The sequence below is a fragment of the Humulus lupulus genome, chromosome 8 (genome assembly GCF_963169125.1).
Source record: "Humulus lupulus chromosome 8, drHumLupu1.1, whole genome shotgun sequence".
In the NCBI taxonomy this organism is placed as follows: domain Eukaryota; kingdom Viridiplantae; phylum Streptophyta; class Magnoliopsida; order Rosales; family Cannabaceae; genus Humulus; species Humulus lupulus.
In genome coordinates this window covers 118,687,659-118,759,747 of record NC_084800.1, presented here as the reverse complement: position 1 = coordinate 118,759,747, position 72,089 = coordinate 118,687,659, and the positions used below count along the sequence as shown (strand labels likewise).

The 72,089-nt window shown below is 37.1% G+C and overlaps 1 protein-coding gene across 1 annotated transcript; it reads left to right on the top strand.

The window, feature by feature from the left end:
* Positions 1 to 34,443: 34,443 nt before the first annotated feature.
* Positions 34,444 to 40,088, top strand: LOC133798376 (ultraviolet-B receptor UVR8). Its single transcript, XM_062236637.1, has 11 exons — positions 34,444 to 34,929; positions 35,682 to 35,755; positions 35,854 to 35,938; positions 36,304 to 36,435; positions 36,584 to 36,820; positions 36,991 to 37,227; positions 37,518 to 37,561; positions 38,672 to 38,854; positions 39,092 to 39,182; positions 39,436 to 39,479; positions 39,596 to 40,088. Exons 1-11 carry the CDS (start codon positions 34,716 to 34,718, stop codon positions 39,716 to 39,718), a joined length of 1,464 nt encoding a protein of 487 aa, XP_062092621.1. The 5' UTR covers positions 34,444 to 34,715; the 3' UTR covers positions 39,719 to 40,088.
* The last annotated feature ends 32,001 nt before the right edge of the window (positions 40,089 to 72,089 follow it).

Genomic DNA, 72,089 nt, shown 5'->3' with positions numbered 1-72,089 from the left:
TGTAAGTAGATCATATTGTAGATTGGCAAGTCAGTGTAAATCCGGTGCACTGACTAATCTTAGGACTAACTTATTTTGAACATAGAATCATATTTATATTCCACTGTGATTACGTCACTATAAATAAGATTAGTTATATGCTCAGGATTTAATAAAAGTTTATATTAAACAAATAATCATGAAAATAAAACATGTGAGCAAAGTGATTGACCAAGTCAAAAAATAATTTTTATTCTTTTATTGATAATAAAATGAGATTACAAAGAATTTGGGTTTTAATTAGGGTATAAGTCCCCAACGATAATATTATATATAACATGAGATATTTATATATAATATTATTAATTTAAATAAATAACTTGTAAATATCTTATTTAAATTTAAACTAATGTGCAACTAAAATTCATAAAATGAATAAAAAAAAATTAAATTAAATGAGAAAATAGAAAGAGTGTTTTGAAGAGATTTTAGAGTGTCACATCATCTCTTTGAAGCTCTCATTTATATATATATATATATATATGTATGTATGTATGTATGTATGTATGTATGTATGTATATGTATACTAGTTAGAAGCAACGTGCATTGCACTTTTGCTTAGTTTTAAATTTGTAAATATTGTCTATAACTTTAATAAAAATTGGTTCACTGTTTTTAAAATATATATATATATAATAGAATGAATTATAATTTTATAGTATATATAAATATTTATATCAATAATCTCTACATATATGACATCTAAACACAACGTTGACATAGATATATATATATTTACATGGCTACATGACATATATATAAAATACAATAATATTTAAAAATAAAATAATAATAGAAAAGGTCATAGTGTAGACAGTAGTATACATGCATCAACTATTTTTAGTTTCTAATGTATCTCACAATGTCTTTTGGTGAATTTGATGAAGAAAAATAGCTCTAATCACTTGATAAAAAACAAACTATCACATAAATCTATAAGATAAAAAAAATGATGTATGCCTTTATTATTTTTAAATATATATGATTTAATAATTTAAATTATCATAAAATATCTTTAAAATATCATTTTTCAATTAATTAGTTAATTTATTTATGTTTATTTAAGTTTATATTTGTTTTAGTTTTTTAATTTTGAAGTGACAGCAAAAGATTATATATTATATGTTTAATATAATATTAAGTTTAAGTTTAAGTTTAATTAAATTTTATTTAAGTTATAAAATGTATGGTTTTATTATTTTTAAATAATTATCATTGTAAAATATCTCAAAAATATCATATTTTAATTTGTTTAATTATTTATTTATTTAAGTTTAAGTCATATTTACATTCTATAGTTAAATATAAGAATATTCTGTAAAATATAAAAATATTTTGTTAAAGTTAACGGAAAAAAATAAAAAACCGTTAAAACCAAGAATTTCTGTTATCTACATATTTATTATATAGATAGATATATTCATAAAATGAATAAAAAATTAAATTAAATGAGAAAATAAAAATAGTGTTTTGAAGAGATTTTTGGGTGTAACTAAATTAATTTTTTTAATTAATTTTTTTTAAATAAAATAAAATAAAAAAGAGAAGATGTTAGGTGTACTGAGATAAAGACTCATGCTATAATATTATATATAACATGAAATATTTATACATAATATTATTAATTTAAATAAATAACTTGTAACTATCTTATTTAATTTTAAACTAATGTGCAACTAAAATTCATAAAATGGATAAAAAAAATTAAATTAAAGGTGAAAATAGAAAGAGTGTTTTGAAGAGATTTTACAGTGCCACATCATCCCTTTGAAGCTTTCATTTATATATAGATACTAGCTAAAAGTAACGTGCAATGCACGTTTGCTTAGTTTTAAAGTTGTAAACATTGTCAATAATTTTAATAAAAACTAGTTCACTATTTTTAAAAATATATATATAATATAATGAATTATAGTTTTATAGTATATATAAATATTTATATCAATAATCTCTATATAAATAACATCTAAACACAACGTTGACATATATATATTTACATAGCTACACACATATATATATATATAATACAATGATATTTAAAAGAAATTAATAATAGAAATAAAATAAGAATAGAAAAAGTCATAGTGTAGACAGTAGTATACATGCATGAACTATTTTTAGTTTCTAATGTATCTCATAGTGTCCTTTGGTGAATTTAATAAATTAAAAGACCTACAATCACTTGATAAAAAATAAATAAACTATCACACAAATTTATAAGATAAAAAAATGATATGTGTGACTTTATTATTTTTAAATAAATATGATTTAATTATTTAAATTATCATAAAATATCTTTAAAATATCCTATTTTAATTTATTTTTTTAAGATTATGTTTGTTCTACTTTTTGAATTTGGCATAAACAACAAAATATTATATATTATATGTTTTGTACGCCCTGATTTTCCCACGGGCTGATTAGCAGGTCGAGCTTCAGACTCATCATGGTTAGTCCATAAACATCCCCCAGACCGGAGCTCCTGTCTTAAGGTCGCACCCCCTTAGCTCGAGGAATCCTCAAGGACTCGCCAAGACTCGAGCAAGGAATCGGAAGGCCGAAGGTCGGGTCAAATGTGCAGCTCGTGGTCCGAGCTAAGTACGGAGGCTATGACCCTTTGTAAAGTCAACACCCGCAAGATAAACATGCATATATCTGACATCACGTGTCTGATATCTCCCTGACTTTTCGGACACGCAGCAGGAACGTGCGTGTTCAGACACCCACGGCTGGGTTGGGCCGTGCGGCCCATTATCTCCTTACCTATCGATTTGACTACACTTATGTGTCAGGTTTAGGAATTAATCATGAATGTCACAAAGTTGATATAATATTCAAGACGGTCACGGGATGACCTCTTTACCAACTTCCAGGTGCCTTCCCCTATAAATATGGAGACCCTGGGAGTTGATAAGGGTTGGAAAACTGATTTCCTGTAAGAAATACTTGGTAACCAAATACTCAGTATCGATCAATAATATTGACTAGTGGAGTAGAAGGATTTTAACCTTTGAACCACTTAAAAACGTGTCTTGAGTCACCTATTTCATTCTCTAAGATCTTATATCTATTACGGTTCTACATTTGGCACTAATCCCTTTCTCTCCTTCTCTTAATTACCTGTTGCCGAAGAACTGCGTCAACAGTTTGGTGCTTTCATTGAGAGAAAGTTCGATTAGTGCTGCTGCAAACATCCAACTATGGTGACTACTCGATCCAGGCATGGCAACGAGACAGAACAACATGATGGGCAGGAGGCTCATCATGCCGCCATCCCTAATGAACAAATTCCTGAAGTCCAGCAGCGGCCAGGAAAGCAGCCGGTGGGCCAAGACGATACTGGTAGTTCGGCGCCCCAGCCACCTAATTCGAACCCATGTTATAATACTGCGGTGGAGATGGAGAACGCTCAGCTGCGGAGCCAGTTAGCAGCAGCTAGTAAGCAAATCTAGGATATCCTGGCCCGACTACCCCCTCTCACAACCAACGTTAACGTTGGAGAGAGGCAAGGTGAGGCTCCTAAGTCTCGCCGGGGTAATCGGTCCAGGCATAGCCGTTCGGATAGACTTCCAGCAGCCAACTCCACCCCTTCATCACACCGTCAAGAGGCAAACTTCGAAGAAGCGCCTAGGACCGGACAACAACAATACAGCCGTTCGGTCAGGACGTCGACTCCTAGCTCCCAACCATCCTCGAGAGCGCCCGGGAGAGCTCGAGGAAATTCCCGAAGGAGATCCGGGGAGCGCCCACGACGTCAGCCCATCCCCGAAGACCGTCCTGCGCCTCGTCCAGATCGCCCGGCGCGGGACCAGCAAGTTGGCAGGGCCGAAATGCCCCCACCAAATTTGGTCCGTCCAGACAGAACTAGGATCGCCTCTCCCGTCAGGCATCCTCCTTCTCCGATCAGATATTCGTCTCCTCCTCGGCCCTTCCGAGACATCCCAGCCTATGGGGGTAGTAGGAGAGACCGGCCATCAACTGGACCTCCCCGGCATAGCAGGGCGCCAGGGGAAAGCTCAGGTCGTCACCGCGAAAGACGGACTCCTAGCCTATCCAGCCGGAGCCATTGGACCGGCAGTCGCAGGAGTGATCTCTTTGGAGGAGACCTGCGTCAGCGATTAAGTATGGCACAAAGTCACCAGACCACCCAGGGAGGCGACCTTCGGGATCACCTCAACTCTCACAGAGAGGATCGAGCTAGAGAGGGTAGTCAGGCTCGCTCGAGGGGGGCCCGGTCCGAAGTACGTAATGGAGGGAATGTCCCAAATAACCTATCTCAAGATAGGAGGGGCAATAACCCACCTAATATGTCCAATGGATCCGGGGCTGTAGAGCAGCCCCGGAATAACCAAGGATCTCAGGACCAAACCCTCAAGCGCCTGACTCAGATGGTAGAACTAATGAGGAAGCTCCTATCAGAAAAGGAAAAAGACGAATATGATTCGGGAGACGAGATGGAACTCTTCGCCCCCAACATAGCAGCGACGGCATACCCATCTGGTTTTCGTATGCCTCACTTGTCAAAATTCAACGGGGGCGGAGACCCGTCGGACCATTTAGGGATGTTCAACACCCTAATGATGGCCCATAACATTGGCCCGGAGCTGCGATGCTTAATCTTCCCTTCCACACTGACCGGACCTGCCAGGCAATGGTTCAAGCGAAGTAAAAGACAGTCAATCAGCTCCTGAAAGACTTTCTCAGCTGACTTCAAAAGGGCGTTCTGCGCCTCCCAGGCCGCCCGAGTCCAGGCCGACTCCCTAGCTAATGTGAGACAGCAGCCCAGTGAGACGCTGAAAGCCTACTTGAGCAGATTCGCGAATGTCGCTGCTCAAGCCAGGGACGCAGATGATAGCTCCAAGCTCATGGCCATGAGAACCGGAATCCTTGTCGGAGGAGACCTGTGGAAGGATATACAGAGGAAGGGAGTCAGCTCGGTTAAAGAATTCCTTAACAGAGCCCAAGAGTGGATAAACTTGGAAGAAGCAGAAGCCTCAGCCGCAGGAACCAGTCAGGTTCCCGAGCAGCCCGCTGGAGTAGGGACGAAGGTCGGGAAAGCGACCCCAAACGTCATACAGAACAACCAGCCCGGTGGAGGCAAAAGAAAGGGAAATGGCGAAAACAACCAGCACGGCCAAAAGAAGAATAAGTTTGTAGACAAGTTTAAGCCCGTGTTCGCAACATATACCGAACTCACCCAGTCCAGGGAAAGTATCTTCCTAGCCAACTCTACTCGGGTCCCCTAGAAGAGGCCGGAGCCATTGAAACACCACAAGGGAAAGAGAGACACTTCCAAATTCTGTCGTTTTCATAACGACGTCGGCCACAATGCCGACGATTGCAGGCATCTCAAAGATGAGATAGAGACTCTCATCCGAGCAGGCCCCTTGGCTCAATACTCATGGAACAGGGTCCCAGCGAGTCGGCCTGCTCCAGAAGCCCCAGCCATTCAGCCCGGGTCTCGGATAGATCAGGACGTCCCTCCTCCCGTGGTCGGAGGAGAGATATCCACCATCTCTGGAGGTCCGCACATGGCTGGCACGAGCAGAGGCGCCTAGAAAAGATACGTGAATGAACTAAAGGCTCACAACGGAGTGGAGTTCGTCCCAGAGCAGCGTCAGTCAAAACAACAGCGATTAGAGAAGCAACCGATCACTTTTACGGAGGAAGACGCAGGCCATGTCCAATTCCGCCATAATGATCCCTTGGTTGTAGCAGTCCAGCTCGCCAACCGGAAAGTAAGGAGGGTGTTGGTAGACAACGGAAGCTCGGCGAACCTCCTATTTCGATCCACCTTAGAAAAGATGGGTTTGACCGTCCATGATGCTGTATGGTTTTTTGGGAGAAGGATCGACAGCGATAGGGACGATCGAGCTGGTGATCACCCTAGGAGAAGAGTCTCGGACAGTCTCCAAACTACTCGAGTTTGTGGTCATTGACTGCTCCGCTGCCTACAATGCCATTTTGGGCCGACCTTCACTCATAGCTTTTGAGGCTATCACTTCCATTCGACACCTCTCCATGAAGTTCCCCACCTCGACGGGAATCTGCACGATCAAGGACGATCAGCTCGCTGCCAGGGAATGCTACAGCATTTCCATGAAGGGAAAGTCCAAACCCGGGCAGCTGTCTATGACCATTCAGAGTGAAGAGGAATCTCAGGGACCCTTGGCGGACCCTGAGATTGAAAAACCTCAGAGCGCCGAGGAGGAAAAAGTCGTCTTAAGTGAGGATATCGACCCCCGAATAGGCGAAGACAAATCTGAGCTCCAGGCCATTGAGGAGCTCGAAGAAGTAAACATTGATGAACAAAATCCATCACGGACGGTCAAGCTCGGAAAAAACCTCTGTAGCAAGAGAAAGGCGGAGCTGACTACGTTCCTGCGGAATAACTTGGACGTATTCGCATGGTCGCACGAGGACATGGTAGGGATCAGCCCGAGCGTCATCATGCACACGCTCCACCTGGATAAAAGCATTCCTGCCAAGTCTCAAAAGCAAAGACGTCTAGGAACAACCCGAGCTGAAGCCCTTGAAGAAGAAGTGGCCCGGCTCAAAAAATGTGGCTTTATTCGTGAAGCCAAATTTCCAATTTGGGTCGCCAACCCCGTGCTAGTTCCAAAGCCCAACGGGAAATGGCGGACCTGCATTGACTTCTCCGACCTGAATAAAGCCTGCCCCAAGGATTGTTTTCCATTGCCAAGGATCGATCAGCTGGTGGATGCCACGGCGGGACACGAGCTCATGTCCTTTATGGATGCGTACTCGGGCTACAATCAGATCGCGATGAATCCGGCGGACCAGGAACACACCAGCTTTATGACCCCGACTAATGTCTATTGCTACACGGTCATGCCGTTTGGTTTGAAGAACGCCGGAGCTACCTACCAAAGGCTAGTAAACAGAATGTTCGCAGACCAGATCGGAAGAAACATGGAAGTGTATGTTGATGACATGCTTGTCAAGTCAAAGACTGCCGACAACCATGTTTCCGACCTGGAAGAATGTTTTAAAATACTACGAGAATATGGCATGAGGCTCAATCCCCAGAAATGTACTTTTGGTGTCGCATCCGGGAAATTCCTGGGGTTCTAGTCAATACCCGAGGAATCGAAGCAAACCCCGACAAGATCAGGTCACTGCTCGAACTTCCTTCCCCCAGGTCGCGGAAAGATGTCCAAGGCCTCACAGGAAGAGTGGCAGCACTCAACCGGTTCATTTGCAAGTCAACCGATAAGTGTTTGCCCTTCTACAACCTGTTCCGAGGAAACAAGAAGTTTGAATGGACAGTAGAATGCGAAAGTGCATTTCTCGACCTGAAGGCACATTTGGCTGAACCGCCCGTGCTATCCAATCCCAAGGCAGGAGAGCCTCTTTTCCTCTACCTGGCCATCACTGAGGACGCGGCTAGCGCCGTACTAGTACGAGAAGAGGACCAAGTTCAGAAGCCAGTCTATTACATCAGCAAGAGACTCCTCGGGGCAGAATCACGATACCCACTGATGGAAAAATTGGCGTTCTGCCTAATCACGGCTTCGCGAAAGCTCAGGCCGTACTTCCAATCTCACTCGGTACACGTCATGACCGATCAACCCTTAAGGCAGGTTTTGCAAAAGCCTGAAGCATCGGGACGTTTATTAAAGTGGGTGGTCGAACTCAATCAGTTCGAGATTTTCTATACTCCACGAACTGCCATAAAAATTCAGGCCTTGGCCGACTTTGTGGCAGAGTGCACGAGATTCCAGGAGGATCCGTCAGAAGGCTCTCCCCAGATCACCTCGCCCCATTCGCTTTGGAGGATCTTTGTGGATGGCTCATCCAACGAGAACGGCTCCAGGGCCGGAATCATTCTGATATCCCCCGAGGGACATATATTCCACTCGGCGCTAAGATTCGGGTTCAAGGCGTCTAACAACGAAGCAGAGTACGAAGCTCTGTTGGCTGGGCTGAGGGTAGCCAATGAGTTAAAGGCGAGCTCCGTCCAGTGCTTTAGTGACTCCCAGCTCGTGGTAAACCAGGTTCTGGGCGAATATCTGGCGCGGGGACCCAAGATGGCCGCCTATTTGGCGAAGGTAAAAGCTGAGCTATCCGTATTTGAGCGAGGATCGATCGAACAGATACCTCGAGAATAGAACACCAATGCAGATTCTCTTGCCAAGCTCGCCACCTCGGGAGAGACAGAGACCCTGGGGTTGGTGCCAATAGAATTCCTAGAAAAACCAAGTATAGAAGGATATCAGGCAGAGGTCGAGATGATCGACACCAGACCAACCTGGATGACCCCCATCCTTGAATATCTCGTCGAGGGCAAGCTGCCTGAGGGACGTAACGATGCACGGCGAGTCCTATATCAAGCTCTGAGATATACGATAGTCGATGGAGTGTTGTACCAACGTGGGCACTCCTTACCTCTCCTCTGGTGCGTTCTTCCAAGTGAAGCGAAGGCCATCCTGCAAGAAATTCACGAAGGATTCTACGGAGACCACACTGGGGAGCAAAACTTGGCCTTAAGGGTTCTCAGGCAAGGTTATTATTGGGCGACTCTGTCCAAAGATTCGATCTCATACGTGAAAAAGTGGGACAAGTGCCAGAGATTCGCTGCAGTTGCACGAGTTCCTCCAGTCGAGCTGAAAATGATCTCGGCCCCTTGGCCGTTCACCGTTTGGGAGATAGACTTAGTAGGCGCCCTGCCTACCGGAAAGGGCGGGGTCCGTTACGGCGTGGTCGCCATCGACTACTTCACTAAGTGGGCCGAGGCAGAGCCGTTGGCAACGATCACGTCTAAAAAGGTCCTTGACTTCGTGATTAAAAGCATCATCTGTCGATTCGGCCTGCCTAAGAAGATCGTCTCTGATAACGACACTTAGTTTGACAGCGACCTGTTCACCGAGTTTTGTGAAAGGCACGGAATTGTGAAAAGCTTCTCCTCCGTGGCCTATCCTCAGGAGAACGGCCAGGTCGAGGCTGTCAACAAGACTCTAAAGGCGAGCCTCAAGAAAAGATTAGATGAAGCGAAGGGGGTCTGGCCGGAACAGCTCCCCCAGGTCCTATGGGCATACCGGACCTCGCATCAGACTCCTACGGGTCATACTCCTTTCTCCCTAACCTTCGGGAGTGAAGCAGTCCTCCCCGTGGAGGTTAAGGTTCTGTCACATAGAGTCCAGTCCTACGACCAAGGTCGAAACCATGAGCTCCTATGCCATTCCCTAGACCTAGTTGATGAAAGGCGAGAGGATTCGCAACTCCAGCTCGCCCATTATCAGCAGAAGATCACTCGCTACTTTAACACCAAAGTCAGAAAACGCGCCTTTAGCGTTGGCGACTTAGTCCTAAGGAGAATTTTCCTGGCCGGGAAAGATCCCAAAGATGGAGTCTTGGGACTGAACTGGGAAGGACCCTACCAGGTCATCGAAGTCATTAGGGAGGGAACTTATAAGTTAGCTCGAATTGATGGAGGGGCCATCCCACGGACTTGGAACGCCATTCACTTAAAGAAATATTATCAGTAATCCACTTGTAAGGCCTGGAGGGCCACTTTTTATGTATTAATAAAAATCAGATTTTTGCGCATATTTGCGAGTGTAATCTTAAAGTAACCACGAAAGACCCTTTCCCAGTTACTTGGGGGGCATATGGTACCTGGATATAACCAGGTCTCCTTGACGACTCAGATGTTGATCCTTATCTATGGATCGTTGCTCTTCTTAAAGAGCTCGAGATATGGATAAGGGTTAACGCTAACTAAGTCCTATCCTGGTTTTAACCGGGTCATAAAACTTAGAAGTTGATTTAAATCTATTCCTCATTGTTCTTCTTAAAGAGCTCGAGATATGGATAAAAGTTAACACGAACTAAGTTTTCTAAATAAGTTCCTGGTTTTAACCGGGTCATAAAACTTAGAAGTTGATTTAAATCTATTCCTCATTGTTCTTCTTAAAGAGCTCGAGATATGGATGAAAGATAACACGGACTAAGTTTTCTAAATAAGTTCCTGGTTTTAACCGGGTCATAAAACTTAGAAGTTGATTTAAATCTATTCCTCATTGTTCTTCTTAAAGAGCTCGAGATATGGATAAAAGTTAACACGAACTAAGTTTTCTAAATAAGTTCCTGGTTTTAACCGGGTCATAAAACTTAGAAGTTGATTTAAATCTATTCCTCATTGTTCTTCTTAAAGAGCTCGAGATATGGATAAAAGTTAACACGAACTAAGTTTTCTAAATAAGTTCCTGGTTTTAACCGGGTCATAAAACTTAGAAGTTGATTTAAATCTATTCCTCATTGTTCTTCTTAAAGAGCTCGAGATATGGATGAAAGATAACACGGACTAAGTTTTCTAAATAAGTTCCTGGTTTTAACCGGGTCATAAAACTTAGAAGTTGATTTAAATCTATTCCTCATTGTTCTTCTTAAAGAGCTCGAGATATGGATAAAAGTTAACACGAACTAAGTTTTCTAAATAAGTTCCTGGTTTTAACCGGGTCATAAAACTTAGAAGTTGATTTAAATCTATTCCTCATTGTTCTTCTTAAAGAGCTCGAGATATGGATAAAAGTTAACACGAACTAAGTTTTCTAAATAAGTTCCTGGTTTTAACCGGGTCATAAAACTTAGAAGTTGATTTAAATCTATTCCTCATTGTTCTTCTTAAAGAGCTCGAGATATGGATAAAAGTTAACACGAACTAAGTTTTCTAAATAAGTTCCTGGTTTTAACCGGGTCATAAAACTTAGAAGTTGATTTAGATCTATTCCTCATTGTTCTTCTTAAAGAGCTCGAGATATGGATAAAAGTTAACACGAACTAAGTTTTCTAAATAAGTTCCTGGTTTTAACCGGGTCATAAAACTTAGAAGTTGATGTAAATCTATTTATCGTTGTTCTTTTTAAAGAGCTCGAAATATAGATAACGGTTAACACAGGACTAAGTTTATCAAAAAGATATATATATTGTAGCAAAAAAAAAAACGTAAGTTAAAGGCGTCAAGGAAAATTGTCTCGAGGTGAAAACACCTCATGCAAGGGTTACATACAAAAAACTTAAAAATATTCAAAGGCAAAAAAAAAGAGAAGAATAAGCGTCCTAGGCTCCGTCAGTTGGCCCTTTGGAGGTCGCTGTTTCACCCTACTCCGCCGCGCCAGAGGCTTCCCCAGTTTCCGAAGGCGGCGTCTCTTTCTCAAGGCGAGCTTGAAACTTCACCAACAAGTTTGCCCAAAGGCTCAGTGACATGAAGGAGAAGTCAGCCTCCGGGTTGAAAGCCCAGCAGTGATAGAACAGATCCTGCATGGACTGCTCCGATGTGGTCTGTTCGGCCTCCAGGGTGACCTGGGCGGCTTGGATCTCAGTCTTCGCAGCCTCGAGGTCTTTCCGCGAGATGGCAAGGGAGGTCTCGAGCTCTTGGACCTTCAAGCGGGTCTTCTCCAACTCGGCCTTTGAGGTCGCCAAGGCATCTTTAGTCACCTTGGCCTCCTTAAGGGTGGCCTGGTGCTCAGTCCTCATATCCTCGAGCTGAGTTTTGGCCCTGGTGATGCTCCGGTGAAGAGCGACGATGCCCTGCGGGAAATGAAAGATAAATTGCCTTAGAGGAAAAGTAGGGCAAAGTATAATGGTAAAAGCCTAAGACCAAGAAAAAAGGAGGGGGCAGCTTACCGTTAAAGTCATGCCCATTGAAGACTCCATTACGTCAACCGGGCTCATTGTCTCAATAGCCCGGAGCTCCTTCTCGGTGAACTTATAGATATGGTCAACGGCGTAGTTCGCCGATTCGTACACCGTTCCCCGGAAGGCCTCGGGGATCTTCTCCAGGTTCTGAGGGTTGACTGGGATGCGCACATCGGAGGCCACCGCAGCCAGAGCCACGAGCTTCGTCCCTGCGTCCTGGGTGACGGTTGGAGTTTGCTGAGTTGGTGGAGGCATTTGGCCTGCTCCGGCAGCAGGAAGAATCGCTCCCGCGTCCTGGGCTGACGAGGTTTTCTCCTTCTCCTTTGCCGGGGACTTGGTGGAGGTCCCAGCAGTGCTCCTGGACCCCAGGAGCCTTTTCAGTCTTGGCCCGGCTGAGGGGTTTCCCCCGAAGACTGCACCTCGCAAGCTTCCCTCGGGCTGAGACATCTCTTCTGTCAAACAAAAAACATGGTTATTACAAGTTAACAATCATACAGAGATAAAGACAAAAGGTCAAAGCTAAAAAATATACGAATACTAAGGGAGCCCTACCCCCCGAGCTGGATGAATCTAAGACGATTATTTCCCGAACTGGCGCAGGTTCTGGCTCCGGGTCCGATTCGGGGCTAGATTCTCCTACGTACTGCCTAAGCTCCGGAGCATAGATACCCCTTTGGAGTGATGGCCATGTGCGTAGGTTTGTCCCATACTCCTGGAAAAGGACCGACCTAAAGGATAAGGTGTTATCTACTACTACGGTACCCCTAGGCCGGCTCACCTGGTGGTCCAGCACGAGCCGGTCAACACAATGGAGCAGGAGCGTGTTCAGGTCCAGATCGCTCCTGTGACGATGGACGAGCTGCCTAGGATTGAACTTAGCCAATCAGGGGTTTACATCGGCCCTATCTAGACTCCTAAACAAGTAAGGGTTACCTTGGCCAGAAGGACCAGCGGCTACTCCGGATTGGATCCTCTCCTCGCCCATCCTCTGGGCGACCTCCAAGGTCCTCTTCCTGTTCATCACGAGCGGAACTTCATCGCCCTCGTCTTCCTCACCTCCATCTTCCGCGACCTCCTCCACGTTGACAAGCCTGATGTCGCGAGCTGGGGGCAGCCCCCTGGGCCTCTTTAGGTTTAGGGTTTGATTCGAAAAAATAAACTTGCAAGCCACCATCGTCTCGTCCGTCACGAGCACGCAATAATCTTTCTCACTAGGGGGCAAGCCCGCCAGTGTTTCATACTGTGCCCCGAGGGTCACGGATTTCTTTGTCCTCGCGAAGATGGCTGCATAATGAGTTTAAGTCAGAAAAGGGTACAGGAGGAGCTAAAGTGATATTTGAACACACAAGCTAGGGTCAGAGAGCACTTACGAGGACGATTGAAGTAGTGGTGCTCGCAGTTCCGGAACCCAGTTAACATGAAGAACTGGTCCTTAAAATCATTGGGGTGGCTGGGCAGCTCAATGACCGCCGTCGTGTTGGGAAAACGGGTCAAGTAGTAAAACCCGTCGCCTCGCCCCCGCTGGTCCGGGCTGGCTTTGAGGCAAAAGAAATATAAAATATCCGCAGGAGTGGGGACCTCCCACTCTTGCTTCTGGAACAAGTACCTCAACCCTGTCAGCAGACGGTAGGAGTTGGGGGGGAGCTGAAATGGGGCCAGCCCCACGTAGTTCAGGAAATCAGCAAAATACTGATCCAGGGGAAGGAAGGCCCCTACCTTAAAGTGTTCACCGCTCCAAGCCGCGAACGATTCGTCAAGCGGCGCGCAGCTCCGCTCGCCATCCGAGGCAGGTCAGGCAATAACGGAGGCTTTCCCAACGCGATGTTGTGAGTGAGGAAGAGTTTGTTAATCTTCGTCTGATCGGTTATCTTTGAGACGATTCTCTCCACCTTGAAGAATGCATCAGGGGCCACCTCGACCTCCTTCTCCACTGCCGGCCCGAAACGGAGGATCGGGGAGCTAGGCATCACCGCCTTTCCTTTCTCCTGCTGGGAGACCGATCTTCCAACGTTCTTCTGGGGGAGATTCCTTTTTGGAGCCATCTGGTTGCCTAACGAACAAAAGAAAACACTTTATAAAAGACGACCCAAGCAGGAGGAAGAAGCAATTATTACTTGCACGAGCTGAGGTAAGCCCAGCCCGTGGAGAGTGGAACCACGCGGTTCAGCGAACACGCGCTCATACTCCCAACAGATCCTCGATTACTCGGAATTCGTGTGTCAGGAGGTTCAGAATAGAATTTTCTTTGGGGGGGAAGTTTCAGTAGGCAGAAAATTGCAAAACCGCTTGTGAGGCGTGTTCCCTAAGCTGCCCGGTTTTGCACCCAAAAATTCCCAAAACTCCTACCCAAAAATTTTCCCAGGAAAGGCATCCTGAACCCCATATTCTAAAGCGATTTCCTACAACAAATATACCCTAACCTAAAAAGGCTGTCACCCTCCATATCCACAAAGCCCAGAAAACCCTTGCATGCGGCTACAGTAAAAAAATTTACCTAAGCTACAGTGGCATGTTTTCAAAGCGCACAGGGTCAGGAAACTTACAGTGTATGGCTGGGAGGTAGACGAGAGTGTTGCGTTGGTAGGAGCTTCGTTGGTGTAGTAGCTTCCAAAGCTTCGGATAAATCCGTACGCCTAAGCTTCTTGAACGATGAAAATGGCAGCAACAGAGTTGAGGGTTTCGTTCTTCGGGAATATGGAGAGGAAAGAGGAAAAGAGGTTTGGAAAATTTCGAATGAAAGGGTGGCTCATGCGTAGGGTGGCCACCCCCTTTTTTATATGCATGAAGGATCACGTGTAGAAGGCTCTTGGATGGCCCTGATGAAGGATCCGAGGCCCTCCACTCGAAATACGAAACGACGACTGGGCATAGGCTAGGCCATTAAATGCGGTTCTCGTAAGACGTACCGTCACCACCCACGATGTTCCACGTATCAGGCGCCTGCATAAAGAGTGGAATGCAAAGAGTTTGTGGGGAATTCTAAAAGCCCCTACTGTGGTCTTATATGCGGCGTCATATACCACGAGCAGGAGCTTGGGGGGCAGATGTACGCCCTGATTTTCCCACGGGCTGATTAGCAGGTCAAGCTTCGGACTCATCATGGTTAGTCCATAAACATCCCCCAGACCAGAGCTCCTGTCTTGAGGTCGCACCCCCTTAGCTCGAGGAATCCTCAAGGACTCGCCAAGACTCGAGCAAGGAATCGGAAGGCCGAAGGTCGGGTCAAATGTGCAGCTCGTGGTCCGAGCTAAGTACGGAGGCTATGACCCTTTGTAAAGTCAACACACGCAAGATAAACGTGCATATATCTGACATCACATGTCCGATATCTCCCTGACTTCTCGGACACGCAGCAGGAACGTGCATGTTCAGACACCCACGGCTGGGTTGGGCCGTGCGGCCCATTATCTCCTTACCTATCGATTTGACTACACTTATGTGTCAGGTTTAGGAATTAATCATGAATGTCATAGAGTTGATATGACATTCAAGACGGTCACGGGATGACCTCCTTACCAACTTCCAGGTGCCTTCCCCTATAAATATGGAGACCCTGGGAGTTGATAAGGGTTGGAAAACTGATTTCCTGTAAGAAATACTTGGTAACCAAATACTCAGTATCGATCAATAATATTGACTAGTGGAGTAGAAGGATTTTAACCTTTGAACCACTTAAAAATGTGTCTTGAGTCACCTATTTCATTCTCTAAGATCTTATATCTCTTACGGTTCTACATTTGGCACTAATCCCTTTCTCTCCTTCTCTTAATTACCTGTTGCCGAAGAACCGCGTCAACATGTTTAATATAATATTAAGTTTAAGTTTAATTAAATTTTATTTAAATTATAAAATATATGATTTTATTATTTTTAAATAATTGTCATTATAAAATATCTCAAAAATATCTTATTTTAATTTGTTTAATTATGTATTTATTTAATTTTATTTAAGTTTAAGTCATGCTTATAATATACGATTAAATATAAGAATATTCCATTAAAGGTAACAGAAAAAAAAACGGTTAAAATTAATAATTTTCCTTATCTACACACTTTTTATATAGAAGATATATAGATATTGATAAATTGAAATAATAATATTTCAATTATTCTTTATTTTGAAAAAAAATAATTCTCTTAAAACGTTAAGTAAATATAAATTAAAAAAATGCTTTGAACAATATTTTTCTCATAAATTTATCATACACACAATAGTATATATTTGTGAAATTCCGTTTTTAGTAATTACCAAATTAATTAAACCAAGTAAATTAATTAAAGTGCAGAATGGTAATTAACTGTTTACACAGATTACAGTTCTGTCGGGACAGAAACCAAACTTGTCACGACAGAAACTGAACACAATAAAAAGACAGTGCAAAACAATAAAGAACACAACGAATTTTTACAAGGTTCAGAAACCATTTTGGATAACCTACTCCTTGGGGCCACGCCCAGAGAATAAAACTAATTAATAAAGAATCACAAGTACAAAAACATTGACTTAAACAAAACAAGACTCCCTCTTGAGATTTGCCACAACTTGTTGTACTTCTCTTCATTAATCTGATCTTGATTGAAATACTCAACCACTTGAACTCCCTTCAATGGCCAGCGAGTGCTTGTATCCTCCCAATGCACGGCTTGTAAAAATCTTCTCCCGAAGACTAGAAACGTTGTGTTCAAATTACAATGTGTATTCACTCACGAGCATGGTATAAACTCACCACTAAACACTAAACACACATATTTCTACAAGATCACGCGAATACTTATGATCTTGATTACAAAGAGGAACTCTCACAAATATCACAATAATGCTCACGAATAATACACCAAAGAGTTCACTTTTCTCACTGCCTTTAGAGCCCTATTTATAGAGTCTTTTTTCGTGCTCACAAAGGCAGAGAAAGAATTCTTCTAATAAAGGCAAGAATCATAGTAATTATTCTTGATTGATGAAGAGTTGCCTTTTTTAGAAAATGCTGATCCGACAGATGCGCTATCGGTGGGGACAGCTCAGACCTGTGTCGGATCAAAAACAAGCTCAAAAAGGAAACAATAATTAATGACATTAAGAACCAGTTTCCTGATTGCAATCCTTGAGCTGCACGAAAAATATATAAGCAAATATTCCAAAGAACTTTGGGTAAGTACCGAATATTTGCAATATACTGTTTCCCTTTAAAAACAAAATGAGACAATAAGGAAACCAACATTCACAAAAAAGGAAACCAAATATTTCAGAAAATTATAATAAATGGAAACAAACATTTCTGAATATTATAATAAAGGGAAACAAACTAAATCCACCAATTTATCTTTTAAGAAAAAGATATTTCTATAAAAATATCAATTATAGGATTTACAATCTCCCCCTTTGGCAATTTTAGAGACAAGGAATGTCTATTTTTAAAAGATCCCTGCAAAACACAAGTAAGTGCTAAAAACATGAGAGTCACAAAATGATCAAAAAATGACTCCACCTGCAATAGATAACCAAAGCACAGTTAACAAAAAATCAATATGAAACAGCAAGTCAACATGATCAAAGTGCCAAAAAAAAATAGAGTGACTCTCCCCCTCATTGTCTGAAAAAATGCCAAAGAAAGACAAAAGAACAAGTAAATGAAAGAACAAGGAAATGAAATCAAAAGACAGACACATTAAGTGTTCTTTTACAACTAACAAAAGAAAAATAGACCAAAGGTACTGGGATCATCATGGGGCAGGAGAGTTTGATGCATGGAGAATGGCCAATAACATGAGAATGTTGCGCTGAGTCTCCTCCATTTGAGAGAACCGGTCAGAAAGACTTTGAATCCCTGTCTGGACAACAGCAAGATCTGTTGGGACAGCAGGTGAGTCGGTCACAACATTGCCAGAAGCAAGACCAGCAAGATTAATTCCTTTGACTTTCCGAGCTGTGGATGGAGGATGATCATCTTTGACTGTATAGGTGGGACCAACCAAGGAAGAAGTCAAGGTCTTATGGGACTTCTTCAGAGGACGTTGAGAGTCCAAGAGTTTGTAAATGACCTGTGGAAACATCAAGTGTTGCCCCTTACGTTTGGCACCACTTAGAGACATGATTTGGTCAAAAATAATAGCTCCAAGATCTATGGCGACTCCAGTACCAATTTTGAACAACAGGAAGGCCATATCTTGAGTGATGGTGGAGGAATGTGTGGTAGGCATCCAATTAAACATAGCAAATTTGAAAAGAGAACCATAGTAATGAGTGAGATCGGTGACTCGAAGAGAGGTGCTCGGTTCCCACACCATAGCCTGACCAACCAATTCAGACAAAACTTGGTCCTTTGCAAATTCAACATAATCATCAATCTCCACAGGTACGAGATTGAGAGCCTTCGCAATTTCGGACGGGCTAAAATTATACCAATGACCCCTAACATAAACTTTATGGAACATAAACTTTATGGAACATAAAAGAAGATTGGTCTAATAACTCATCATTCAAATTTGCATAAAATTCTTTAACAACCCGAGGCACAAACCCATCAAACCCAGACAAGGATCGCAACCAACCTCTTTCCTCTAAAGTAAGCAATACCCCAAAAACACGATGAGGAGCAAAAATAAAATTTCGATAACTAATAAAATGACGATGGTCATAAAATTGCATGTTCTTCTCATTATCATTAAAACAGAATGTAAGAGAGTGGGCTTTGAAAGAACCTGAGGTACGAGTAGGAGCACCTTTTTGCTTAGCAAGTTTGGACGAAAATTCAGGAAATGCCAATGGAGTGGTGCCTTTTGGGTCAGATTCAATAGGAGAGGCTTCTGATGGGTCATCTTTAGATGCAGTCTCCTCAGCCAAATCATCAAGAGGAACTTCAGGATTTGGCTCGGTCAAAGAAGGGTCTAACTCAGGCTGAGAGTCTTCCGTCTCGGGAGAGACGTCCTCCGATGAGGTGCATGGAGGAGGGTTGATTTTGGCCTTTAATTTAAAACGAGATAAAGGAGATGAATCAGAGATGGAACTGGTACCTTTAGATTGAGCCACTTTGGCCTTCTTCCCTTTCTTCGTTCCAACAGCTTTGGACTGACGTTTGCCCTTTGCCTTGGGTGTCAACACATCAGGAGATAGCGAGGATTCTAAATCATGATCAGATGGATCAGATATAGCTTCAGTGGAAATAGATTTGGACTGACTAGTTGCCAAGGCCGGTTTGGCTTTTATTAGACCTTCGGGAGAGGCGAGTGAAACTACTGAGGCTGGGATTGTTTCAACATCCAAATTCGGGAACGTAACTCCTTTGCTAGAAGCACCAAGAACAGATGAACTTATGGGACCCGAAAGAGCAAGAACCTTCTTTCTTGCTGTGGTTTTAGAACGACGACCAGGAGTAGGAGAGACAGCAGGGATTGATGTTGGGTCCGAAGGAGTGATAGAGGGAACAGATTCAGGAATTGTCTCCTGCTGAGACTTCACGGATTTGGAGGATGAACCACGGCCTTGAGTCTTCATGGCTGCTAAGAGAAACAAATGAAACACATAAAGAAAGAAGCCCTAACACTTCAGTTATAAGTGAAAGATTTAACAAGAAAACACTGATTATAAAAACAACCAAAGGGACTCCGAATATATAAAGTATTCGGTACACAAATGAGGCAAGTTCAAAAAAAAGGTAACCAAAAATGGGTAACCGGATTTTAAGTGATAAATGCCAAATATCTCATTTTTAAAACAAATTCTTTCACACCTCAAAATTGGAAACTTTTTGAATATTTTTAGAATATATTGAGATAAAACAAATAAATTGCATAAATTAATTTTTTTTTAAAAGTACACGGTAGATAACAAATTTTATTTTTTAAATTTTTATTATTTTTTATTACAAAATTGCCGAAAATAGAGTGTAAATTGCCATACCATATGTGTCCATGTAAATGCCAAGTCCTGTTCAAAGGAAACAAGATAACCATATTTTTCACAAATTAGAAAAATGAGTTATAAATCAAATACTGAGAGACCATAATTCGAAAAATATACCAATCACAAAACATATTTGAATCAATTCATTATATGTATGAGTCTTACAGCCAACTTACAGAGTCTAGTCAGCAGGCATGTGTGTGTGCATGTGTAATCAATTTGGCGTTTCTTTTTGGCCTTTTAAAGCTAGGGTCATTGCCCATATTTGGCGATTTTAGCCTTTTTCAAAATGTAACCATAATGGAGGCTATAACTCTTATACTGATGGTAGCCCTTTACACTGGTAGAGTATCCTCCAATATAATTGCTAATTACCTGGTACCAACTTACTCAGTGTTGGCTTTCACACATCAGTATAGGTAGATCTTTTCCAATATGGAGCCTGAAAAAGAAACTAGATTAGGAATGCTCATACAAAGATAATGATTTGATCAAATATAAATTGGATGGTCTATAATTTTTCAAATATGGTTTTTTATTCCAACAAAGTATAGGACTTATAACGATCATTTTCTAAAATACAAAAAAAATATGCTCATCAAATTTCTTCCAAACAGGACAAGAGATTTACGCAAACACATATGCAAGGCAAGATAGTCAATAATTGGCAATTTAAAATAAAACAAACCCCCAGGGATTTCCTGAAGGAATCAAATCTGACCGTGTCTAAGGCTTTAGTAAAAATATCTACAATTTGTTTGTTAGTCTTAACATATTCTAAAATCAATGTTTTGTTTTCAACAAGTCCCCTAATAAAATGATGACGAATGTCAATATGTTTGGTGCGAGAGTGTTGAATAGGATTTTTGGAGATATTAATAGCACTTGTATTATCACAAAAAATGGTTAAAGTTTTAACATCAAACCCATAGTCAGCCGACATTTGTTTCATCCACAAAAGTTGAGTACAACAGCTTCCAGCAGCAATGTACTCAGCTTCGGCTGTTGACAAGGAGAAGGAGTTTTGTTTTTTACTATGCCAGGAGACCAAATTGTTTCCTAAGTAAAAACAACCACCACTTGTGCTTTTTCGATCATCAGTGTTTCCTGCCCAATCTGCATCACTATAACACACAAGGTTAGAATTTGTTTCTTTGGAGTACCAAATGCCTAAATCAAGAGTATTATTGATGTAACGAATAAATCTTTTTACAGCAGTCACATGAGACTCCATGGGGTTCCCTTGGAAATGAGCACACACTCCAACACTGTAACTTATGTCAGGGCGACTTGCAGTTAAGTAAAGAAGACTCCCGATCATACTCCTGTAAAGGGTTGGATCAACTTTCTTCCCATTTTCATCTTTAGTCAATTTGATCGTAGTACCCATGGGAGTTTTAGCAGGTTTAGATGCATCGAGTCCAAATATTTTCACTAGACTTCTTGCATACTTGCTTTGTGAAATGAAAATTCCTTCATCTGACTGCTTCACTTGAAGTCCTAGGAAGAAATTGAGTTCTCCTACCATGCTCATCTCAAACTCTTCCTGCATTTGTTTCACAAATTCCTGCACTAGAGAATCATTAGTAGAACCGAACACTATATCATCAACATAGATTTGTGCTATCATAATATTTTCATCAACATTTTTGATAAACAGTGTTTTGTCTACTCCCCCTCTCTTGTACCCTTTTGAGACCAAAAATTGAGTTAGTCTCTCATACCAAGCCCGTGGGGCTTGTTTCAGCCCATACAAAGCTTTTTGCAATTTAAAAACATGATTAGGATTGTAAGGATCCTCAAATCCTTTGGGTTGTTCCACATAAGCTTCCTCATTCAAAAATCCATTTAAAAAGGCGGATTTTACATCCATTTGGAACAATTTAAAACCAAGAACACATGAAATAGCTAGTAATAATCTTATGGATTCAAGTCTTGCAACAGGGGCAAATGTCTCATCAAAATCAATTCCTTCAACTTGAGTGTACCCCTGTGCAACTAGTCTAGCTTTATTTCTTATTATGGTCCCAAATTAATCAGTTTTATTTTTAAATATCCACTTTGTACCTATAACATTGGTATGACTCAGTCTAGGGCCAAGAATCCATACCTCATTCCTTGTGAATTGATCTAACTCTTCTTGCATAGCATTGATCCATGATTCATCATTTAAGGCCTCTTTCACATTTTTAGGTTCCAAAGTGGAAGTGAAACAAACAAATTGAACCAAATTTACATACCTCTTTCGAGTGACTATACTCTCTTCAAGATTTCCCAAAATAAGGTCAAAAGGGTGATTCTTTTTTACTCTGGTTGATGGTTCTTTTTGAACTGAGTCAGAGGAAGTAACTGGATTTTCTTTTTCTATTTGCCCAGTTTTTGTTTCGACAGAATTGGTATTTGATACGTCAGCAGTGACTGTTGTTCCCTCTGAAGGTTGTGCTGTCGGATCCGTCATTTCTTTATGATGTTGAACATCAATGAGCCTGTCAATTTCCTCCTCATGGGAGTACTCAGAAAAATCTTTTAAATCACCTACAACCACATTAGTTGATTCCATAATAGTTTGGGCTCTCATATTATAGACACGATAAGCCCTACTATTAGTGGAATAACCAAGAAAAACTCTCATATCACTCTTGGCATCAAATTTGCCTAGATTCTCACGATCTCTAAGAATATAGCATAGACACCCAAAAACATGAAAGTAGTTAACATTGGGTTTTCTACCTTTCCAGATTTCATAAGGACTTTTGTTTATACCTGGACGCAGAAAAACACGATTAATTGTGTAACAAGCTGTATTAATAGCTTCTGGCCACAATTTCTTTGTGAGTTTTTTGCTGTTAAGCATAACTCTGGCCATTTCCTGCAAGGTACGATTTTTCCGTTCCACTACCCCATTTTGTTCAGGGATTTTAGGAGCAGAAAATTCATGCAAAATTCCAAACGATTTACAATATTCATCATAAGCAGAATTTTCAAACTCCTTACCATGATCACTCCTTATTCGTACAATCTTTCCAATGTTACAATTTTTTTCAACTCTCAATCTTGTACATAGAGTTTGAAAAGCTTCAAATGTATCTGATTTTTCTCTTAAGAAATCTACCCAAGTAAATCTAGAAAAATCATCCACACAAACAAAAATGTATCTCTTACCATTAATACTTTCAACTTGTATAGGACCCATGAGATCCATATGCAATAATTCTAACACATTTGAAGTATTAATATCAGATAATGCTTTATGGGAAATTTTCAACTGTTTTCCCAATTGGCATGATTCACACTTACCAAGCGATTCTTTACCCAACTGGGGTATACCACGAATGAGACCTGCATTAGCAATCTTTTTCAAGTTTTTGAAATTTATATGACCAAGTTTTTCATGCCACAAGTCAGTAATATTAAAACTTGATGAAGATGCATGACATGTGAATTTTTGTGTGAGAGTGTAACAGTTATCCAAAGAACGAGAATCTTTGAGAACAATATCACCATTTTGGTTTAAAACATTACACTCATCATGTGAAAAATTAACATAAAAACCTTGGTCACAAATTTGGCTTATGCTAATTAAGTTGGCTTTCAGCCCATCAACAAGAAGCACATTTTTCAATTTCGGTAACCCTTCAATGTTTAGAGTACCTTTACCTAAAATATTTCCTGTCATTCCATCCCCAAAAGTTACTACTCCACACTTCAAGGATTTGAAGTTGGTAAGTATGTTGGCATTACCTGTCATATGTCTAGAACAACCGCTATCAAAGTACCATGAACTAGATGCATGCATTTTGTGACAGGTAAAAGTAGCCAAGCAAACAGAGTTAACTTTCTTGACCCATACTGTTTTTTATTTTGAATTTCTTTTGGTCAATAATTGATTCATACTACCAAAGTGTTTATCATAATTCTTTTTGAATAAGTTTAACAGAGAAAAACACTTAGGTCTTATGTGTCCTTTCATCCCACAAAAATGACAAACTGGTACAAAATGTTCAATGTTTCTTTTTGGAGAAATTTTCTTTAGTTGTAGATCTGGTGCAACAGATGACAACTTTGTCCTCTCAGAAACGTGACTTGTTCCTACAACACAGTTAGTTGACACAACAGACGGATAATTCGTAGATTTTACAAAAACCGTTTTTCTTGAGGACTCAGATCCATTAGATCCTAATCCACTGTAGTCACCAACATTTTTTCCTACAGAAAGAATATCATCCAAAATTCCAGATCTAGGATTAAGCATTTTGACACCTTTTTGCAAAAACTCAATTTCTTTATTCAAAGAAATAATTTCATCATTTTTGGAGGCAATAATCATCTCAAGTTTTTCAATTTTTTCAACAAAAATCTTATTATTGCCAGCCATTAGACGATTCTCAGAACACACTTTCAGCCATTGATCATACATTATTTTATAAGACTCTTTCAATGACTCCTCATCTAAGTCAGAATCATCAGAATCACTGTCAGAATTCTCATTATTCTAAACAGAATTATTAAGGCATAATACATCCTTGTAATCGACTGAAGAAAAAACAATACCTTTGTGAACAGAGGTTTAAGGCAACACTATTTTCCTCCTCATCACTCTGTTCAGAGTCTTGATCACTCCATGTGGCTGTCATTACTTTCTTTTTCTTTAAGGTATTTGCACACTCAGATTGAATGTGTCCAAATCCTTCACATTCCCTACACTGAATACCCTTTTTATTAGTCTCAAAGTTCGGTTTAGAAAAATTACCTTTTGGGTTTTTGGATATGGCCTTTTTGTTTCCCAATTTCTTTATGTATTTTTGGAAATTTTTTGTCAACAGAGCCATCTCATCATCCTCATCATCCGAACTTTCCTTCTTTTCTTTAGAGGATTTCAAGGCAATAGATTTTTCCTTGATTTCCTCTGTCTTACCTTTTTGTCTAATTTGTTGGTTTAGTTCAAAAGTTCGAAGTGAACCCATCAGTTCCTCTACTTTTATTTTGTCCAGATCTTTTGCTTCTTCAATTGCAGATAGCTTTGTCTGAAACCTGTTAGGAAGAACTCTAACAATTTTTCGAACCAAAACATTCTCTTCAAGTTTTTCACCAAGAGAAAAATATTCATTAGCAATATCTGACAATTTCTCATAAAATTCAGTGAGGGTTCCATTTTCATTCATTTTCAAATTTTCAAATTTTGTTGTGAGCATAACAAGCCTAGAACGCTTGACATCAACAGTTCCTTCAAATTGAGTTTGAAGAATTTGCCAAGCATCTTTGGCCGAAACACATGAAGAAATCAATTTAATGTAACATTCACCAACACCATTAAAAATAGCATGTAATGCTTTATTGTTGTAACTGGACAGTTTATCTTCAGCATCAGTCCATTCAAGTTCAGATTTTACCTTAGTTATATCATCGCTTTCTGCTGGAGGAGTCCAACCACTTAAAACAGCTCTCCAAGCCTTTTCATCTTGAGATTTGATAAAGGCTCTCATTCTAACTTTCCAATATGGATAGTTTGAATTTTTGAGTAAAGGGGGACGAGTTATGGAACCTCCTTTTGTGAAAAAAGACATTGCAAGAACAAGAACAACAAACGGAATAAACCAAGATCACACTCAGAAATGAGTGATCTGCTCTTATACCAATTGAAATTCCATTTTTAGTAATTACCAAATTAATTAAACCAAGTAAATTAATTAAAGTACGGAATGGTAATTAACTGTTTACACAGATTACAGTTCTGTCGGGACAGAAACCAAATTTGTCACGACAGAAACTGAACACAATAAAAAGACAGTGCAAAATAATAAAGAACACAACAAATTTTTACAAGGTTCAGAAACCCTTTCGGATAACCTACTCCTTGGGGCCACGCCCAGAGAATAAAACCAATTAATAAAGAATCACAAGTACAAAAACATTGACTTAAACAAAACAAGACTCCATCTTGAGATTTGCCGCAACTTGTTGTACTTCTCTTCACTAATCTGATCTTGATTGAAATGCTCAACCACTTGAACTCCCTTCAATGGCCAGTGAGTGCTTGCATCCTCCCGACGCAAGGCTTGTAAAAATATTCTCCCGAAGACTAGAAATGTTGTGTTCAAATTACAATGTGTATTCACTCACGAGCATGGTATAAACTCACCACTAAACACACATATTTCTACAAGATCACGCGAATACTTATGATCTTGATTACAAAGAGGAACTCTCACAAATATCACAATAATGCTCACGAATAATACACCAAAGAGTTCACTTTTCTCAATACCTTTAGAGCCCTATTTATAATCTTTTTTCGTGCTCACAAAGGCAGAGAAAGAATTCTTCTAATAAAGGCAAGAATCATAGTAGTTATTCTTGATTGATGAAGAGTTTCCTTTTTTAGAAAATGTTGATCCGACATATGCGCTATTGGTGGGGACAACTCAGACCTGTGTCGGATAAAAAACAAGCTAAAAAAGGAAACAATAATTAATGACATTAAGAACCAGTTTCCTGATTGCAATCCTTGAGCTGCATGAAAAATATATAAGCAAATATTCCAAAAACAACTTTGGGTAAGTACCGAATATTTGCAATATACTATTTCCCTTTAAAAACAAAATGAGACAATAATGAAACCAACATTCACAAAAAAGGAAACCAAATATTTCAGAAAACTATAATAAAGGGAAACAAACATTTCCGAATATTATAATAAAGGGAAACAAACTAAATCCACCAATTTATCTTTTAAGAAAAAAATATTTCTATAAAAATAACAATTATAGAATTTACAATTTGTACTATTATTCTTTAAAATATAGTGATTATTTATTTTTTTGGAGTAAAATATAGTGATTATTTTTATTGCATATAATTCATTTTTTTCACAACCTAATAAAAAAAAGTTTGTTATGTGGCCATTGGGTAGGACGAAAAGAAGATTGCCACGTGGCAAGGCAAATGATTGGAATTAGCGTGAGAATTCAACAGGTGTTAAGCGTGATAACGGCCACGCCAACGCGAGTCCATGTTGTATGGGTCCAGTCACAATTATTTGAATGTATTTTTGAACCACAGGATGCCTCATCAAATTAACAGTTTGATCTCATCAAATGATTAACAAGAGGAAGCCCTTGTAAATTGTGACACAATAATTATATCAGATGCATAATTGAATTGATGAGATTTGGGCAGGAGTCAGTTATTCGAGGGGCCCAATTCAAGTATGAGGCCCAAATTTTGGCGTTGGTTGTGGTTTTACGGATCCGTACTCGATAAACCACTCATCTTATTTGTGGTTCGTAGCTATCAACCGTTGTGGGCCTATTGGGCTGGGCCTGTGGGCCAAGATATGTCATTTGATGATTTGAGGGGGTATTTGGTCAAATTCCAAGAGAACTTGTTGGCATTCGATTCCATTGGCGACGTAACTGTCTTCATTTTGGTCCATTTGCATTATTTTGGTTCGGTACATTACCATTTTGTTTGGGATGAGAACAAAAGCTATACGGGCAATAATGGCATGTGGTATTTCACTTTCAATTAAAGAAAATATCAAAATTGTTGTTTCAGTCAATCAAAGATACAAAACATCATTTCAAAAAAAAAAAAAAAATACAAAAACATTGTTTTTCTATAACACAAGATATAGTTACCAATTAATTTTATAAAGTAATACATTTAAATACTGATTTTAAAATTAAACTTTGTACCGCTTTACTAATCATAGAGGGATATTGAAAGTGATAGCACTCTATGCCTTGAAATGTTTTTGAAAAATTTAAGCTCAAAACATTTTATATTGGAGAAATTTGCATAAGTAGTCTTTAAGGTTTCACTTAAATCATTTATTAGTTTTTTTTGCAGCAAAAATTAGTAAGTAATCTAAAAAATTGCAGTTAAATCACTAAATAATTTTTTTAACAGCTGAAATCAGTAAATATTCTAAAAAGTTGTACTTAATTCACTAACTAGTTTTTTTTTGTTACAAATGCCACATTTTGCACCTGTTTTGTCTCAATTTAGTTGATTAATAGAAACCTAAATACATGTATATTTCTAACATTGAAATAAATTATTTATAATATGTTTTAAAAATAAAAAAAAATTAAAATTTCTAACATAAAAAAATTATTTAATTATAATTAAACTAAAGTTTAATTCAATTTAAGTTATATAATTTTCTAAAACTTGGTTCAAATCAAATTAAATAAATTTTTAATGTTAGAAATTTTTTATTTTTAAATTAGATTTCAAATAATTTTTTAAAATTAGAAATATATTTTTTAGATTTTTATTAATTAATTAAATTTGAAACAAAATTAGTGTAAAATATGATTTAAGCACAACAAAAAAATTACTTAGGGGATGTTTGGCACCTTAACTAAAAAACTGTTTTTTGTTTTTAAAAGCTAAAAACTGTTTTTTGAAAACAAGTGTGGGTGTTTGGCATTGTTTTCAGAAAACAATTTTTAAAAACAAAGTTACAAAAAACAGAAAATTTTGAGAACAAGGAAAAGTTGTTTTCTGTTGTTCTCAAATTTTCTCACTTCTTATTTTTCATCATTTTTTCTTTTAAATTATTTTATCTCATTATTTATTGCAAACTTTTAAAATATTTTTCTATTTGTAAATATATTTGTTAATTTTTTATTTAAGATTTTAAAAAAATAAAACTAAAAAAATGTTTTTAGAAAATATTAACCAAACACCTCTTGTTTTTTAAAATCTACAAAAACAGTTTTCTGTTCTCATTTCTGAGAACACAATTTTGAAAACAAAAAACAGAAAACAATAACAAACAAGCCCTAGTGACTTAAGTATAGCGTTTCATATTACTTTCTGACTTTTGCTACAAAATAACTACTTAATAACTTAAATGCAATATTTTATACTACTTACTCACTTTTGTCGGAAAAAAAATAATTAGTGATTTATGTATAATTTTTTAAACTAGTTACTTAATTTTATCACAAATTTCCCAAATAATAATAATAATAATAAATTGAAAACAGCAAGTATAATTGTAATTTGTATGTGAGATATTCAAATATTAAAGCACTGATAAGATTGATTTAGTTGCCTTTAGGTCTAGTATCGCAAAAAAACAAGATATAAGGACTTATTCACACCCCTGAAAGTGTAGTCACCCAACATCATTAATTTTTTTTTTTTAAATGTACATCATTAAATTTAAAGATACAAAATTCAATCATTCTAAGTAATTAAAAGGAAAATAATATCTTAGTACCTCCAATAACCAACTCTATTGTTTAATAAATAATATTTTAGTATAGTGTTGTTCATCTTAACACCAACTTAATACATTATTATTTTAATACTTTGTACTTGATAAATTAATTTCAAAATGGTACGTATTTATCAACTTTTTAGTAAAAACATTTTCAATTATAACCAAAATTACTGTAATTTATTTATTTATAATTATTTTTAGCAAATAAATCACCAAAGAAGTAAAAATAAAAGCAAAAATATTATTTTGACCCTTGTATTTTTTCCGAATACGCAATCGTCTCCTGTATTTTGTTAAATCACAATTCGAATCCAGTGTTTACAAAATGAATTAAAATAATACCTAAGATCTGAACAGAAATACCGACAGCATATTTGAGAAAAACACATAGGTCAAACTAATATTTTCCCAAAATAAAATTAAATTTATTTAATAAAATAATGTTTTCTTTGCTAAAAATAATAGTTAAAATAAGTTTATTTTAAAAAATAGGATAATTTTGATTATAAACGGAAAAAAATATTGAAAAGCGTAGAAATGTCCAATCTTGAAATTATTTATCATGTATAAGGTATTATAATAATATTAAATAAGTAATCTCACGCTTAGCTTAATGGTATTGCACTTCTCCTAACAAAGAAATGTCCCAACTTGGAATCATCTCCTCTTAATAAAAAAGATAATAGAATTAATTAAAATAATATGGTACTAAGTTGTGTTTAGTCAAACAATAAGTAATAAAATTCTATTTATTAAACAATAAGGTATAATTGATTTTAGGATAAACAATAAAATACTAAAATGATATATTCTCAAAATTAAATAATAATAATTTCCTACATACGTGGCTTCTTTTAAAGCAAAAAAATAACTAATAACTTCATCTCATTTTCTTCATAATAAACTAATTCTTCCAAAATATTTTTTGAACATTAGGGAAAAAGAGGTTCTGGGCTTGTTTGGCATTGTTTTCTATTTTTTGTTTTCAAAATTATATTCTAAAAAATGAGAACAGAAAACAGTTTTTTTGTAGTTTTAAAAAAACAATAGGTGTTTGGTTAATGTTTTTTAAAAACCATTTTTTAGTTTTATTTTTTAAAAATCTTAAATAAAAAATTAACAAATATATTTACAAAGAGAAAAATCTTTTAAAAGTTTGTAATAAATAATGAGATAAAATAATTTGAAAGAAAAAATTATGAAAAATAAGGAGTGAGAAAGTAAGGATAGAGAATTTGAAGAAATAGAAATTGAGAAGAGAGAAATTGATCCAAGAAAAAACGAGAGAATGTGATGAGAAAGAAAGTGAAGAAAGAGAAGTGAGTAGAAAAAAAGTAATGAGAGAATAAATGACGAGAGAGAAAAAATGATGAGAGAGAAAATGAGGATATATTAAGTGATGAGAGAGGAAGTGAGGATATAGTAATTTAGTGGTGAAAAAGAAAATAATGACATAATAAGTGATGCAAGAGAAAATAAGAAGATAGAAAGTGATGAATGAAAAAATGAAAAGATAGAAAGTGGGAAGAGAGAAAATAATGAGAAAGTGAAGAGAGAAAATGTAAGGAGAGAGAAAGTGATGAAAGAGAAAATAAGGAGATAGAAAGTGATGAGAGAGAAACTAATGAGAGTGAAAATTATGTGACAATAAATGATGTTATATAATAATAATTTAAAAAGTGGTGTGAGAAAAAAAAAGATAGACAAAAAAAATTTGAGAACAACAGAAAACAGGTGTTTGGCACCTTAACTAAAAAACTGTTTTTTGTTTTTAAAAGCTAAAAAACAGTTTTTTGAAAACAATGGTCTGTTTGGCTTTGTTTTCTGTTTTCTGTTTTCAAAGTTGTGTTCTCAAAGTTGAGAACAGAAAACAGTTTTTGTAGTTTTTAAAAAACAATAGGTGTTTGGTTAATGTTTTCTAAAAACAATTTTTTAGTTTTTTTTAATTCTTAAATAAAAGATTAACAAATATATTTACAAAGATAAAAATCTTTTAAAAGTTTGTAATAAATAATGAGATAAAATAATTTGAAAGAAAAATGATGAAAAATAAGGAGTGAGAAAGTAAGGAGATAAAATTTGAAGAAATAGAAATTGAGAATAGAGAAATTGATTGATGCAAGAAAAAATGAGAGAGAATGTAATGAGAAAGAAAGTGAAGAGAGAGAACTGAGTAGAGGAAATGGCGAGAGAGAAAAAATGATGGGAGAGAAAATAAGAAAATATTAAGTGATGAGAGAGAAAGTGAGGATATAGTAAATGATGCAAGAGGAAATAAGGAGATAGAAAATGATGAAAAAGAAAATAGCAAGAGAGAAAGTGAAGAGAGAAAATGTAAGGAGAGAGAAAGTGATGTGAGAGAAAGTGATGTGAGAGAAAGTGAAGAGAGAGAAAATGATATGACAATAAATTATGTTAGATAATAATAATTAAAAAAGTTATGTAAGAAAAAAAATATATAGACAAAAAAAAATTTGAGAACAACAGAAAACAAATTTTTGGGGATGTTTGGCACCTTAACTAAAAAACTGTTTTTTGTTTTTAAAAGCTAAAAACTGTTTTTTGAAAACAAGTGTGGGTGTTTGGCATTGTTTTCAGAAAACAATTTTTAAAAACAAAGTTACAAAAAACAGAAAATTTTGAGAACAAGGAAAAGTTGTTTTCTGTTGTTCTCAAATTTTCTCACTTCTTATTTTTCATCATTTTTTCTTTTAAATTATTTTATCTCATTATTTATTGCAAACTTTTAAAATATTTTTCTATTTGTAAATATATTTGTTAATTTTTTATTTAAGATTTTAAAAAAATAAAACTAAAAAAATGTTTTTAGAAAATATTAACCAAACACCTCTTGTTTTTTAAAATCTACAAAAACAGTTTTCTGTTCTCATTTCTGAGAACACAATTTTGAAAACAAAAAACAGAAAACAATAACAAACAAGCCCTTTGTTGTTCTCAAATTTTTCTGTTTTTTGTAACTTTGTTTTTAAAAATTGTTTTATGAAAACAACGTCAAACACCCCCAACTTGTTTTCAAAAAACAGTTTTTAGCTTTTAAAAACAAAAAACAATTTTTTAGTTAAGGTGCCAAACACCCTCAAAGGTGTTTGGTTAATGTTTTCTAAAAATAATTTTTTAGTTTTATTTTTTTTAAATCTTAAATAAAAAAAATTAACAAATATATTTGCAAAGAGAAAAATCTTTTAAAAGTTTGGAATAAATAATGAGATATAATAATTTGAAAGAAAAATGATGAAAAATAAGGAGTGAGAAAGTAAGGAGAGAAAATTTGAAGAAATAGAAATTGATGCAAAAAAAAAAAATGAGAGAGAAGGTAATGAGAAAGAAAGTGAAGAGAGAGAAAGTGATGAGAGAGGAAATGACGAGAGAGAAAAAAATAAGGAAATAGAAAGTAATGAGAAAGAAAGTGATGTGAGAGAAGGTGAAGAGAGAGATCCTAATAAGAGAGAAAATAATGTGACAATAAATGATGTTAGATAATAATAATTAAAAAAGTGATGTGAGAAAAAAAAAATTTGAGAACAACAGAAAACAACTTTTTGTTGTTCTAATTTTTTTTTGTTTTTTGAAATTTTGCTTTTAAAAATTGTTTTATGAAAATAACGCCAAACACCTCAACTTGTTTTCAAAAAATAGTTTTTAGCTTTTAAAATAATAAAAAAAAAGTTTTTTAGTTTAGGAGTCAAGCACCCTCTAAATCTTTCTCAATAATTAAGAGCATGTATATTATAAGAAATCTTCTTTATTATTATTATTATTATTATTATTATATTTCTACTACATCCGTAATTTTTAGCATATATCTATTTATTAACCTATTTTTAAAAAGTTAAATACCATTTCGACATTTGTGTTGTGCAAAAGTTACCGATCGGACTTTCTGTTTTGTTAAATAATAATTCAGACCATATGTTTTACAAAATGAAATAAAATAATATCCTGAATTTAATTTTAGTAAAACTTTTTTTTAATATGACCAAAATCACTTGATTTTACAATTTAATTAATTAAAGAAAAAGCAAAAAGAAATTAAAATTCTAATTAATCTATTTTAAATACATTTAACTAATTAAAAACTTAAAAAAATTAATGAAAATAAAACAAAACTAAACCTAAATCTTAACTAATATGAGTTCTTCCTTCAAAACATAAAATCAAATCAAACACATGTTCTATAGTCCATACTTGAAACCAAATTCAAGCATTAATACAACAACTTCTATAAAAAAAAAATCCAAACCTGGAAAAATTTAGTTCAGATCAACAAACTAGGGGGAAAAACACAACTCTGTTACAAAAAAAATAAAAGAAATCACAAGCTATATATGTGGTCCAGTAGTTCAAATCTACTTAGTTCATAAGTCAATATTATTTATCTTAATATTCTCTCAAAGCTTTTTCAAAAAGAAATTTGACAGAGTATTCTCAGTACAATTTGTACGTGAGTATAAATGAAATTCTCTAAACTATTTATAGACCTAGTTAACATAATATATTCCATTTATTTCGAGAAGTTACAATCAATCATTCAAATTTGAAATAAATACAAATAAATACATTAATTACATAATATACCATAATAATTGAGATTTAATATCTGATAATAACAAATCTCTAAGGAATAAGGATTTCCTAACAGTACGCATGCAAAACTTATCGTTGAGCTCGATTGTAAGGTTGATTCGCTTTTTGAGACCAATCCAGACTTTGAGCTCATCACTCTAGTCATCCTCATTCTCATCCAACAACTTTGCCGACCTCACTTTTCGGAGAAGACCAGTGTCTTTGAGCCTACAACCTAAACTCGAACAAGGTCACCCATACTCGATTATTAATAATTAACCAAACTTAAAATCACGTTAATTTATATAAGTGTACAACCAACAATTATCATTTTAAAAGCTAATTTTTGTAGGTAAAATCCAGATCACGTTGAATGATGTAATTAATCCTATTAGATATGTTATTCCTTGTCGCAATATTCTCTTAATATATTTAGCCTTAAGGAGTGATTTACGTGCATGAGACTTTCTTATTAATTAATTTTTTATTTCAGAAAATTAACTTTCATTCAATAATTAATACGAATCACAGGTACAATCAACACTCACACATACTCTCTCAATCCAATTTTAGCATCATTTTGGTATCTCAATTTATCAAAGTGTATATTATTGTAAAAACAATTATACAAACGAAAGACCAAGCCGAGAAAACTTAGGTCGGCATGTAAGAGTAAAGGATATGAAGTTGTAGAAGAGAATCAGGAGATTGACACGTGGCAATGCACAATGATTGGAGTTGGCGTAAGAATCCAGTACGTGTCGAGCTACCATATCGAACACGCCAGCTCCTACGCAATTGTCTCTCGACTCAGGAGAGCCCTGACTTTCCAGAAACTTCCAGGAATTCCTGGCTACCAATACTCCATCAATCTACGGGCTCACATTTTGCCACGTGTCACTATGCCCACGAGTTCATCCTACGTGGCATCCCTATTTTTCTGAAAATGATACGCCCGCCCTTTATGTTTTATGTCTTTTATTTTTCATTTTTATTTTTGTTATTTACAATACACCAAACGATTAGGGCACTTTCACACACACAAAAAAAAAAAAAAAAAAACCCGAAAACCAAAATCCAAAAACGAAACAGTACCTTAGGCTTTTTAATCGGTTTCTTTGTCTCTCTCCAAACAGAAAATTCGCAGAGAAAGTCGAGAGGACATCTCGAGAGTCTTGGAAAGCAGAACTGCAAAGTATTCCTTTTAGTTTTAATTACTCGTCTTCTTTCTTTTGTTTTTTCTATTTAGTCTCGCCCTTTCGTTCCATTTTCTCTCCTATCTCGGGAGAACCGCCATGAATGGCGATAGAGATAGAGATAGAGATGAGGATGTGAAAATGGAAGAGAAAGAGGCTGATAAACAGAGAGTCGTGTACATGTGTGGCTACCTTCCCGGAGCTTTGCCGCAGAGGTCGCCGCTTCTATCGCCAACGACTGTGCGTCTCCCACCCACTTACACGTGGATGGATGTTAGCGGTGGAGGTTGCGGCTTTGCTATGGCCATTTCAGGTGATTACTTCGATCCTTGCTTACTGTGAATTTGACTGTTTTTCTTTTTGGCATTGTGGTTTTGTTTTTATTTTAATACATTAAAAAATAAGTTTGATTTGGTTAGCTTAGGCCAATAAGCACACAACACTGTTTTCTTAGACTACTTTGTCCTTTTGTTTGTTCGGCCAGAAAATGTGCTTTTTTAAAAGGAAATTAAGCTGGAAAATCCAACGTTTTCATTTCTGTTTTGTTTTCATGAATAAGACGGTCGAATAGAATAAGTTTATTTCTGCTTTAGCTTGATTTTGTTTAAACTGATGGTTTGGTCGTTACTCGCCCATTTTTTTTATAACAGAAAAACCCATGTTTTGTTTTTAACTTTTTTACGGACCTAAAAACCTTTAATTTTATGTGTGGAAAGAATTCCCTTTTTACTTCTTCCTTTGGTTCTGTTGTATAAATTTCGTAGTTAGGCTCTTCTATTGACTTAAGATGTGTTCATTAAGCTCTTCATTTTTGCCACTTGAGTGGTGCAGAATTATAGTTCCCATAAATGTATCTTATTATAATAAAATATCAGCTCTTCATTGTTAGTTCATCCCACTTTTTATCTTCTTATAACGTATTGTTGCAAATACGATTTCTGAGGCCAGGCTGTAATGTTGCACCCCTTTCTTTTGTTCAAGACAATTTTAGCTTTTCAAGTTTCTCCTGATGGCTTATATTGCAAGCTAATTATGTTTATACTTCTGGTTTGGTGTCTGATTCAGAGTCTGGAAAGCTTATCACATGGGGTTCCACGGATGATCTGGGTCAAAGCTATTTAACATCTGGGAAGCACGGGGTAGAGCAGCATTACACAATGCTGAATTAAATTAATTTATTTTACTTAATTGTTTTACTGTGGAATTTACCGACATGCTTCTCAATTCACTTGTTAAGGAAACTCCGGAGCCTTTTCCCCTTCCAACTGAGGCTTCCATAGTAAAAGCTGCTGCAGGTTGGGCCCATTGTGTTGCAGTTACAGGTAATAGTAACTCCTCATTCAATTTGACGGTGAGCTATAATTTTTCTAAGGTAATGATTAAAAGTTACGTGAACAAACCTGGGCATGTATTTATTATGCAAATCATCTTCTGGCTATAAGACACATTCCAGCAATTAATAACCTTTTCTACTTTTCTTTGATAAGTATGTTCCATTAAAAGAGCCAAGGGGTTGCAAACAATGTAGACAGGAAGTTTACAAGAGAAGCACCTTGCCCAAGTAATTGGTTTTTTGATTGCACAGAAAGGAAAAAAAAATGTTTATGTCTTATTACCTTTTACTTGTTGTTCTGTCTGATAGAGTCATCACATAAGTTTTAAGGTTTCCTTTTGTGCTTTGATGCAGATAGTGGAGAAGTTTACACATGGGGTTGGAAAGAGTGCGTTCCCTCTGGAAAGATCGTTGGAGATATTTCTAAAGGTTCCAGTTCTGAGAGGGAATCCCTCGACAGGCAGAGCTCTTTCTTGACTGATCAAGGTAGCTTCAATTCTTAATTTGAATGAAAAAAATAAAAGAAAACGAATATGTATATACATATATATTTCAGTTTGGTTGCTTCTTATGACTACGTGTAACATACTTTCAGCCATAGACTAATGTATTTAAGGGTATGACATTTGTATAGTTAGCCCTCGTTCTCTGGGTGCACGATCCAGTGGAGGAACAGGTTCTGGTAATGATGCTAGAGGAGGTGGAGAAGAAAGTACCAAGAGAAGAAGGGTATCTGTGGCAAAGCAAGCAGCTGAGAGTTCTGCATCTGGGGATGAAAACCTTTCGGCCTTGCCATGTCTTGTGACACTGAATCCAGGAATCCGAATTGCCACCGTTGCTGCTGGAGGACGCCATACTTTGGCATTGTCAGGTAAATTCATCATGTTGTAAATAAAGGTTGTTGTTGACCTACTGGTTTGTTGCATAGTATAGTATCTCTGCCATATGGTCTTTTTCAACCTTATGAAGGAGTACTGGGCAAGATTTATTTCATAAACTAAGATTTATGAGTTATGCTAATTTTTCCTAAGTAAGTTGCAGATACAGGACAGGTGTGGGGTTGGGGCTATGGAGGCGAAGGGCAGCTCGGTTTAGGCTCTCGGATGCGCATGGTATCCTCTCCTCATCCTGTACCTTGCATTGATTCATCTCCTTATGGAAAGGATAGATCCACAGCTATCTCACGCGGAAGCTTGGGTGAAGGACACGGTTATAGAGTACCTGGAAATTATGTGAAAGCAATAGCTTGTGGAGGGCGGCACAGTGCTGTAATCACAGGTAACATTACAATATTTTCCCGTGTAAAATTGTGGGCATTCATGTTGGACCTCTCGCTCTTCTTAATTTTTCCAATTATATAGGTTAGTTTAATTAGACTTACTCTGCAGCCCATGTAATGGCTTGTTCTTGAATTTTGAAGTCCATTCATAAACATTTAGAAATAAAAAAAAAGCTTGAAATATATATATATATAAATATATTTATATGAATTCTCTTGAGAGCTGAAAATTTCATATTTGAAAGTTGTGCATGTAATGTTACAAACAAATGCTATTTCTGCATTATAGATGCTGGAGCTCTTCTTACTTTTGGCTGGAGCCTTTATGGACAGGTGAGTTGTTCTAGAGCATTTATTTCTTATGAAAGTAACTTTCCTTTATTTTTATACTTATCTCGTTAAATATTACTGTCTCTCTTTTCATTCTTACTCTTAGTGCCCTTAAAAAGTTAAAAGTTATTGCTAATTTGCTATTTCATCAAATTATTTTTTTTTTAAATTTTTTTATAACAACTGGTAGGCATTTGTTAGCTATAATGACTAACAAATCTAAAATTAAAAATTCTTCTAGTTTATTGATCGATTTTGGTTGTCTGTTTGGAGTAATTGGACTTTTTAAACTTCGGGGGTTGTTTAGATACACTCCATTAACGAGTCAGTCTTTTATTCCTTTTCTTTTGTTAATAATCTACTGTATTTTCTTCTTGTTACACAATCTAATACACAATGCAACGGGTGAATAATAAATGAGTTATGCTAGGGACGCACTCATTTTGCACACACAAAATGATGTGGCATGCATCTTAAACCACACATAAAAATAGTGGGGTCCCGCCTTAAAAAAATTGAATAGTTTAAGATGCATGCTACGTCATTGTGTGCATTTTGGGTGTGCAAAATGAGTGTGCACCTATCATGTACCTATCATTATTCATAGTAAATTAACCAACTTGCTTGATTTTGTCATGATAATTTGTTTTTCATTCTTCTAAACCCTTGTATTGTAAATTTTATGAATGATCATAGTTCAAGAGCTTATGCACTTAACTATCTATGAAGTGGTTGGTACTTTTAATTGTTTTTGATTGTATAACCATATATGATGAGCATGAAAAAGGAACCTCATCCAGTGTAGCCTCAAAATATGCAAACAAATCTGGTAATATATGCTCCATTTCCTCAGCTGACATCTTTCACTTGTTAATCAATATATCCATCCGTGATTGGTTGGAGTTTCCCATATTGACTATTCTCAGGATTAATATGTAGGTAAAGTAGAATTGGTGGAGAAAAAGCAGTGTAGATATGCAAGATGAAGTTCATCAACAAGGAATATAACTATTCTATTCTCTTCTAACGATAACTTTTCTCTCTGCTGGCTGCTGTGTGTTTTGTTTAATTGTCAATTATAATTGATTTTTTCTCGTTATGTTGTCCTTCAAGTGTGGGCAAGGATGTACAGATGATGAGTTGAGCCCAGTTTGTGTTTCTTCTTTACTGGGTATTCGGATAGTGGGTGTTGCTGCAGGACTGTGGCATACTGTCTGCATATCTGCTGATGGTGATGTTTATGCATTTGGCGGAAATCAGTTTGGACAGCTGGGAACTGGAGTTGATCAACCCGAGGTACACTTTTATGAGTATTGTAGTCTGTACTCCCTTTTTTGATTAAATTCTAGTTGCAGTAAGTTCCTGGAATCTTTGCAAGTAAATATTAGTTTTTGCATTTTTTTGCAGTGCAAGTATGGAATGTTGATACTTTACATTATATTCGTCTTATCCATCTTTAAATGATTATTACCAGTGTTTATATCATAAAATTGTGCTGATAGATTACCTTGCAACAATTTTTATATAATCCAGACTCTTCCAAGGCTTCTTGATTCTCCAAGTCTGGAAAACATGCATGCAAATAGTGTTTCGTGTGGGGCTCGTCATAGCGCTATAATCACAGGTATGTAGATATAATGCAGTCATGAATTCAACCCTCAACCTTTGACATAAGCCATGCAAAATTGCAAAGTCAGATTTTATGTGACTGGAAATTTTCATCACACCATATTCATGTCTACTCATCTCTTATTATTCCTGTGTGCTTGTCAACATAATTATTTTGAGTAGAATTTTAAGTTGTAAACTTACTAGTATGGTTTGATGCCTACTATAGCTGATTCTTACATCATACTCTTTTTCTTTCTTCATCTCAGAGGATAGCAGAGTGTTCTGCTGGGGATGGAATAAGTATGGCCAGGTATCATGCGCAGGCTGATATACTAATCAGATTAGGGCCATCTTATACGTGCCTTGCAACCTTTTTTTAGTTTAGTTTGATATATTTAACACCTATTCTTTGAATGAATGTGGCAGCTTGGGTTGGGTGACGTTAACGATCGCAACATTCCTGCTGAAGTCACTATGGAGGGTTGTGTTCCTAAAAATGTAGCTTGTGGCTGGTGGCATACCCTGCTTTTAGCCGAATCCCCCACTTGAGTTCCTTCTCCTCCTTCGCTTTGGCACAGTTTTGTTAGGTAGGAGTTGAATGGACCGGTAGTTCTTGAGACATATATGTGTGTATGAATGAACATATACATATATGCATCTGCTCATTCTTTGGTGGCCCTAGGGTGCACCACGACTATAAACACCATGGCAGAATCATTTAGTCCATTGTGTATATAACCCTTCTTTTTTTTTTCTTTTCAATTATGCAATTTGAACGAGTTATAGTGTAATAAGATGCTTTGAAATATTAGGTTATATATGTGAAAAGGGTTGTTTAAGAAGCTTTAGAGTGCTTAGAACTATATATACTAAGCAGTGTTGTTTTCTTGTATAATATATTTTCTTCCTCCTTTTTTAATGCTGACGTTTTTGTTATGATTTTTAACCGAACGGATAAGATTTGAATAAAAAAAGAGTACATAAAGGACAACTTCCATGCATGCCTAAACCCAGGGGCGCCTCTTTTTTAGGCCGCTAATGTTCATTTATTGGCCTGTACTTCTAGACGAAAACGTCATATTCGTCACAAAATTATGTAAAGTCAGGATTATCGTATTGAACGTGAAAATGACATATTCAAGGTTTTGGCTTTTAGTTGTTTGGGAAATAATTAATGAAAAAAAATCATCTGTGCCTGATTCTTTACCTCTTACATGTCCCACAAATTATTTTAAGACACCATATTTATGTATAGTTGGAAAAAGAAAAAATTATAAATAATTTAAATATATATTAATTAAATAAATGAAGTATCTTTAAATAATTAGTAGGATATCGAGGAGACATGAAATTTAGAGACAGGTGATTTTTTTTCATAATTAAAGGACATTAAATATATGGGAAATTATGCTATACATCCCTATCTTTGGGGTTAACCGTGCTCTCTATATACTTTTTGTCTATAGATCTATTTTCCTTAGAAGGGATATTGGCCGATAAAATACAATTTTTGTTCAATTGTTATGCTTTAATATTCAACAATTTATTTTATAGTGATAATATCTAAATCAAAATTTTGGAGCAACTAATAGTACTCACACTTAATTATAATTATTTGTTTGTTAAGAATTCACCTGTTATCTTTCTATTAGTCTAATTAAAGTGTCATGTGTCATATTTCTATTAGTCAAATTAAGGTATTATGTAGGTACTTAATTTTGGGTACTAACATAGCACTAAAATATGAAATTTATATATTATCACTATAAAAAAAATAAGTGTTAAAGTTTAACAATAAAATGATTTGAGCATTTTCGCCTATCATGGACTTTCATGTATACAATTATTGAATGCAAAATTACTCCAATGACACCTTGGTGAAGATGAAGTTGAAGCAGCATCGGAAGAAGCTTTTGGTGAAGAGAAATAGTTTTTTTGGCGAGTCTTAAAGTGGGATGTGGTTCAAATAACTTTTTATTTTTTTAGAAGCAAAGACAATGATTATTGTGCTTAGGTGGAGTTTGGTTGCAAAACAAAAATAAAATGGAATAGTAATGACAATAAGAATAGAATGAGAATAGGAACACAATAGGATAATATATTTTTTTTGTTTGTTTGGTAGATACTTTAGAATAGATATGGGGCTTTCAACTTTGTGCATTTTTTATGGCTTAATCTAATTTTTTAAAAACTTTAATATGGGTTGTTTTTTTTCATCAACTTTTTTTATGGTAACTTATTACTATCACATTAATTTTAGAATGACTAATTCGACACAAGTAACCAGTTTTCACTATGAAATTAGCTTTATAAAATACTAATTTCATAGTAGTAGCTAGATAGCTCCATATCACTAATAAATTAAAAAAATTATAGTGGTAATTGGTTACTACCACTATAAAAACAAATATTTTGATAGTGGTACTCAGTTACTACCACATCAATTTTTAAAATAGCCAATTCGACACTAGCAACTGGTTACTATAAAAAAAAAGAGTGAGAAAGAGAAAACAAAAATAATATTACCAAAATATGGGAAAAAACTCATAAGAATGTTAAAAAAAACATAATAGACCATATTTTTGTGGCAAATTTTGTCCATATCTATAGAAACTTACCATATTTTTGTAAATTTTTCAAATAAGAGTGAAATGAAATTTATATTATTTTGAACAATTCGTCTTTACTCTTATAAATGAATATCTTTTTTATTAACTTACCATTATCTTTGTATATCAATTTTTATTTGTATACCAAATTATTATTTTTATTCTAAATTATACATACAGTGAAACCCTATATAAAAATAGTTTTGGGATCAAATTAATTACTTTATAATTGAGAGATTATAACTAAATAGATGTACTGCGTACAAATTTTTTTCCTACCTTTAACAGCAATAATAATAAGAACTTCTTAATAATTATTATTCAAAAAATATTTATGTAAAGTTTGACACATTGATTTACTCTTTAGACTTGTTACCACATCATTATGTACAATTAATGTTAGACTCTTTTTTTTATGTGTATGCAATAAAAGCTAGGATATTATGTTATATACACAATAAAACTTAACTCTAATATCATATACAATATATATACCAAAATAAAAGATATATGGTGTTCATTAATGTCATGGATCAAGGAACTTAATATATATATGTAATCATATCAAATAATAAGAAAACTCAAAATCACCAATATTAATTACACAATATTCAGAAAATAATTCAAAATTTCAAATCTGAAATATACACTTATGTGAATATAAACATTCAAATACCGTGTAGTGATATATTAATGTGAATTCTGAAAGAAAAAAAGTTCTTGAGGTTGACTAATTGTACCGAAATAAACAATGCTGTTTATTTAAATGTTGTGTATTTTATTCTTTTTATACTATAAAGATACAAAAGTGTTTGTTTATTGTGTCAATCGATAGCCATGAGTTACTATAAAATAAACATATCACACATATGATATATATATATATATATACACACTTATGTGAATATTAATAGTATGTTTATTATAATGAAACACAAAATAATAAACATTTATGATATAAACATAATTATGTGAGGTTTGACCTTTTTTTTCTTTTATTTCTTTGAAATAAACATATACACAAAATTGTTTATTTTATTGGTTTGTTATTTGTAATTGTGGGTAGAATAATTAACATAGTTAATATATAAATTTATGTGTATATTAGTATTTTGTTTATTAATTTAATTGGTTTATTAATAAAGTATAAAATAATAAACATGTTAACTATATAAAGTAAACATTTCATTGAATTTGTTATTATTGTTTTTTTAAATACACATATTAATTTATTTTATTAGTGAGTTGTTTATATTTGTTTTATTTATTATTGTACTTAAAAAAACATCCCTGTTTATTATTAAATGGAACAGAGAGATAATTTCGGGTTCTTAATTGATAGTGATGATTTTGAACAAAAAAAAAGAAACTTATTTTAACATTATATCGTTACCAGCAATTAAAAATAAAAAAATATTTTTAAAATTAATCAAATATTATAAAAAAGGAAAAAAAATACCTAATACAAAAATAAATAAAAAATCAAATAAATCAACTATTATGAAAAAATAAACAAATTGTATATAATTACGAAATTATTTTTCCCTTATAAGTAAAATGAATATTATAACAACACTATATATTTTTTTTTTGTATACATATATATTTTGTATTAATCAACTTTAACGTAGATAATAATGTAATTTTCCTTACTCAATGAATAAGGGTCAAGAATGTCACTTGAGTGTATATATAATTATTCATAGATAGCCGCATATTTTCTTAATATGGGATTTAAAATATTTATAACTAATTACAATATAGAGGTTATTTTTATTTATAATTAGTTAAAATGAGACTAATTTTTTTTATATAATAAAATAGAGATTATTTTTATATATATAGAAGTTCTACTATATTGTATTTATTTTTAGTTGAATTTTGGTCTTTTTTTTTTAGTTTAATTTAAATTTATATTTGGTAAACTTTGGATATATATATATTTGTAGTTTATATTTGGTATACTTAGAGTATATATATTTACTTTTTTTTTTCTTGTTATTTGATATTTTTTTGGTAATTTTTTGTTTGTTTGTTGGTTTTTGGTAATGGTTTAATTTATTTTGATTATATGTTTGGTTTTTTAGGTATATTTTGAGTATATTTGTAGTATACTTAAGATGTTTTGGGTTGATGACAACTAAGACGTTGTATTTTTATAATAACAAAATTATTTTTGTAAACCCATGTCCAAAATTTTTGAAAATACATTTTAGGAATCGTAAAAATGTTATAAAAAAAAGGTTATTCATGAAAGAAAAAAACTTTCTTTTTAGCTTTTCAAAATTATATTTTTAGAAATGAAGATAGAAAAGAATTTATATTATTTTCAAGAAACATGACATGTTTGTCTAATGTTTTTTTAAATATATATTAAAAAAAAACAGAATAGAAAATGAATAAAATATTGTTGTTTGTGTTTTCATCGAGTGACACGTGACACATTTTAAAGGAAATTAAGAATCCACGTAAGCTGATTAAGTCTCTTGGATCCCATTCTGGGCTCCACGAGAGGTAGGCCTTCTTGCAACCATAGTTTACTACCACCGGAGAAGCTTTTCCTCCTAGAAGCGTCACTTCTCGATGACCATATTCCAAGATGGTGCTCCAAGTCTCACTGCAAGAATGTCTCCTCCATTCATTTCCTTCAAGTCTACGAGGACCTTCCTCTGGCCCAGAAGAAGGGTAGCCAAGTGTCAAGTACAGTGACCATGGACCACAAACAGTTTTCTGACATCCACTATCACATGAATCATGGTGTCAACTCCGTACAAGCAGAAAAATGGCTATCCCACAAAGCCGTCTGACATGAGAAAATATGCAACTACCACTCCGACAGTGTCAGAGACGTTTTCCTCAACAAATTAGTGGGTTGACATTCCTCACAATGTGCCCACCAAGATATGTTGGAGCCCACCAGATAGTTTACTACAAGAATGTTCATTTATCATGTAATTAATCCTCATTAAGGGAGATTCATTGTAATCAGCTCCAATTAATAAGCTTAATTGCCCCCAACAACTTATAATAGGGTTATGACACACATTGTAAAGGATTCGAATTATTATTTTTCAGAGTAAGCCTATACGTTGTCTGAAAATCCAAGAGAACTTGAGCTTTGCAAGTTCTTAACATCCTTATACAGGGGCTAGGGTTGATTCACAACCTGCATTACGTACAAATCTTATGTTCAATCTTTTTTTCTTTAAGCTTTAGATTAATTTGTTGTTAGCAAAAAATCTAGTTAGCAAATTGTTGACGGTGAAATCTCGTCAACGAAATTAGATCGGAAAACTCAAAGGTAAGTGCGGCGATGTTTAGACAAGAGCTTAGAATGAACTTATGGAAGGGTAAACGCAGATCAACAATAGAGTAAAAAATGTATATTGCTTAATAGCCTCTGCATACAATGAATTTTCCAACCCCCTATTCTGAGGGGTCAAGCTCTATATATAGCTGGGCTCTAATAGCCCCTTATACATGGTGGTCCCTTAGGACAGAATAGTACATGAGTACATTGTCAGGGTAATAGCACAGGTGGTAGTGGTGTTGGAGGAGTGGTGGTCTGCTCTAGTACATGTCAAGGGTCTGAAAAAGTACTCCCGTCTTGGTACCATACTATGCCTCCACTACTTGTCGAGTACGGACCTCATAAGTGTGTTGAGGGAGTCCTGACCACGTACCATTCTTGTACTGCCACTACCAGTCTGGCGTGGACACCGTATCCGTACTCTAACACTTCTTGGTCTGTAGGCTCATTCCGTATACGTACAGGTACCTTGTACCTGACGGTTATTCTCACATCTCCAAGATATGTATCTGCTCAAAGCTATCCCATATTCTACTAAGTGTAGGGAAGCTTGTGAGTTAACATGAATGATATATTCAGGCCTCTACACCACTATTAGCTTGACACCAAATAGTTTTGCGTCTCTCTTATTGCTCCTCGTACGTCCCTTCAAGAGGTCTTAGACTCCACACGGGCACGCGAGGCGCTGGCATCACTGCATGGGGGCACCTTGGCGAGAAGAAGTGCTGGCACGCAGCACGGGTATGGGACACCTTGGCACGGCTGAGTGTGGTGTGGTGCGAGACCCTTGGTGGTGCGAGGCGCGAGGCGCCCTCTAGGGGAGCTGGTGGTCCGAGGTGCGAAGCAAGGAGCAGCTCACCGTACGAGACCCTTCTTGCGGCATGGACCCATGTGCACGAGGCGCCTAGGTGAGGCCATGCCTCGCGAGACGCGCGCGGGCGAGGCGAGGTGCGCGACAACCTCTTGGCGTGAGGCGAGGTGGGCCGTGAGACGTCTTGGTGGTGCGAGGCGCCCTCTAGGGGAGCTGGTGGTCCGAGCCGCGAGGCGCCTAGGCGAGGTGTGTGGCAACCTCTAGGCGCAAGGCAAGATGGGGGCCTCGCGTGGGAAGCTTGGGTGCGCACGGCTGAGGCGAGACGGGGGGCTTCGCGTGGGAGGCTGGTGTGCGCATGGCCGAGGCGAGACGGGGGCCTCGCATGTGCATGGCCGAGGCGAGATAGGGTCTCGTGTGCGAGGCCCGGGTGTGCAGTGCGAGACGCGCACGGGTCGTGGGAAGCCTCGCATAGTGAGGCCCTCGTTGCCTTGGTGGGTACTTGGGCATGTCGGGCAGCCTCGTAGGGGAAGGCCCTCAGGTCTCTAGGGGCATCTTCGCGAAGTCCTCCTATGAGACATGGGTCCCGCATGGGGCAAAATATTGGGTTGCTTGGTTTGAGGCTAGCGAGGGTAAACCTCAATTTTTTCTCTTTGGTGGATTTTTGGCATCCACACTTGCCCCCCAGTCTATAGGGAGGCCTTTAGGCGTTCTTATAGACTCTTCTCTTCCTTTTTATCATTCTCTTATTCTTCTTCTTCTTCTCTTTTATTTTTTATTTTTTATATTTATCATGTTCGAGGTCCTTTGGAACCCACGCGAAAGGGGGTTCGGTAGGTCTCTCTTTGGTGCACCTTGATTGTATCTATAAGGACATGTTGACCCCTTGGGTTCTGGTTATCCTTTTACATACTTTTGCGCGCGCTTATTTTTTCTTGCGAGAAGCGTCATTCTCGTCATTAGGCATAGTACTATTTTTGCAAGCGTCTTCTTTGAGACCCTTTTTGGAAGCGTCTTCTTTGAGACCCTTTTTGGAAGCATCTACTTTGAGACCCTTTTTTGCAGGCGTCTACTTTTGAGACCCTTTTTCGTAAGCGTCTACTTTGAGACTCTTTTTGCAAGCGTATATTTTTGAGACCCTTTTTCGTAAGCATCTACTTTGGAGACCCTTTATGGCGGCGTCTACTTTTGAGACCCTTTTTTGCAGGCGTCTAATTTTGAGACCCTTTTTTGCAGGCGTCTACTTTTGAGACCCTTTTTGCAAGCGTCTACTTTTGAGACCCTTTTCTCAAGCGTCTACTTTGGAGACCCTTTTTGCAGGCGTTTACTTTTGAGGTGATCTCCCCTCGGGTCAGGAATTTCATGGCTAGATGGTATTCGTTCAATCTCAAACTTGGTCAGCGACCCCTCTAGCACGACGCCCCCTTCTATATGGAATCTTCAGATGTATTGGTAGTGGGGCAACTGGAGGAAGGTTCGCTTTCTTCAACATGGAAGTTCTTATGGCCCTCTTCCACACGTATGTACTTCTGTGCTCTCTCTCGAAGTCATCCAAATTCGAAACTTCTCTTTTGAGCATGCTACCCCATAACTTGCTTCCTGGACGAATTCCGGCTGTAATAGCCATCTTGAGCTCCGCTTTGGTTAAACCTCCCACCTTTGTTGCTTCTATACTGAACCTATGGATGTAGTCCTTCAGACTTTCATTCTCGCCTTGTTTTATGTTAGCGAGGCTGGTAGTTGGCATGACGTAATCACAGGCTGCATGGTGCTGCTGAAGAAACGCATCAGAGAATTGTTGCCATGACTCGATTGTTCCTGGCCTTAACCTCTTGAACCACTTGTACGCCACTCCTTTAAGCGTAACGACAAAGCAATGACACTTTGCCCTATTGTTGATCCCTCTTAACTTCATCAAGTTATTGAAGGAGTCTAAGTGATATTTTGGGTCTGTAGTACCCTCGTATGGAGTCATGCGAGGCTCTCTGAAGCCAGTGGGCATTTGCTCAGCCTGAATCTCCCTTGTGAAGGGTGAATCACGGTTGAATTCTTCGTCATCCATGTGCCCCCCAAGTGCAGTGGTGATCTTGCCCCGAGGGCTTCGCATTTTGGTGTCTAGTCCCCTCCTCTTTCTGCATAAGGAGTCTTGCGGGTTCTCGAGCTGATCCCTTGCCTTGGTTGCGTTCCTCGAGGGAATCGTGGGGGGTGCGTTTCTTACTTCTGACCTCTTCCCATGGAGCTCTTTTCTTAGGCCAGGGGGTGCCTCTTTTAAGGGGACTTCGGCCTCGTTCTTACGACCATCATCTTCCCTCCACCTTTGCTCCTGGGGACATTTCGTCGGCCTAGGTCCCCCATGGTACTTTGTCTGGGGGGTTTTACTGGTGGAAAGTTGGGTTCCCCCATCGTCTTTGGGGACAGTGTTTTCCTCTTTTTCATGCTCCTTCCCTTTACGCTTAGGGAGGGGTATGCTTGACTTCCCTTGCAGTAGGTCGCTTAAAACCTCCTGCATGTTCTCTATCGTGGTTTCCAGCCTTTGAGTCTTTTTATGCAACTTGTGAATCTCATCCTTGTAGAAGCGAGTCCTTGAGCTGGAACTTACCGAGCGTACCCCGGGACCCTCGCCTGGCCAGTGCGTCGAGGGACCTGGGTCCTGGTGGCCTGAGCGTGGTGTCAACGGGGGCCGGTTAAGTGGATACACTAGTGGCTCTGAATGACCTCCGTCGGGATGGATAGCTGGGCACGATGCTTCCCTCTCCTTCCCTAGGGGAAGAGGTTCCTCTGGTCTACCTCCATGCTTAGACGGAGGGGGAACTTTCTTGGAAGCCCTCCGCTCTACTTCGTTATGGCGAACCTCATCCTCTTGTATTTGTCGTAGGCGTTTTGAACGTCTTAGCATCTTTCTTTGTTGGAAGTGATGGAAGAACACTGGCTTGATGCTTGTTCTTCCCACAGACGGCGCCAAACTGTTGACGGTGAAATCTCGTCAACGAAATTAGATCGGAAAACTCAAAGGTAAGTGTGGCGATGTTTAGACAAGAACTTAGAATGAACTTATGGAAGGGTAAACGCAGATCAACAATAGAGTAAAAAATGTATATTGCTTAATAGCCTCTGCATACAATGAATTTTCCAACCCCCTATTCTGAGGGGTCAAGCTCTATTTATAGCTGGGCTCTAATGGCCCCTTATACATGGTGGTCCCTCAGGATAGAATAGTACATGAGTACATTGTCAGGGTAATAGCACAGGTGGTAGTGGTGTTGGAGGAGTGGTGGTCTGCTCTAGTACGTGTCAGGGGTCTGAAAGAGTACTCCCGTCTTGGTACCATACTATGCCTCCACTACTTGTCGAGTACGGACCTCATAAGCGTGTTGAGGGAGTCCTGACCACGTACCATTCTTGTACTGCCACTACCAGTCTGGTGTGGACACCGTATCCGTACTCTAACTCTTCTTGGTCTGTAGGCCCATTCCGTATACCTTGTACCTGACGGTTATTCTCACATCTCCAAGATATGTATCTGCTCAAAGCTATCCCATATTCTACTAAGTGTAGGGAAGCTTGTGAGTTAACATGAATGATATATTCAGGTCTCTACACCACTATTAGTTTGACACCAAATAGTTTTGCGTCTCTCTTATTGCTCCTCGTACGTCCCTTCAAGAGGTCTTAGACTCCACACGGGCACGCGAGGCGCTGGCATCACTGCATGGGGGCACCTTGGCGAGAAGAAGTGTTGGCACGCAGCACGGGTACGAGACACCTTGGCACGGCTGAGTGTGGTGTGGTGCGAGACCCTTGGTGGTGCGAGGCGCGAGGCGCCCTCTAGGGGAGCTGGTGGTCCGAGGTGCGAAGCAAGGTGCGGCTCACCGTGTGAGACCCTTCTTGCGGCATGGACCCATGTGCACGAGGCGCCTAGGTGAGGCCATGCCTCGCGAGATGCGCGCGGGCGAGGCGAGGTGTGCGACAACCTCTTGGCACGAGGCGAGGTGGGCCGCGAGACATCTTGGGGGTGCGAGGCACCCTCTAGGGGAGCTGGTGGTCCGAGTTGCGAGGCGCCTAGGCGAGTGTGTGGCAACCTCTAGGTGCGAGGCAAGATGGGGGCCTCGCGTGGGAAGCTCGGGTGTGCACGGCTGAGGCGAGACGGGGGGCCTCGCGTGGGAGGCTCGTGTGCACATGGCTGAGGCGGGATGGGGGGCCTCGCGTGGGAGGCTCGTGTGCGCATGGCCGAGGCGAGACGGGGGCCTCGCGTGTGCATGGCCGAGGCGAGATAGTGTCTCGCGTGCGAGGCCCGGGTGTGCAGTGCGAGACGCGCACGGGTCGTGGGCAGCCTCGCATAGTGAGGCCCTCGTTGCCTTGGCGGGTACTTGGGCATGTCGGGCAGCCTCGTAGGGGAAGGCCCTCGGGTCTCTAGGGGCATCTTCGTGAAGTCCTCCTATGAGACATGGGTCCCGCATGGGGCAAAATATTGGGTTGCTTGGTTTGAGGCTAGCGAGGGTAAACTTCAATTTTTTCTCTTTGGTGGATTTTTGGCATCCACACAAATATATTAAAAAAAATGTAATAAATAATAAGATAAAGTGATGAAAAAATGAGGATTGAAAAAGTGAAAAGATAAAAAGAAAAAAAAGCAAGGAGAAATTTTTTTTTTTGAAAAATGCAGAAAATAAATTTTTTTTGTTCTCAAAATTTTCTGTTTTTTATAATTTTATTTTTAAAATATTCTTTGAAAATAATGCCAAAAGTATACTTGTTTTCGAAAAACAATGCCAAAATTCTCTTTCGGTAGTCATCTTGTGTGATTAATATGAGGAATTTTGAGTTGGTTAAAGGGAAGGACTTCATCATTGAAAATGTCACTTTTGTGAACTCTTCTTGAGAGGTAAAGCACAGGGGTAAGTCTATTATTTCCAAAACAAACACAACCTTTTGATCGTTATCCAACAACCAATAGAAAAATAATTTTGGTTAGCACGGGACACCTACCAAAACAAGTGGAACTTTTTTTTCATTTCTTTTCATAAACATGGAGATTTTAAGTAATTTTTTAATTTATGACTTTTTTCCAACTTAAGCTAATTGTGTAGGCAATCATGTGCTTCATATTTTTCATATGCATATAGACAATTGAAAATTCCTATTTATAAAACATAAATTAAATTATTTATTAATGTCTTCCTAACATTTTTTTAAGGGTGTTGTTGTTGGCACTCTCCACATCTCTTTTTATTAATTATTACTAAATATATAATTTTAGTAAATTAACATAATTGTTTCCTTAAATATTAAGAAAAACTTACAAAATTATTTGAAGTGCAACTCCAAAATAATTAATATATTACTTTATATATTAATTAATTTATTATTTCAAGAGAAAACTTTCTACATATTTAATTTTTACAAGTATGAATTTTAATATTGTGATTTTACTAATGAATTAGATTCTCATAAGATTTTTTTTTAAAATAATTATTTATATTTTTGAAAAATTAATATTTTAATTGAGAATGCTAATATTTTTTATTTTTAATCAAATAATAAATTGTAATGGTTAAATTTAAAAAATATATATATACTAATGAGTAATTTCGTACTTAAAAATATTTAAAAGATGTGTGAAAAGAAATTTTAAGAATGTATTATGGGAAATAGGTGTGGAGAGAAAAAAGATGAGTGTAAATAGAAGTAGCATTTTTTAATATTATAAGTATATACAATTATATATATATTTTACAGGGAAATTGGCAGCATATAATCCCCTAACATTTTTTTTTGCGGGTGAACTTAGAAATCCATATTTCTGTTAATGAATTTCAACCTCCGTCTGTATTTGGCAATTATGTGCCAACTTGAACACATTTGACAATTTCTTATTCATTCACGTCATAATTTATTAATTATTTTAAAAAATAATTAAAAAGTATTAACATTAATTAAAAATAAATAAAAAATCATTTTAAATTAAAACCTATTTTATTTCTTTTTAAAATATCTACTTGTTCCCCTCCTCTTCTTCTTCCTTCTTCTACTTTTTTTTTTTTTTGTGTGTGTGCAGGTGGGTCGACAACCATGTAGATCTAGGTGAGAATAGGCGAGGTGGGTCAACAACACTTGGGGCAATAAATTTGAGCAATATCAAGGCAGAGGAGAAAGAACTATGTGACGGGATCATGTCTGGCTTCATGGGCGAGATTTGAGCAAAGGAGACCGACCATCTTCTTCGTTGGGTGGCTGGCATCGTCAAGTAGAGGAAGGCTAGGTTGTGTGAGGGATGAGTTGTGGTGGCGCTGGGCATCGAAGCTTGCGAGCAGGTGGTGGCTATGGGCATCGATCCTTAATATATATATATATATATATATATATATATTTTCTCAATTGTTCACACCTGATTGTCAATTTTTTTGTTCATTTGGGTTTATAATAGTTTTACAGTTTGGATTCGAGACTACCATTGTTTGTGTGTGAGAGAAATTTTGTATTTTGTGTTTACAATGCATATTGATTTGGGTATTAATTTTTTTTGGATGAAATTGATTTTTGGTAATGATTTAATTGTTAAAGTTTTTTGTTTAGAATTTAGTTTGGAATGGATATTTTTTTTTGTTTTGGTTTTCAGAAGAATTCTAGGTTTATTTTGTTTGTAGTGTTTTTGAGTATTTTAGGCCTGATTGGTAGCTTATCTAAATTGGATTTTATCATTTCCAAAACATAAATATGGTGGGTCCTATAATAATACTTGTTTGGTTGTTCATTTTAAAAAAATCAATTCAAATTTGTATCCTAATTTTATACTACAAGATTGAAAACGATTATTTCACGAATTCTCTCATTTTAAATATTACATCCAAAAACTTCTTCTCTTTATCTTGTTCTCCACTTTCTTTTCATCAGATTTCATGCGATTGAATTGGACTTAGTTTGAGTCTTGTGGTGAATGTTGAAAAAATATATTTAATAAAATGCACAATAGGTATTTAATAAAATATCTCATAGTGACATGAATTTATAATGTACACCACCTTAAAAATAAAAAAATAAAAAATTATAATGTACATAAAATATTTTAATCAATGTATTATAATGTACATAATTTATTATGAATTTAATTAATATTCTAAATTTAAAATTTATTTAACTAAATTTATCATTCAAATTTAATATTAACATTTTAAAAAAAAAATATTGAATTAAAATAGTTTTTAAATTCAATTCTACCAATCACATATTCTGATTTTGTTATATTTTCAGATTTTATACTAATCACAAATTTAGTTTTTTAAAACTCAAAAACAGTTTATAGACAATGAACCAATCATATTTTCAGAAATACATTTTCAACCACTATATTCAGATTTTCATTTCAGAATTACACTTTTTAAAAATACAGTTTTCAAACAATGAACCAATTAGACCCTAGTTTCTATATTTGTTGACCAACGTTGTGCTCAATGAGGTTGGAAAACCATTAAGAGCACACAGCGAAAACTTTGTGTGGTGGGCCCATTGTTTTGTTTATGAACAATAGAACAACAATAATAATATTTTTTTCATTAGTCATATAAACAATTTATATGACCAAAAAAACAATCCAGAAACATTATCATACAATACTATTAATCATGCAACAAATATGTATATAAATATACAATATATATATATACAACATATAAACACAAAAAATCAAGAACATAAACTTTTGCCTCTTGAAGCATATCAAGTGTCCTTGAGTCTTTTCGTATTTTTATCAATCTTCCTATCCAAAACTGTAAGCACTCAAACCACGATCTTCCGGAGTGTTATCTACACTTCAAGATGTGTGTGAGCACATAGAGAACATGAGTTTGTATTTTAGGAATCACAAGTATTTCTCAACACATGAGAACTTGGATTATGGTATGAGAATGACTATAATAAAGAAGAAGAAATAGAGACTCTGAGAACTTTTCTGAATTGTGTATTGTGTTGTATCTTATGTATCTTTCTCTTCTTCTTCTATATCATATATATAGATATTTATATTACTTTATTATTTCTAATAATAATAGTAATGTAATATAATATAATAATGATGATAGAATTTGATTTAGGTAAATATCTAACTTACCAAATTAAAAAAAAACTATTTTCAAATTATTAAATAATTAAATAAATAAATAATATAAAAACTACACTAATACAATATCACTACAAGTAGTATACGCATGGCAAGTCCTTGGACTGTGTTAGGCGTGTATTGCTATTCCCATTTCAGGGATTTTGTATTTTTATTTTATTTGATTATTTAACTAAATCAATCTCCCACAAAATAAGATATTTATCTTTTTAAGGAAAAGATGACAACAATATTTCAAAATTTAAATTCTAAATTCTTAATTCAAAATTCAAATTGATGATCATCATTATTATCATATTTTAAAATTCAATAAATCAAAAACTATTTTTATACTTACTAATTTTATTTTCTTTCACTCAAATAAAATAATTAATTTATATATATGAAATTCAAAATTTTATATATTTAAATTAATAAATATATTTTCGAAATTAATAATTAATTCTAAATTAATTATTCAATCTTAATTATCATATAATTGCATACTTGACCCGAAGAATAAATATTTTCTCAAATTCCCAAACTACAGTTATACCCTTGTATCAACTCTTACCTTGATATGATGTTGATAGAGCCACCCTGGGGACCTACGAACCTATAATATCAAACTCCAATAAATATTACATTATTAATCAAAGCTCTTTGATTAAATAATCATATTTATTAATCTCATGATTACTCCACTAAAAATATGAGATTGAACTCTTGATAATTATAGACATATATTTACTGAGTACTTTATTAAGAATAAAGTATCCATTGAAATAATCATTACATATGACATTAATCCTCTATTAATGGTTCATAATTAAAATGGAATAAAATTATCGTTTGACCCTTTTAGCTATATCTTATTTCTAGAGTACCATTGACTTTATTAGTGAATGTTGTGTTCTGACAAGTTTGCAACGTGAGCGCTCATAACCTTTTCAGTTCCAAAAGTCAACCCAATAGAGAACCATTATTCAATCTATAAGAAGGTATAAATTCCATATCTGTTAAACTACGTCCCCAGCCATACACATCATTGAGTCCCCAAAACAATTGTTCTTAGCCTGATCATTCTGACAAACTTTAACGCATGAATCAAAGGTCGGATGACATATATAGGAGTTCATAGTAACCTTAGGATTAAGATTATTGTGTATATGATCATTGTTTGATGTGTTTGATTAATACTATGAAATAGTATTTAAACAAGTATTAAAAAATCATATCTAGTCCAGTTTTACACACTCTCAACATGCAAAGTACCTCCACTAAAGTATCCTACTACACTAGTAATCTGGATCTGGGTCACATGTATTCATAATACTAGTGGACCGTACTAGTAGTAATTATTCTAAAGATTCCATAACTTTATTTACTGCGAACTATTTAAGTTTATTATCTTAATCTCGATCCTCCCATATCAATATGAGATTAAACCACATAGATAAACTTTGGAATTTTATGATATTCACTTAATATTAACATATAATATCAGACGTAGTTTATATATATATATAATAATTCAATTCAATTATTTATTTAATTTAAAGCATTTGTCAACTACAATTGCTTTAAGGGCACTATTCCCAATAATCTCCCACTTGCCCTAAAGCAAATTGAGGCATCTCTTTTAATATGTCAATCGTATTCTCCTGACGGATTTTGTCTAACAAAGTAACAATTTTGTAAGAAATTGTTTTGAAGTTATCTTCAAGATTATTACATCAATTATGTCAAATTGTCTTGTATTCAATGATACTTCATTTCATGTGCTTTACCCTCTCATGATTTCTAGTTCTTCTAGAATAGTTGTATCTCCATTGTTTTTGCAATGAGACGCTAGCTGTTTATTCTAGTCTGAAAACATTTCCATAATGTCAAAGAACTTAACTAAATCAAATAGCCTATTTAACTGCTCGTAGTTGTTATATATCGGCTTTTGTGGTATATAAATCTGAAATGTCTAACAAATTTCTAGATTAATGTGTTTCCTCCACAGTTATGGAATCTGATTCTGATATCAATCTTTGAAGATTTAATATCAGATCATCCATTGGGATTTTAGGTCTCTGCCTAAATGCACATACATATAATCTCTATTATATTTAAGATACTCAAAAGTAAGTCCTTATAATTATTCAATGACTCAATCCATAATGGATTGATAACTATTGACTATTCCCATCGTTTAACAAATGTCAATTCGAAAATATAACATTTGATACATTAAACAGTCTATCGCTGAGTAGTAGGAATGCTGTCTCATGTCCTCTTTTCTAAGAACTCCAAAGTAAAATGACGACCTCGAAGATGTGTAACTCGGACGCTTTCTGAGTTTGAAGTAACACGACATTAGGATACATTGGTTATCAATCGTCTTCGGATTAAACAGTCCAAGATTGGGAAGTGCAAGCTCGAGTGTGATAGCTTCATCAGTGTCTATCTGCTTCGAGCATCTCCTGAAGTAGGATGGTAAGCTCGTAGCAATACCATGAGTCTCAACAGCCACAGGGTCGATGGCCAGATCGCGAAGACCCGATGAGTCATCTGGGATAACCCGTTATGTATGAACATATTTATTGTTGTATAATCCCAACATTTAAGGGATATTATTTAGTCTGTTATCCGTTCCCGATTCATATGGGACGTTTCCATATATGTAGGAGATATTGCATTTAATGTCATTATTTAAATTGATATATAGAATATTTTCCCGAAATATGTGGGAATGAACTTTGTAACCTCCCCTATAAATAGAGGAGGAATGACCACTTGTAAAGGATCGATTTCTTTTGGCTGAAGAATAAGCTATGGGTAATTCATCTCTGAAGAATTTCCAAAAATCTTTAAGCCTTAATAACACAGACTCGTGGACTAGGCAGAGGTAACCGCTGAACCACGTAAAAACCCTCTTGTCTTTCTTCATTATTCATTCGCTTCATAGCATACGTTGTTTAATTGCTCTACGATTTAAGTTGACGAAAAACGGTGTCAACACGAATTTTTTGCCCCCTCTCAAAAGGTTGAAAAGTGGAAGACAACGATCTATAGATTTCGAGATAAACCTACTTAGTGTCGCCATCTGTCCAGTCAAACTTTGGACATCATTATGCTTTCGAGGCGAGGGCATGTCCATTATAGCTTGGATCTTGTCAGGATTAGCCTCTATTCCCCAACCATTCACAACGAAACCTAGGAACTTCCCCGACGATACTCCAAAAGAGCATTTCTGAGGGTTGAGCTTCATGTTGTACTTCAGTAGCACGAAAAAGCATTCTTCAAGGTCGTCCACATGGTTATTGTTATGTTTAGATTTAACTAACATATCATTAACATAAACTTCCATGTTATTACCTATCTGTTCGGAGAACATCATGTTTACAAGCTGTTGGTATGTGGCTCCAGCATTCTTGAGCCCGAATGGCATGACATTGTAGTAATATAGTCCTTTATCTATCACAAAACTCATATGCTCTTGGTCCGGGGCATGCATGGCAATCTGGTTATATCTAGAATAAGCGTCCATGAACGACATAAGTCCATGCCCAGCTGTGGCCTCTACGAGCTGGTCGATCTGAGGTAGGGGAAGCACTCCTTAGGACATGCTTTATTGAGGTATGAGTAATCAATACAGGTTCACCATGTTCCGTTAGGTTTCGGAACTAGCACCGGGTTAGCGACCCAATTCGGGTAGAAGGCATCTCGTATGAATCGATTTGCCTTTAACCTGTTGACCTCTTCGTTCAGGGCCTTCTTCCTGTCGTCGTCCAGAAGTCTTCGTTTTTGCTGCTTCGGGGGGGAAGCTCTTGTCAATATTAAAAGCGTGGCTTATCACATTCAGACTTATCCCTACCATGTCCGAATGTGACCACGCAAAAACATCCTGGTTCTTTTTCAAAAAGAAAATTAATTGCTATTTCGTTTCTTCCGGAAGGTTTTTCCCCACCTTCACAGTTTTTGGGGGGTCAACTTCTTCAAGCTTGACCTCTTCGAGCTCTTCTAACGGCTCGAGATCAGCTCTTTCTTCTATTCTTGGATCAATTTCTTCGTCTATCTCGAAGACTGTCCCATCCTTATTTTGAATTATGATAAGTGTTTGTGCACTTATCTGTTTCTTTCCACTAACGGAAATGCTATTGCATTCCCTCCCTACGAGCTGGTCTCCTTTCAGAGTTCCGATGCCACTAGAAGTCGGGAACTTGATGGCCAGATGCCTTACAGATGAAACTTCCCCCAGCCCTACTAGGGCGGGTCTCCCGAGCAGTACGTTGTAGGCCGATGGCAGATCCACTACAACAAATTCCATCATCTTGGTTGTTGAGACCAGGAAGTCTCCCAAAGTTACGGGGAGTTCGATGGATCCCATACATACAATCCCTTCTCCTAAAAAGCCGTACAACGTCGTTGCACAGGACTTTAGGTCGCAAAGCGTGAGTCCCATCTTTTCTAAGGTGGCCTTGTAAAGGATATTTACTGAGCTCCCGTTATAAACCAGGACTCGGTGTACCCTCTTGTTCACGAGCTGAAGGGTGATGACCAGTGGGTCGTTGTGAGGAAACTGCACATGAGACGCGTCGTCCTCAGTAAAAGTTATAGGTTGAGATTCAACCCTTTGCTGTTTTGGAGCTCTAGGTTCGGGTTCATAGGGAGACCCGTCACCAGTTTTTATTTCATTCACATATTGTGTTTGGGCATTCCTACCTGATCCTGCAATATGTGGTCCCCCCGAAATGGTTATGACATCTTCTCCATCAACCGGAGGGGGTCGTTTGTCCTCCCTTGCTCGGGAGTTGTTATTCTGGGCAGGTGGAGTTGCTACTGCTCTCTGGCTGGTGGAAGCCTGATTGGGGTTTTGATTCCTAACATACTGTCTGAAATATCCCCTTGAGATCAGGCCTTTGATCTCATCTTGTAATTTCCGGCACTCATCGTTTGTATGTTCGATATCTCTATGGAATCTGCAGTACTTGCTGGAGTCTCTTTTCGCTTTTTGGTTCCTCATGGGGTCCGGCCGTCTGAAAGGGACCTGGTTTTCATTAGCCAGGTAGATATTCTCTCAAGACTCATTGAGCTCGGTATACACTTTGTATACAGAGAAATATCTTTCCCCTTTCTTTTTCTTTCCCCCTTCCGCCTCAGGATTATTCCCTTCATTCTTCTTCCTTTTAGAAGGGTTGTCCCCAGGGGGTTTTGAGGTCGTAGGATCCACCGAGGTCGAGGCAGAGTTTGTGTTTGTTGTTGTAGTTATGGGCTGAGAGGTCATATTTATTGCTGACCTCGTCTCTTCTACATTAACAAACCTCTGAGCTCGTCAATTGAACTCAGTTAAGGACCTTACGGGCTTCCTCTACATATCCTTCCAGAGAGGACTTCCAGGCATTACTCTAGCACGGATAGCCATTAAATGGCCACTGTCATCCACATCACAAGCTCGGGCGACTTCCAAATTAAACCTTGTGAGGTAACTTTTCAATGTTTCATTTGGCTGTTGTCGAACATTGGTCAAGGCAAACGCCTCGGGCCTAATTCTGACCATGGCTTTGAATTTCTTCTTGAAATCCCTAGATAATTGATCCCAAGAAGCAATCGAATGCCTCTTATAATTTTCAAACCAGTTTTTTGCTGGTCCCGTGAGCGAGGCTGGAAACAGCATGCATCTCAGCTCATAGCCCACATTACTGGCTTGCATTATTGTGTTGAACGTACTTAAATGACTGTATGGATCCGAATTCCCATCAAATGGTGGGACATGAGGAATTCAGAATCCCTGAAGAAATGGGTTACTGGAAATATGAGGGGCAAAGGGTTCGAGTTCTTCATCAAACTCTTCATCCTGATCCCGACCTCGTTCATTTTGTTAGAGTTTGAATGCTCTTTCCAGCTGTTCAATCCTTTCTTGGACTGGATCCACGGGGGGTCTGACTTGAAGCAGTGGGAACTGGTTATCGTTGATCACAACCCCAGTTTTGCACCTCGGTACGGGGTTTTTGCATCCATTGATGTAACGCCCTGGTTACCCCAGAACAGTTACGGTGAACCAAAAATTTGACCCGCTACCCGAGTCCTTTGGTTAAAAAACGTGCTCTAAATGTGATTAATAGGTTAAGGTGGAAAAACCAATAAAAAGGAAAGGATATTTTTCATTACAAACTGCTCTGCAGAGCTAATCAAAACATTTACAAGTTGTTCTCAGTACAAAATGGTCATTACTGTTTCAGATATACAATCCCGCCAACCTAAGCGACAAAAATAGGGTAAACCCCCTAGTTCCTCTGAGAACGCCTTGGCTGTGGTGGTCAAGCGGCCTCATATGTACACATCACCACCTAAGCTCTCCACTCAAGGCTAGGCGAGCTTTTCTTTCCCTTTACGTGCACCACATAGCACCCATGAGCCAAGGCCCAGCAAGAAAACACAATATAGCATGATATAATATCAACAATTATCATAATAATCATTCAGGACTATCAGTCCAAAACAGATAGGTGACAGTCGCACAAGTCACAAAAGTGGGAACAACTCCCTTTAGCCTTGTGACGATAGGGTAACCGGGGCTCAACAGGTAAATAAACCTTTCGTTAGCTTAATCAGGATAGGTGCATGGTGACTGGTCACCAACATAACCTTCCTCATGACCATAGAGTCATAACCCTGGAACATCGTTCCCTAGCCATGTGACAAGAAGTCACCTGGGCCTTATGCCCTGGCTCTCAGTAACTAGTCTTAGACTAGCCAAGCACTTATAAGTTCATCGACCTTAGGGTCGGTCCAGTGTTAATGCCTTAGAGCCATCCAACACTGATATCGATTAGATCTAATCTTCATTCGGCCCTGCGTTCAGGACGCTTATGCCGTTTCTGACTCTTAGGTCAGTGTCCTTGACTAGTCAGTGCCATAAACAAGTATACAACATTCGCTAGCATATAATATGCAATCCATGTCCACATTTATCAACCAACATGCCTTAGTAACAATCACGCATGTCATATACATATACAGGGTGCAATTGTATTCATACACTGTTTTCTTACCTCAGATTCGAGCTAGAATGAATAAAAGAACGACCCTTGAGATCGGTCAACCTTTAGTCCTTTAGCGGTCACCTAATCATAACCAAACACGGGACATCATTAATAATAATGATCAACATAGGTTTCCAAACCAATATCTAGCCTCTGGGAGATCAATCCAAACTAATCCAAGTAGTAGGAACACTCCCGAGGCCTATAACTAAGTTCCCGGGGTCAAAACATGCAAACGGGGTGAAAAATGGGCAAGGGCTGCGGCCCTAGCAACTTGGGCCACGACCCCCAGAACTTCCTGAAGCAAGGGCCGCGACGCCCAGCAGGTTCAGAACTCCCACCTGCTTCTTCAAATCAGGGCCGCGACACCCCAAGAACAGGGCCGTGGCCCCCAACTCTGGGCCATTCCCAAACGTGTTTTAAACACTCCAAAGTCTCCAAAATCATCCCTAAACATTCCCCAATCATCAAAACAAAGTTCCCAAGCTTCCCAAAGCTCCAAAACCCTCAAAACCCAAGGTTCAAACCAACCAAAAACTCAACAATTACAAAATCTAATTCAAAGCTTAGAAACTCGAAAAATTCAAAACTTAAACTTCGATTACCTTCAATTGGGTTGTTTCCCATAAAATCCTTTGGTTAAGAAGCTTCTAATATTTCCTAGGATCGCTATGCCTCGATCCTCGCTTGATTCCAACTCCTAAAACTCAAGATTTCTTCGAAAAGACTCAAACGGTAAAACGAACTGACGAAAGGGAGAACGAGAGGTTTTCTAACGTACGTTCTATCTGATAAGCTACTTCAAGCTTAAGTAAACTCAAATAAAACCTAGTGCTCGGGGCCCCGAAAACACCCCCAAGGACATTATAGTCAAAACCTCCGAAATTTCCTCCTAATCTCAAATATTCCCAATTTATCATCAAATAAACTTTTCTATTACCCCAAAATTGACCCCGTTATGACAAAACCGCTAATCCATTATATATGACCGTCTCATGCCGAATAGCTCGAATATATCTCCATAATAATGGGATCTCATTCACAATTCACAATATGCACCCAAATATACAAATATACCCTTAACAGGCCAAATTACCAAAACAGGATAATATTCAAATGTGGACCCACATGCATGCATATAACATCATATCATAGTATAATTCACATAAACATGCATATTATCATTTAGTGGCTTAATTAAACAAGTATGGCCCTCCCGGCCTACTAATCCCGCCATTAAACCATACCGGAGAATTCAGGGCATTACATTATCAATAAAATAATAGAAATCATTTTTTTGACTTGGTCAATCACTTTGCTCACATGTTTTATTTTCATGATTATTTGTTTAATATAAACTTCTATTAAATCCTGAGCATATAGCTAATCATATTTATAGTGACGTAATCACAGTGGAATATAAGTATGATTATATGTTCAAATATAAGTTAGTCCTAAGAATAGTCAGTGCACAGGATTTACACTGACTTTCCATTCTGCGATATGATCTACTTACACATTATAGTGTTATATTCTTTCCAAAACATTAGCAAAGTAGATAAGATCGGATGTATTTGTTACATCGGACTTAACTGATATTGACAGTAGATAAGATATGTAAACATATCATTATTATCTATTCTAGTCGTATCATATAGTTGACCATAGGTCAATTCAATCTTAATTATGAGTGGTTAGTATTCTAACTGATTGTATTATTTGAGTTCTTTGACTTGTTCGTTACCACCTTACCCTACGGACTAGCCCATACTTACATCTTGGGAACTCGGTAGTATAATTGAGTGGGAGTGTTCTTCATACATATGAATATCTATAGCTATTGAATAAAAAGTAAAATGATGGTTTTCTTTTAGTTTGGTTCGAGGTGCAAAATGATAGATATCTCATTTCAGTAATTAACATTAGTTTACTGAAATATCATTTACAAGGAACTAAGTGTTTTAAGGATAAAATACAATGAGGGGTAAAACGATATTTTAGTCTCATATCATTCTAGACCGTCTATAGAGGATTGAGTGATAATTATGGTTGTAGCAATGGATAACTAATAACGTATCTATATTGCTTATAGAGCGTTCTATGAATTCAAGAGTGCAATTCTGAGTCTTTAGTGGAGTCACGCGGAATTAATAAGTTAGTAAATTTATTTGTTAATTTCGTGATAACTTGTTAGACCTTGATTTCATAGGACCATGGTCCCCACAGTACCTTGGATAAAATCATCTACATAGTCTTAATTAATTGATTTAATTATCAAAGTTGACCAGGTCAATTTTGGAAAATTTCACAGAGTTATGCAATTTAGAGAAGAAAATAGATTTTATGACAAATTTATTAATTAAGACAAATTGGTGTCTAAATTAATAAATAATTTTAAATAAAGGTTAAAATTATAAATAATTAATTTTATAGAGGATTTAAATAATTAATCAATAGAATATAATGCGGGCCTTGAATTTAAATCTAACAAACTTATAATTAAATGAGAAATTTCACGGGCCTATAGCCCATGAGAATTTCGACCTAAGGGCTGAATTTACCTATTATTTTATTGATTTTTTAATTAAATAAGTGACCTAATTGAGCCTATAAAAGGAATGCTAAGTGAGAGTTGAAAACAGAAGAACATCACATCTAGTTTTGATACTCTAGGGTTTTAGACTCTCTCTACAACAAAAGTCGTTTTCTAAGCCTCCATATTCTCTTATCTTCTTCTCTCTGTATATATCTCATGTGTTGAGAATCGCCCACTCTAGTCTAGGTGATTATGAGGAAACTATGGAAGACTTTGAAGAAATTTGAAGATCGGTTCAATTTCTTGGTGAAACCCTGCGACAGAAAGAATACAAGGGTTAGAGAAATTGAAGGAAGGACTTATTCATTCTGCTGCATATAATTTAAGTGTTCTTATCAATATCTCTGTTTAATTCAATTATAGAAACATGTTCTAGTTTTTCTTATATTTATTTGTTTAATATATGATTTACATGAAAATAAATAAGATCTTGTATAAGTAATTCCCAACATAAGCTTCATATTGTAATGCTTTAAGATGCTGACGCACTCTGCTAAGTCTTGAATGTGCCCCCAAGCCTTTTTGGATTTAACCAGCATATCATCGACATAGACATCCATGTTATTACTTATCTAATTCCTAAACATCATATTGACTAATATATGACACGTTGCGCTATCATTGTTTAGTCCAAAAGGAATTACTTTGTAACAGTATAAGTCAGTTTTGAAGCTAGTATGCTCCTCATCAAGAGGGTGCATGCTAATTTTGTTATAACCGGAGTAGGCATCCATAAATGTAAGAATTTCATGTCGGGCAGTAGCATAGACAAGTTGGTCGATCCTAGGCAAAGGAAAATAGTCATTTGGCAAGCTTTATTCAGATATGTGAAGACTACACGAGTCCTCCATTTGCCATTGGGTTTAGGTACAAGAACTGGGTTAACAACCCATTCAGGATATAAATCTTCTCGTATAAACCCATTTTCTTTTAGTCTCTCAACCTCTACCTTTAGGGCCTTGGATCTTTCTTTATCAAGCATCCTCCTTTTCTATTGGACAGGTTTAAAATTATCCTTTTCTATATTGAGAGCATGACTAATTACGGTAGGGCTAATACCTACCATGTCTTTGTGCAACCAAGCAAACACATCTTGGTTTTTAAAAAACTTGTGAGTTCAATCTTGACTTCCTCAACTAAGTTTATTCCAATTTTTACAATCTTGGTCGACTCTTCTTGGTCAAGTGAGACTTCCTCGAGGTCCTCAATTGGTCCCACTCCAGTATCCTAATCCCCAAAGTGAGGATCAAATTTTATTTTCTTACTTTGGGCATCACCCTATTTGGAGTCTTCCTCCTTGTGTTGTTGTGGCCTGGTCGAGTTCTACCGAGCTGCTAACTTCCATTGTTGATGTTGGCCCATTCTCAAAGGGGCTAGCAAAAATCATGTTGGTTGTGAGTAGGCCTTTCTTGGCAGTTGTGATGGAAGAATTATAACATTCTCTGGCTTCCCCGTGATTTCCTTTAACATATCCTATCCCAGCATTGGTTGGGAACTTCATAGTTAGATGAAAAATGGATGTGATTGCTCTCAAATCAATAAGTATAGGCCTTCCAAGTAAGGCGTTAAATGTTGAGGGGAGATTGAACACAACAAAAGTAGCCATCACTGTGTTGTTTGGTTGTGTGTCTCCAACACAAACAACCAGTCTAATTGTTCCTATTGGAGTCATTCCTTCTCTAGTGAAACCATCCAAGGTTTGTGTGCAGGGTTCGAGATCTCGAACAGAAAGTTTCATTCTTTCAAGAGTGGTATTATAAAGAATGTTAACTGAGGAGCCATGATCAACCATTGTTAATGCAACAATCATATTAGCAATTTGTGCCTCTATTACTAATGGATCATTGTGTGGGAACCTGCTGTGATTGGTGTCTTCCTCGGTGAATGTAATAGGTTTGCATTCATATCGAGGCATTTTGGGAGTACGCTCCTCGACAACCAACACATCTTCACTAAGTTTAGGGCGTAGCGTTCAGGCGTTTCGTTCTAGGGCCTTTCTACTATCGCCAGCTAGGTGTGTTCCCCCGCAAATCATGTCAAGTCGCCCTGCTACTAGAGTAGGTAACAACGGTTGGGCTAGTGTATCAGAAGCCCCTACAGTAGCTGGCTATTGGTTGACTAGGCGACAAATATATCTTCTCATCGCTTGATGATTTTGATGAATCAGAAACTCAATTTCTTCTATGAGTTGATTACACTCATCAGTGTCATGTCCACAGTTGTGATGGAATCTGCAGAACTTGTTGGTGTCCCTCTTACTTATATCCTTCCTGATAGGAGTTGGTTTCCTTCGGGGAACCTCAGCCTGTATGGCTTGAAAAACATATGCTCGTGACTCTAAGAGCGTAGAGTAAGTGGTGAAATGAGGCACATATTCTTGTGGCTCGTCATTAGTCTTGGCTTGCTTGTTAACATTATTATTACCACTATTAGGATTGTTGTTTCATTTTCAACCATTCTGGTTATTCTTATTACCATTACCATTAGTTTTCTGGCTCTGGTTAGAATTTGCACCCGAGTTTTTAGCTGGTACAGCGCTAGTTCCAGCTTAGTCAGTCTGATCAACTTTCCGAATAGCTTCTTCTAGTTTAATAAACTCTTATACTCAGTCGAGGAATTGTCTGGTCAAATAGATAATTTTTCTTCTAAGATCGTTCCAAAGTAGTTCTTTAATTTTGTTCCAGCCATTATGGCCATCATCTTTTTATCATTGCTAACTATTTTGGAGTGAGCAACTTCTTGCATAAACCACTGCACGTAGTCTTTAAGAGGCTCGTTGGGTCCTTGTTTAATATCAACAAGGCCATTGAACTCGACTGGTAGTGTTCAAGCAGCAAAGAATTGTGAGTAGAAGAGTCTTACAGATGCATCCTGGGAACTAATGGTCCCATGCTCTAATTTAAAGAACCATTACTGAGCAGAGTCAGCCAAAGTAGCAAGAAAAATCCTGCATCAAACATCATTCCGAACACCCTGGAGATCTGTATGTATTTCAAAGTTGTTCACGTGGGAAACTGGATCTTCCTTGCAAGTATACATCTTCCAAGATGGCATCTTGAACTTGGGAGGAATTGTAAGGGCATTAATTCGATTAGAGAAAGAATAGTCTTTATTTCTCTCTAAATCAATGTCAGTAGACTTCGGGGCTGTTAACTCCCAAACCATTTGAGTTAAAGCATCTAACTGCACTTGAATGGCATGAGCAACTAGAGGAGCAACAACTGGGACAACAACTAGAATTGTTGGTGTGATTACTGCTTCAACGGGTCCTACAACATTTAACCCATTGTCTTCCCTGATCTGGTCGATGACATTCTGTAAGGTCGTGTCCTCGGTTAACAAGTCCATTAAAAATGATGTTTCCTCTTGGTCACCCTCCAATGTTTTGGCTTTAAGCTCGAGGGGTACCAAAATGTGGTCTAGTAGGATACTTAAATCAAATAATTGAGACTATCTGGATGATTTTGTCCAAGGTACTGTGGGGACCATGGGCCTATGAAATCAAACTCCAACAAGTTATCATAAATTTAAAAAATAAATTTACTAACTAATTAATTCCTCGTGACTCCACTAAAGACTCAGAATTGCACTCTTGAATTCATAGAACGCTCTATAAGCAATATAGATACGCTATTAGTTATCCATTGTTACAACAATAATTATCACTCAATCGTCTATAGACGGTCTACAATGAGATGTGACTAAAATATCATTTTACCCCTCATTGTATTTTATCCTTAAAACACTTAGTTCCTTATAAATGATATTTCAGTAAACTAATATCAATTACTGAAATGTGATCTCTATCACTTAGCATCTGAAACTAAACTAAAAGGAAACCATTGTTTTACTTCTTCATCAGAAGCTATAGATGTTCATATCTATGATTAACACTCTCACTCAATTATACTACAAATTTCCCAAGATGTAAGTATTAGCTAGTCCGTAGGATAAGATGGTAACGAACAAGTCAAAGAACTCAAATAATACAATCAGTTAGAATATTAACCAGTTAGAATTGAGAATGAATTGACCTATGGTTAACTATATGATATGACTAGAATAGATAATAATGGTATGTCTTCGTATCTTATCTACTGTCAATATCGGTCCAGTCTGATATAACAAATACATATGATCTTATCTACTTTGCTAATGTTCTGGAAAGAACATTACACTACAATGTGTAAGTAGACCATATCGTAGATTGGCAAGTCAGTATAAATCTTGTGCACTGACTAATTAGGACTAACTTATTTTTGAACATATAATCATATTTATATTCCACTTTGATTACGTCACTATAAATATGACTAGCTATATGCTCGAGATTTAATATAAGTTTATATTAAACAAATAATCATGAAAATAAAACATGTGAGCAAAGTGATTGACCAAGTGAAAAATGATTTCTATTCTTTTATTGATAATAAAATGAGATTACAAAGAAATTGGTAATTAGGCATAAAACCCCAACAGTCGAAATGGCTGACCAGTACATGGATTTTGCTGGTGATGAGGATTTCCTCTTTTGAATGGTTGTCCAGCAAATTGGTTTTGCTGGTTACAAGGATTCCCTCTTTGCGAGGCTGACTGCCTGGGTTGTTCATTAAAACCTGGATTCCCTCTCTGAATTGCTCTCGATCACGATCAGGTAAAACCTGTTCATTTTGAGGCATCTGGTTTGGTTGTACTGGTTGGTACTCTCTGTTGGAGAGATTGCTCCAATTTGGCCTAGGAGGAACCACCTGATTCCAAGATCTTGTTGGTTAAGTAGGTTCTGCTGGGACCCGACCAGTTGGCCTTTGAGTCTCAGCATTCACTCGGTCAGTGTCCTCAAGTTAGGGATTCATTAGTCGATTTCCCATAGCTCGAGTTTGTTGTAAGATAGATTCCAGAAATCTTGCTGCTTTAGTATTACGGCACCCATCTTCTTCATGCCGAGCTTCAAGAGCTCTTTTTCGTTATCCATCCTAGACTGAAAGTCTTGTCTTTGCTTGTCCAGGGTTTCAGCTATAGCCTCTTGGGTTGCTGCCTGATTCTCATGCATGGCAACAAATTGCTCCGGCGTTTTCCCACGATTTCCTTTAGTTGTTCAATGCCAGGGTTAAGATGTAATGCCCAAAAATGCTAATAGGGTTTTCTGCCTTGACTAGCATGCTGGGAGGGCATAATTGGATATATGTGTGATTAATTGATTAAATGTGTGACTACGTGGTATGCATGATTTATATGATAATATGAATATATTTATATGCGTGTTTATGGGTATTAAATATGCATGTAGGCCTGTTCTTGTTTATAAGGGCATATTTATAATTTTGGCTCGTTGAGGGCATAAATGTGATTATATGTGTTAAATGGTTGAGACCACATTATTATGTGGATATATTTTCAGTATACGGCCCGAAGAGATCCTAGAGAGCGGAATAGTCACAACATGGTTTAATACCCGGCTTGGGGTGAGCCTAGGGGTATTTTGGGAAGTTTAACGTATGTTTGGGATTTATCAAGTAACAAGTAAGTATTTGATAGTTAGTTGGGCATGTCAAGATTAATTGGGAATTTGTAGGATGACTCGAGGAATTAGAGGGAATCGGGTCTAATGCCCATTTTTCCCTTATGGGCAACAAAAGGGCTGAGTTGATTTTATTGGATTTTTGGTCCTTTTAATTAAAAGATATGGTAGGATAAGCTTCAGGGAAAGTCAGATCAAACTAGAACTTCACTCTCAGCACTCTCTCCTTCTCACTCACGTTCTCTCTCACCCTCTCTTGTGCCTTGGGAGCTTTGAAGTTTTGGAAGAGAAAGCTTAAGGATTTAAGCTTGAGGGCCAGAGAATTAAAGCTAGGACTTTGAGGTGCAGCTCAGGGACATCATAACCATCATCAAGGTATGGTTTAAGCTTTAATTGTTGGGTGGAATTCTGCTATTAGTATAGGTGTTCTTAAGCTTTTAGGCTTTGAGGGGTTTTGATGAATTATGGGTTACTAGAAGGATTTTTGCTAGAATTTTAGGAGGTTGTGATGCTTTGAGTAGGCTATTGTGGTATAGTGATTGAAATTTTGGTTTTGGAGTATGTAGGATCTAGATGATTCAAGTTGGGAGAAAATGCAGGGATTTATGGATTCACGGGGACGCACCGCGACCCATTTTATGGGCGCCCCGGCCAACATGACTCAAAAGGCCCAGGGGGCTGCTATTTCGTGGGTGCGCCACGACCCTATAGGGCGAGTCGCAGCCCACCTAACCCTAGAGCTAGGGGCTGGCGCCTCTGACTTGGGGGCGCGCCTTGACCCGCCTAGGCAACCATAGCCAAAATAAATCTTTGGGCTCAAGGAATTGAACCTAAGCACTCGGGACGAATTCTACTACCCGGTTGAGTAGAATTCGAGGTCCCGGAGACTAGTATTTAATTCCCAAGAATTTATTTGGATTAGATTCTAATAGTTATCCATTTTCGCTTGTGACTAGGGTTATAGTTAATGCTCGGGATTGAGGATCGTGCTCGGGACCGCTCCACATTCTTCGCTCATGACTCGAGGTAAGAAAATTGCACCCGAATTGTGATTGGGGCTGAGATCCCTTGTAAATGGATATATGTAAGATTATAAATGTATTTGTGGTTGGAAATATCTAGATAAGTTGGATAGCTTGTGCTGCTTTCAATTGCTCGCTTCGTAACTTGTATGTCTGCTTTGTTTGAAGTGAAAGTTCGACCTAAGGGAGTTGGGGCTGATGTTAAGCGTACTGAATGTTGCTCAGCCTAAGTGAGTCAGGATCAGCTAAATAATTAAAGGGGCTCGGCCTAAGGGCGCCGAAACCTAACCAATTGTGTTATGATTGAATTATATGTTTGGATGAATCTCCTTACTGTTGCCTAAGTTACTGTTTGTAATTTAATATTGATTGAATTGGTTGGTTTAAGCTTACTATGTCCACTTTGTTGTTATCTATGCATGTTGAATATGGTTTTCTTGTTGAGTCTTGGCTCACAGGTGCTACGTGGTGTCGGTAAAGGCAAGGGAAAGCTGGACCAGCCATGAGTTGGAGAGCTTTGGGGGTGGTGTGTACATCGGCAGCTGTTCTACCGCCACGACCGGGGATTTACAGTGACTAGAGCCAAAAATTTGTATTGCCATTTAGGCTGGCTATGGTTGTATTTAATTTTTAGGGTTATAACCACCTTGTAAATATTATTTTTGGGATCCCGTGTATCAAACTCTTATTTTAATGAAAGTCAACCATTTTACGATCAAAATCTTTTCACCCTAACCTATTAGTTGACTTTAGAAACACGTTTATGTTTAAATGACTTGATTAGCAAGTCTTGCACTACTTTAAACACATAGTGTAACGGTCTTGGTTATCCAGAGCGTTACATAAGATCATCCCATAAATCCACGTGGGGCTCATCGTGACCCATTACTCCTCGCGGAGGCAGATTTTCAGGCGGAGGGACCTGTTGGCCAGGATACATATGGGGAATTGACTACTCGAAGGGCAGTCATGTGGTCCAATAGTTAGGTTTCCCCATTGTGGTTCTTGATTTTGGCTTCTAGTGGTAATAGACATTGATTCAGATTGGTGGATTGAGATTTCCTTGAGTTCATCTCTCAATGAAAGCACTAAAATGTTGACCAGCATTTTGGTCAATGACATTGAGTCAAATTGAACGACAATAATAATAAATGAGCTGAATTTAAGTAAAACGACACATAATTTATAGTGGCTTAGCCCCAAGAATTGGTAATGACCTATGTCCACTTGCACTTTTATAAATAAAAAAGGTCTCAGACTCAAGATCAGAAGAACAAGATTCAACTGAGTTTCCTAAGCCTGAGAGAGAATACAATTCGATAGAGATTTTGTATGTAAAGTGATAGATCACTATTTATAGAGTCTCTTAGTGGGTCATGGGCCTTACAAGCATGAAGTAGGCCTACACGCATAATGTGGGCTTGTTACAACTGAATATACATTAAAATAATATAAAAAATACATTCAAATATCGGTTACATAAATATCCTTCATGATTCAGGTCATTCTGGTTGAATAGGGAGTCCTTCAAGCATGAACTGTGTCTCAAAAACTCCATCGACCATATCCAACACCTTTCGAGTAGTGATCTGCAAATGATATTCCTTCTTCTAGTTACTCAATTAATGCAACTCCTTCTACAGCTCTTGAACAAAACGACCATCGCATGAAAATCGACCAGCATGGATGGGTTCAATACATAATGTTGTCACATGTCATTTTCATATGCCACATCATGTCCAACTTTAGGTTAAACAATATTAATGTTATACTATGTTTATTTATTAAAATATATTTTTAATTATTTTTTATTTTCAAATAAATTAAAAAATATATTTTTTTATCAATAATCTGGATCACGAGTTATATTGTGGATGGTCCATGCTAGTAGATAACAGTCAAATGTAGACAAATGTTGAAATTTGTTAATA

What these genes read in the sequence shown, in the direction of transcription:
- LOC133798376 (XM_062236637.1), top strand. Translation starts at nt 34,716, where the DNA reads ATGAATGGCGATAGAGATAGAGATAGAGATGAGGATGTGAAAATGGAA. An exon ending in CCATTGTGTTGCAGTTACAG is followed by an intron (nt 35,939 to 36,303) that starts GTAATAGTAACT and finishes GCTTTGATGCAG; the next exon opens with ATAGTGGAGAAGTTTACACA. An exon ending in GATGGAATAAGTATGGCCAG is followed by an intron (nt 39,480 to 39,595) that starts GTATCATGCGCA and finishes TGAATGTGGCAG; the next exon opens with CTTGGGTTGGGTGACGTTAA.